Below are 72,089 nucleotides of genomic sequence, written 5' to 3'. Positions count from 1 at the left end.
TGCTCCGATCATAGGGTAGAATCTGAATTTTGCAGTGGCATAGCATCGTTGGCAGTTCCCAATCTGGAGGGAAAGGTTCAAAGACACATTGGCCGAGTACTAGTATGCAAAATAAATTCGCATATCAGGGAAAATCTCCATTATGGAGAGGTTCATGCATTCAGTGACTTGTTTGCTTCATACGAAACAATGGGTGCAGTCTCGTCTCGTGAAAATCTCGTACGATTGGATTTGTTTACTCGAGTCTGGGCTGTTTGATTTGTGAGTAGCGCCGAGATTGCACTGCCCCAAATAAAGTTGCGTGCTGGTAGAGCAAGAATTACGATCTGCAATCTGTTTGTAGTACCTGCAAGAATGTGCTATACATGTATCGTATTTCCTCTGTTGTTGTTTCAGTTGCCGTCATGTTGCTAAAGAAAGGTTCAGTGACTCATTTGTTTCATAAAAGACGAGTCAATGGTTTGGTCTGGCTTAGAATCTTTCGCTGTAGAAGAAATCTATTCGTGTCTCTATTGGAGAAATAATTGTATTCACTCGTTATAAAATAGGGTAAACACAAACCCACAGAGCAAATGCCATCGGTCCCTTGATGTTCGTCCTAAAGAGGTTTGACTGGATATCATTCATACTCCCCCGAAGTCGTGTAACATTTTACTATTATGGAGTGCCTTGTTTATCTCTCAGTACCTAAAACCATATATCCTTGCCCCTTATATCCTCAGGAGTAGTGTAGTTGTTGGAACGAGGTGTCGGACTCAGCGATGTATTTGTTTACATTTTAATGCATGTTTATTGTTCCTACTTTGCTGTGTTGTTTTAGACAATCGTGGACACTTTGAAGTCACTGAACTGCTTCCAAAAGTTTTATCGACATCAACAGGATTACGATTTCACTACAACATGATGCCGGATGACCTTATCACGACAACCCAGGACTACAATTATAAACACAGAATCAACAAAAACATCTGCGGCACACACCTGGTTACAATTCTCAAGTAAATGTGATTTAGGGTGTGGACATCTGAATTTTCTGAAAGACAAGAAAATTTTATGACAGTCATGAAATTCTGCAACATCCACAGAATGACTTGCGTTTAAAAAAAGTATCACCGCCACGACCCATATGATTCCCCTGCAGAAGAACATGAATACCTGTATGCAAGACTAGTTCCATTTTCTGCAATAAAAGGCTTGCACATCAATGCGTATACAGTAATACGGTATTGAATTTGATATGATACACGTAGGGGCTCCCGTAAGAAGAACATAGGTCTGTGGGAAACACCCTAGTAAAATAAATACGAGAGAGCTTGGAAGCTCAGGGCCCTGCGCTATGCTTTGTTGCCTAGCTCATCGTGCATGTTGTTAGAACTGATGGAAATGCTTTTTCCTTTGATTAGCTAAATCATTGTTTTGCAAAAACGTTTCAATGAGATACTGAAGTACAAGTAACGTCTTCTGCATAGCTATGGGACCGGCGCTGACTCTGCCGATGACGGGCGTTCGGGAGTCGACGGGATGTCTGTCCTGACGTTTCCTAGGACCGGCGCTGACTCTGCCGATCACACGCGTTCTTCTTCTTCTTCTTATTATTATTATTATACTGACGGCAACTAACATCCATTCTGTTTGCATTTACTCGTCTCCCTACTTCGTTTTTCTTTCCAGAAAATCTCCCCATACAGCAGGGAGTCGTTTACATAATATGACTCCCTGCTATACATCTACATGACTGTATATACGTTATAATTATTATGCTATCGGCCTACATGCGATTTCCGGGCTGGTCGACAGGCGGCCCAGCCAGCCTGCTAGTGGGATCTCGGCCTCGCACACAAATCCACACAAAATTTAATGTTACTGCACTGAATGCATTCCCCCCATACACTTCGCATATATACTCATTCTCTTGATGGTACCGTACTCTTGATGATACGGGACAGGTATGGGATAGCGCCAGGCATGTCGATGGCACAAACAAACAAAAATATTGTGGCCAGCTGTCTTTGCTGGTACGGTACAGTACGGGATAGATACAAAATAGCGCCAGGCGTGACACAAACAAACAAACACACAAACAAACACCAAATTAAAGCTGTGTGGACCCTGGCTAGCGCCAGACGTTACTGAAGTAACGTCTTCTGCATAGCTACGGGAAAAATAATGATAATAACATGCAGAGGCGCTACATGTAGGCCATCATTAGGGCATTCCATTGGTTACACAATTATATCCTTTAGCCAAAAAAACAAAAGAAATTATAGCAATAAAAACTGCTTTATGGCAGTTTTCTAAAAAAAGTTATTGTGTTCTAGTCCATGGACCTCGTCCAAAAAGTAAGAAATTAACGAAATGTGATAGCCGAAAATTAAAATTTCACACAAAACCTCACAATAATCACACACAGGATGCGAGACGACCTTTTCCCCTCGTGGTCCTCTTTCATATGCAAGCATGTTGGCGCAGTACATGTACTTGTATAAGTACAAGTGTCGGAATAAACAAGTGTTGAAAGCCGTACTATTAGATCTTCAAGTGTCGTGATTATTGTGAGGTTTTGTGTGAAATTTTAATTTTCGGCTATCACATTTCGTTAATTTCTTACTTTTTAGACGAGGTCCATGGACTAGAACACAATAACTTTTTTTAGAAAACTGCCATAAAGCAGTTTTTATTGCTATAATAGAATATGCATACAACATGTCTGGTCAGTCCTGTTAGGTGGGGTGGGCTCCACGTCATGCCTGTCGGTTCGCTGCCATTGTGCGGACTGCGTCAACATCTAGCGGCTGGTGGAGGGTAAGTCCATGCCATGATAACAGTTCCGTCTGCAAGACCGTTACCAAAGTCGTCCGAGGTCGACCCCTGAAGCGTTCAGTGCCCTCGTCGTTGGCCAGGCGAGGATACATATCCACTGCCAACTGTGGAGGAGCAGTTGGGGCCAAACGAAAGATATGGCCAGCGAGACTGTAGCGCTGCCTTGTGATCATCTCGCTGATGGGGACAGCTCCGCAGCGCTTATACAGAGTGTCATTGCTAATTCGTTTAGGGTACCGCATGTCGAGGATGCTCCTTAGCTGCCATAAAGCACTGCTATAAAGCAGTTTTTATTGCTATAATTATTTATTTGAATTTAGGAGTCAACGCCGTCTTCTATCAGCTTTCACCACACTTTCGACGTGCCGACGTCGCGACGTGAATGAGTTGTCATTTTTCATGATTTCGCGCGGATTATTTCTTCGAGTTCACAGTGAGTTTTTCCAGCCAGCTTTCGAGCGCGCATACGGTAAGGCGGCAAACTCCCCAGCAGGCGATCGCCAGGTTTGCTAATCTTTTTGAAACTGACCAGTGTGTGACTGACTCCCTGCGTGGTAGTGCTGACCCGAATTTGCTAGCAATTCTTCTAGCAAAATATCGAAGAATTTTGAAAGGGAATTTGCTGGCAAAATGGAGCAAAATATCGGTGTGTTGGCTGGGAATTGGGAGATTTTACACATATACGGTGCACATGACTCATTTCGGCACAATTTTACCAACACGTGACTCACTTTTTCTCATTTTTGCCAACACGTAACCCACTTTCGGTCAGTTTTCTCACACGTGACACAAATTTTGGAGCAAAAAGGGAGCAAAATATCGAGTGGCCTAGCAAAATGAAAGCAAAATTTCGACGATGCACGAGCAAAATTATGCCGCAAAATATCGAGATTCAGCTGGCAAATTCGGGTCAGCACTACTGCGTGGTACCGCGTATACCGTATGGCAGAACCACAATAAAGGCGCGGTTTGGAACCACCCAGCTTTGCGAATTTTCGAACTGCACAGTCTATACGGTTCATACCTTCATACCTTGCACCAAGAGTACATAACCCCCTAGGGGGTCATGTACTCTTACTTGCACCAAGAGCACATAACCCCTGGGGGGTCCTGTACTCTTGCTTGCACCAAGAGTACATGTACTCTTGCTTGCACCAAGAGTACATAATTGGTCACTATGCACTGTTTGCCAGTGTAACCTTTTGAACCATGTCACGTGATGCGAAGTTCTGCCCTCGCAGCACTATCTAGAGGTAGTGCAGGTAGTTGCACACTCTTGGGGGTTATGTACTCTTGCTTGCACAGTGATTTCGAAAAGCGATCCTGTCAGCTTTTCGATTATTGTGTTCACATGTATTCTCTGTCAGAGTGTGTCCGATACTAGTACAGTTTAGTGTGATTTTTTAGTATCAGCTCTGGGCGGTGTTAGCCTTTCTTAATTTACATCTTCTCCACCGTGGATATCTGTGTGTGTGGAGAGGAGAGTTGGTGTCATTCCACCCTATTTCACCCTTCACAGCCGCTCTGGGCAGCGAGTCACACTACCGGCTTTCCAATGTAAGTTTCATTTTGTGAGTGTGTGTGTGTGTGTGCATGTGTGTGTGTGTGTGTGTGTGCGTGTACCGGTATACTATCCAGGAATATTGGCGGACATCGTCCAGGGTATAGGCTGGTACTGGGAATGACCGAAGAAATGCAACCTAATTTTAATCTTTTTCAAACCCTTCATGTACCGTGACGTACTTGTGTATCAGTGCCATTCAGTGGTAGATTTTCTTGTGACCTGACAGGACCTGACAATGCTTGCAAACGCAAGCACAAACAGCAAAACAGGGAGTTGCAGTAAAGCGGGATTCACAGAAGCTTTTTTGCGATGCGACACGCGATGCGACGTGATCTGCGATGGATGCGTGCGATGCGAACTCGCGAAATACCATTCACAGAAGAAGTCAGCGATGCTACAAAGTTTTGCTGATTTGGGTACGGCACCATGATATTCGCGCGTTTTGACACAACTTGTAAAAATTTATAGGCAACTCTTGCACCCTTGTACAACTTTGCTGTAGAAAAGGTCAAAATCGTACACCAAATCGCTTGTCGCATCGCATCGCATCGCAAAAGTTGAGCCAAGCTCAACTTCTGCGATGGCCTGCGATGGCCCAGTTGCGGCAGTTGCGTGGGGTGCGACTTGGCTGCGATTAGGGGTTTTCCCGGTTTCGCGTCTGTCGCATCGCGTGTCGCATCGCAAAAAAGTTTCTGTGAATCCCGCTTAATAAAGAATATTCTTTCATTCACTCGTTGCCATCAAGAACGTTTGATTACTGAGCGACTGTGTTTATTTCGGCCCTATCCATGAGTTAGTGGAGTGTACGCACATGGCGCCAATATGTTCAATCACAATCACTACCCCTTCTTAAATGGAAATGGATGCACTAACTAATACTGTTTTATAGTAGATATTCTGATGCAGAGTATCTACACTTGAATAACTAGCATATGTGCCAAATTAGCAAGAACAGAACAGTGCAAAGTGGTATGACCTTACCAAACTTCAGTACTGCATTTTGCCACTCTTCAAGCACTCTTTTCTACTGATCGTCAGCTAGCTTTTTGAGGGTAATGCAATTGGCAACTTCCAGTTGTGATATTGGCTGTTCTACATGTATATGATCTTGTTGGCTATTGCTTGGATTCTATTTTGCAACAACTCCAGTTCATTGTTTTGCATGTACTGTTAACAGGTGGAAGATGGGATCTATTTTATTGCTTGCACTATGTGTGTTGGCTTCAATGCTGCACACAATAAATTGTGCTGACGGTAAGACTTTGAAAACCTTAAAGATATTCAGTGTCATTTTCTATCCTTTTGCTCGGAACTTGCAATGACAATTGTAATATTCCATTACATTACATTTCTGTAATTTCGGGTGCGGGGAAAATTAACATGATCAACCTGTTGCCATGGCTCCCCACTGTGTCCCATATTAGCAAAAGACTTTGAAGTGTACTTCGTACCTCGAGTCAACTTTGAGGCACATTGTAGTCTCGTTCCAATGTCAGATTTCTGATGGCTTGTTCACATAATTATGTTGACAACAAAACGCAAAATGAAACATTCTATGAAGTACTCAATGACCTTCATATAGGTCACAAATTTACTTGTACATGTGAGTCCGATCAGTCTGGAAAACAATTCAGGTGGATAAAATTTATTTCCAGCGGTCATTACAACATTAGGGTCCGTCCGGGGTTCCCGATAGTTTTTGCAAAACTAAAGGTTTTAATATTTTTCAGCACCCACCCACCCTCCTGCCTTTTCTGCAGGTAAAACGAATTCCATTATAATATTGATGTCAATTTTCGACACCCAGAAGTAACTGGGCATTCTCCAGCCGCATTCAATAATTATTTTCAAAATGAAACTCCTTCAAACCCACCCACCCCCAAACGAAAACTTTTCGTTTTGAAAATACTATTGGTAACCTTGGACGGCCCCTTACACAACGATAAAGCACGACTTTTTCCAACCCTTCTTTATGAGCAAAATTAAATTTAAAAATTAACACAATGGATTAAAATGCAATACGACATACACTGGAGAAAAATAAGAAAAATGCATGTATAAAAAATAACCTACGTGGAGATAATAATTTACCAATAGTACTTAACTTCAGTTTCTTTGGTTGTATCCTTAGTTCCGTTTTTCCCACTGATGATAGGATCGAGAAAATCGATTCTGGGTTTTCAATAATATTTTTGTTATAAAATACACAGTAATACCTGTCAAACAAGTAAAGTAGTTGCGTGATGTCTGCGGCCTTCATCCTATTCATAGCATGTGTAAAAATAAAGATTTTTAAACCCAAACCCAACAGAACTTCAAATCAAAACTTTATGAAACAAAATAAATTATTCTCACCGAACTCAATCAATAAACTGAATTAAAAAGAGAAAAAACAATATCAGAACAAAACGAAAAACATTGTATGAATTACGTCATAACACTACTGTCTAAGGTATTCAATTGTTTGAGGGAAAGACAGAAACAAAGTCTGAAGAAAAATTGACTCACCCCCAGGACTCGAACCAGGTACCCTCACTTGTAACCACACAGGGCTCTGTTACAAATAAAAAAAATAAATAAAAAAGCCAGCGATGCTCTAACCACTAAGCTATAGTCTTCGTTCTCCCTGCATGCAACTTTGTTTTCTTTCTTGTTCTTATTTTTTGTTTGAGCCTGGTTTGTGTTCTTTGTAGGAAAAAAGGTGTGGTCCCCTTCTAGCGCTTTCCCAAAGATGCTCTTTTAATTCGCACTTGGTGCTTTTCGCGTCCCTCAAAATATGCTGAAAAAGTGCTCTTTTTCAGTGAAAACAGGCAAAAGTGCTCTTTTTTCAGTTAAAACAAGCAAAAGTGCTCTTTTTTAGTGAAGCATGGCCATTTTACATGTTCAGATATCAACCCAAGCTGAGAAATGAATACGCACTCATCCAATTATGAGTCCAAGAAAGGCAAAACAGGAAGTAAAGTAAAAAAAAACCACTTTTACAGCATTGTGTACAAAAGTACAAGCTTCACCAACTTGTTGCCCCCATAAAAGCGCCGTGCCAAGGCCCATCGAGCACTCCGAAACTGTGATCGCATGCATGAGCAAACAGATTTTAGCACTTTTTCAGCTAGAAAAGCTCAAAAAGGGCAAAAAGGCGATATTCACAAAAAAGGACTACCCACTACTGTACAAGTACAAATTTTCGTTCACGAAATCTTTCGTTAGATTTGACGAGGAGACGCAAGTAGGCGTGTGGTGGGAGAAATTAGCTGGTTCTGCAGTTGCTGCCGAGTCGTCATGTCGCTTGCGTTTAGCTGACGTTTCGGCAAGTAGAGGATGTCCTGCGCCGAGTGTAGTACCTCGGCGGGTAGAATCTGTCATAGCGGAAACTTAAACTTGAGGGAGACTTGAAGTGCTAAGAATTGAGCAGGGAAACATCCCCGACACAAGTTGTTTCACAGAACACATATTTTCGGGTTTACAAATCTTTTAAAGGACTGACCGGTTTCGCTGTCTAAGGCAGCTCATCAGAGTGAAGAGAGATGAAAAAAACACAACAGAAATTATGCAGTCAAGAGTGGCACTAAATTATAGATACAAGTAGGCCGCCAAAATGCTAGGGGCCCCAAGAGCATTGGGAGTTCCTAATTTGGAAGTGCTGCAATTCTGTTATGACATATGTGTAATAATGTGGGCTTGAATTCCAATATGGATGAATGCTTATATGGAACATGCTTTGTAATTATGAACAAATTGTATGTTGTACATGAAAAAGCATTCAAGCCCAGTTTGTACATTATATCTGTCTGGTTATGTGTACAGACTTATTTTTGGCAGGGTGTACTTCAGCTACATATACGAGCTCCGGTGGAGTCCCCCAGGGAAGCATTCTTGGTCCAATGCTAATGCTTTTCCTGGCGTACGTCAACGACGAGCCAGACGTTCTCGCTGACGGCGCCAGCTTGGAGACCTATGTTGATGACACAACCTTATACAGCTTAGTCACCTCCCAGCTGAACCTGATAGCAATGGAAATAAAAATTTCCAATCAGGTCCGAACGTACCTTGCCAGAGTGCTCAAACTGACAAGTCAGTGAGCTCTGCATAGCGCAAACAGCTAAGGCACTACCCCACACAAGAGTGCTCAACTGCTACAAGAGCAGGAGGGTTTGGGCATGACACCTGGTGGTGCACATGCTAAATTCAGAATGAAACTGTAGCACATCACGGCTTGCATTTGAATGTCGCCATGGCAAAAGAAACGATGGCATCAGGTTCTCACTTGTCTTCCTGGAATATCTTCAAGCATTGTGTGGCTCCGATAAAGCCAACAGTAGCTCAAGTACTTATGAACTGAATATGTCACCGTAGATTTCTTTGATTGCGGTCTTCGAGCTTTTCATCCTGTGCATGAGCCAGTCTCCGAAACCCAGTATCTTATCAATTACAGGCAAACTTTTCACAGCTCAAGTGCTAATGTGTTGGGGATTGAACTGCGGGGATGTTAAGTATTTGAAAACGATTACATCATTCTATCTGCTTCTCTATGTGCGTCTACCTAGATTCGTCATTGACCGGATACAGCTACTGTTCTGACGTTCGTGCAGTCCTGAAGCGGACACACGATCACACGCTTTTCAACTTTTCAGTCGGCCAAGAAATATGCAGGCTACAAAATGCCAGTTTACTGAGTCCAAAAGCGTACACGTCGGGATGCACGCGAACATTGCTCGGTGCTAACCGCATTGCCTGGGTCAACCAGTTTGAGGATGGAGCAAACGATAGGATTGCGTTTGTCACCGGAACACCAACCCACCCTATTGCCACTCGTTTCGTGAATGCGTCAATACACGTCGTGTGCGAAATAGGTAAGTGAAGTACTCCAATCACTGAAAGACTTAACGACAATTCCAACCTCATCACGACACCACTCAATTTACGTCTTGCCTGTGGAAATGGGGTCGCCATTTCTAAATGGTATTCTTATGTCGTGTTACCCCAATATTACCCCTATACCACCCCTGTAATATTTCAAAAGTCCAAAAGTATTCATGGCAGGATACACCCCAACTCTGCTTGGTGCTACCAATTGTGTTGCCATTTTGTCACAATTACTTGCTGTATTATGTTTCGGTTACGTTGGTGAACAGTTAGTCGTAACATTTTCTCCTTCACCTTACTCACCGTGACTAATGTGCCTCACCACCGGAGTTCAACTTCATTCTTGTCTAACAGGAAATTCCAGACAGGCACCATCGCCTTAGGCTGCGTTTACACGACAACGCACGGCCAGTTTTCCGTTTTCAGTCCTGCATTTTTTTTTCGTTTTCCCGCGTTCACACGGTCAAAGCTGATTCGAGGAAATCTCCGTTTGTATCATTTTTGCGCATCTACACGGGAGCAAAGGATCCGCAAAACTTCGTCATGTGCAAGTGTTGTCGTGGAAGCACCAATCACACTCAAGCAATAATTGAGAACAGGCCACAAAACAACACTCGTCACATGTCGAAATTTTAAAAACATTTTTTTGATTGTCGGATCCGTGTAAACGGCCGAAAACGAAACACGCGTGACGGAAAACGAGTCCAGCATACCGTTTCGACTGTTTACACACCCAAATTTATCCGGCAGAACATTTCCGTTTTCAAATTCTTCCACCTTGGCCAGCGTTTTGGTTTTCTTCCGTTTTGGTGTACAACTTTTTCGTATTGCTCTTCGTAAAGTGTAAATGAACCATGCATCCGAAAGGATTTTCTTGCGTTTTCATCCCCAGCGTTGTCTTGTAAATGCATCCTTAAATGATAGCAAGTGTGCGGCACATGCTGAACTCCAAGCAAGACTATCCTAGTCGAAATAAGACAACACAGATAGAGAAGACAAAACATGACTGGGAGCATATGGCAAAAATCCTCTGCTCGTCACACAGCACACAATGCTCCGCCGAGATGTATTATAAAGAAGTTAAGGCAAGTTGCACCTACTCTTTAAGCCATTCCATGCACGCACTCTCAATACATGGCCAGTGACTGAACGCACGGCATACTGGTGCCCAGAATAGCAAATTGCTGGAGACTCTGGATGAGTCACCTGTGGAGCAGTCCATGGCTTTTAAAGATTTGGCCGCATCTTGTTCCTCACATCCCAACCTGAGGACCAATGACGACTTGTAGTCCCTACACCCCCTATGCCTTGCTTTGTGTTTGTCTACATATGTCTCTTGGTAGGGCTGTGTTCCCAGTAAAAAAAAACACAACAAAACAAAAGACATACGTAGTACATACCAGAACACTTTTGGAGTTGACCCCCACGTGGGCGCCAGCATGCATACCTAGTTTAATTAATTCCCTCAAAGCAGATATTCGGATGTTAAAAAGGCAAAATAGTACTATGGAAATATATGGAAATGTTTTTTGTTAATAATCTGTTTTTGTTGCAAGAGCGCTTTTGTGCAATGGACTGCTACAGTAGAGCCATGCAAGGATATCGTTTTTCTCCTTTTCCAAAAACCCGCTTTTTAAGCTGGAACTAAGTGTTCGGGTTTGGGCATGACAACTGGTGATGCACATGCTAAATTCAGAATGAAACTGTAGCACATCACGGCTTGCATTTGAATGTCGCCATGGCAAAAGAAACGATGGCATCAGGTTCTCACTTGTCTTCCTGGAATATCTTCAAGCATTGTGTGGCTCCGATAAAGCCAACAGTAGCTCAAGTACTAATGGACTGGATATGTCACTGTAGATTTTTTTGCTGGCGCTCTTCGAGCTTTTCATCCTGTGCATGAGCCAGTCTCCGAAACCCAGTATCTTATCAATTGCAGGCAAACTTCTCACAGCTCAAGTGTTAATGTGTTGGGGATTGAACTGCGGGGATGATAAGTATTTGAAAACGATTACATCATTTTATCTGCTTCTCTATGTGCATCTACCTAGATTCGTCATTGACCGAATACAGCTACTGTTCTGACGTTGGTGCAGTCCTGCAGCGGACACCCGATCACACGTATTTCAACTTTTCAGTCGGCCAAGAAATATGCAGGCTACAAAATGCCAGTTTACTGAGTCCAAAAGCGTACACGTTGGGATGCACGGGAACATTGCTCGGTGCTAACCGCATTGCCTGGGTCAACCAGTTTGAGGATGGAGCAAACGATAGGATTGCGTTTGTCACCGGAACACCAACCCACCCTATTGCCACTCGTTTCGTGAATGCGTCAATATACGTCGTGTGCGAAATAGGTAAGTGAAGTACTCCAATCACTGAAAGGCTTAACGACAATTCCAACCTCATCACGACACCACTCAATTTACGTCTCACCTGTGGAAATGGGGTCGCCATTTCTAACATGTATTCTTATGTCGTGTTACCCTGATAATACCCCTATACTACCCCTGTAATATTTCAAAAGTCCAAAAGTATTCATGGCAGGATACACCCCAACTCTGCTTGGTGCTACCAATTGTGTTGCCATTTTGTCACAATTACTTACTGTATTATGTTCCGGTTACGTTGGTGGACAGTTAGTCGTAACATTTTCTCCTTCACCTTACTCACCGTGACTAAATTGCCTCACCACCTGAGTTCAACTTCATTCTTGTCTTACAGGAAATTCCAGACAGGCACCATCGCCTTAGGCTGCGTTTACACGACAACGCACGGCCAGTTTTCCGTTTTCAGTCCCGCATTTCTTTTTTTTCGTTTTCGTGCGTTCACACGATCAAAGCTGATCCGAGGTGGTCTCCGTTTGTATCGTTTTTGCACGTCTACACGGGAGCAAAGGATCCGCAAAACCTCGTCATGTGCAAGTGTTGTCGTGGAATCACCAATCACAGTCAAGCAATAATTGAGAACAGGCCACAAAACAAACTATCATCACATGTCGAAAATTATAAAAACATTTTTTTTCGATTGTCGGATCCATGTAAACGGCCGAAAACGAAACACACGTGACGGAAAACATGACTGGGAGCATATGGCAAAAATCCTTGGCTCGTCGCACTGAACACAATGCTCCGCCGAGATGTATCATAAAGAAGTTAAAGCAAGTTGCACCTACTCTTTAAGCCATTCCATGCCCGCACTCTCCATACATGGCCAGCAACTGAACGCACGGCATTCTGGTGCCCAGAATAGCAAATTGCTGGAGACTCTGGAAGAGTCACCTGTGGAGCAGTTCAAGGCGCTTTAAAGATTTGGCCGCATCTTGTTCCTTACATCCCAACCTGAGGACCAATGACAACCGGAACGATTATTATCTTTTGGTTCCGAGTCCCCCTGAGCGCTGCCTGGGGCATGTAGTGACTGAATTTCTCCAGCACCCTCTCATTGACACTGTGATCCAATGGGACGTTCCCGTCCAAGAGTAGTGCCCGTTCATTCTGAAGCAATGCCAGGTCTGGTCTGTTAGCCTTCGTCACTCAATCTGTGTGTTTGGAATCTTACTGCTAACCGATCCATGTTATTACTGCCATATTTCCCCGATTATAAGTCACCCTCGATTTACAACATGTGTACGGGTGTCAAACATCACCAGTTTTTCTTTGCAATAATTTGTACAGCATCACATGGGCTTTCGTCCACCACAGGTAACGGATTCGTCTCATAATCCGTGTACAGTGCGCGTTGCATCATAAAAATGACGTCAACTTGAAATTCTGCCGGGACAGCACCCATAGTCGAGTTGCACACTCTTGTGGGTTATGCACTCTTGGTAATTTTCTTCCTGCTGGTCTGGTCATGTCAACAAAGATCCAGAGAAAAGGACAAGTAGGGCACGAGGTGTATGGCAATATGCAGCGGTGTGTAGGCAGATGTGCAGATATATTACAGAGTGTCAGTGGCCCAGTGCTATTACTGAGTACGGAGGTGCCGTAAGACAGACACTTTCAGACTTTGCAGCCGTGTGTACGTACACCATCCGATATGTCACTGATGAATGGGACCTGGTTCCAAAGACCACCTGGTTTTAACGACCGTTTTGCATGCACCGTGGGGTGGTTGCTTAAACCAGGTCTTAGTGCAGTGTTATCAAAGTGAATCAAGAGCGCCCCTGCCATAGGATATTCCCTTACTCTCAAATGTCTGTGAAAAGAATTCGGGTGGACACACCCATTCCCATAGCGCTGCATATCACATCCGAACCAGTTCCGTTATTTTACAACGTTTCGGCACTTGGCCATCATCAGGTAATAACAATGAATACCGTGGAAGCCACACAAGAGCAGTATATACGCAGAGTGTAGCGCCAAAAAAGTTGCGAATTATGTCACCTAGTATGACAGAGAGAGAGAGGAAAGGCGCAACTAGCACATCACGGAGGAGAAGCAGCAGAAGGTAGCGCGCATTGTGCTCTGTGAATGGCGTTGCGCAGAGTGTAGCGCCAAAAAAATAAAAATAAAAAATAAAATGATGCGAGTTATGTCACCTCTATACAGAGGGGGGGGAGAGAGAGAGAAGGTGCAACTGTGCACATCACGGAGAAGAAGAGCGCGCCGTTGTGCTCTACGAAGTGAGGGTACATGCCAAATAATTATGGTGTTAATTCACAGATGAAGCTGCAGGAAGCCTCAGCCCTTCTTCAAATCTCAAATGTCTCCTAGGCAATCTGTTCATTCCGTTTTCCACTCTTGTATTTGTCCTTGCAGCTTGTAAATTCACACCTGCAGATCACATTGCTAATATTTCAGAAAGTGGGGTGGTCACGTGTCAACTAGGTTATGAATACCTACATGCGCAAACAGCGTGCAATGCCAACGGGAACGCTTTGCCCTGCACCAGTAAGTATCAACTTTATTGTTGTTGCTCTCTCCACGTATATCCGCTCCACCATTCATGGCCGTACCATGAAACGTTTTTTTATTTACCCTCCATCATGTGACTCAAATAAAAAGTCGCTCAGCTGAATAAGCCGGGTGTGCCAATGAAGACCATGGAAGACCTTTCCAGGTGCCGACAACAAGCAGAAGACAAGACAGACTGGAAGAAACTGTGCAGCTTGACACCCGAGGAGCCAACCTCGCCCTAGAGCGAGTCACTGGTCCCGCAGACACACCATCCGGTGGTTTCTTCGTTGGCCGGCCACGCATTTTGCCACCGGAGGTGGACACACCGGATCACGGTACCAAGGAAGTCAAAGAAGACAAAACCGCAGATACCAACGGTGATGACGGGACAGAAGGAAGAGACGGTTAAGACGAAGGCAATGACGAACAAGCCGATGCCGACGAAGAAGACAACGACACCCCAGTTGGTTCCGTCCCCAGCGAGGGTGCACCTCCAGTCTCAGCACCATTCTTGCAGTGATTCGCTCTAGGGCGAGGTTGGCAGAGTCTTGATAGTCTCCGTCGTTGTCGTCATCGTCGTCGTCAGCATCTTCCTCATCTCCCTCCTCCTCTGCATCAACACCAACGGCCATTGCAACGTCAATGGGAGCATCATCGCAGCAAGCAGTGCCAGTAACGGACGTGCCTTTGGTCCTGACATCTACATCGGCCTTGTCTGGATTGGCAGTAGCGGCAAGGAATGTCAGGTCGGTTTCATTGTCACTTAATTCCAAAGTATGTACTGGTTCTAGTAGTGGTGGTAGGGTGTATGAATCTTCTGTTGCTAACCATCTTGTTCAGAATAGTGATTGTCGTTCTAGTTATGCTGATGATTGCTTTTCTGTTTGGTCTCGTTCACGTAGTCAAAGGTATCTGCGTGTATTGGAGTCTATCTACATTTTTACCACCAAGCCGATTTTGTGTAGGCAGAAAAAGAATTTGTATAAGTTGAAATTGTTTGTGAATTAAGATCAGTAGTTCTCGTTTGTGGTTGCATGGTTACTTTCTATTGGTGAATTTATCGCATCTGTTGTCACCTGATATCGTTGATTGATGTAATGTTTCTTTCAGCTCTCATTTTCATGCGCTAGTTATGGTCTAAATTATTACTTGCATTGTGCGTATATATATTGAGTTTAGAGCGAATGTTGATTTGCCAGTAATCCTCTGATGAGATGGCGACGAAAACGTTTAGGAACAAGCTTCGTTATTTACATGAAAACAAGTGTTGCTAATGGTGTGTGTACTGAGTGCGCAGCTTTTTTTGAATTGTTTATTCTCACGATGGCACCATCGCCAATAAGAGATAAATTGATGAGAAGGTGAGATTGTGGGTTAAACAGTAGGAAAGTGATTTACATCACTTTGAACTTTACAAGTATGGGAGAGGGTGAGCGCTGCAGGAGCAGATTGAGTTAATCAGCAGTGAGCAGATTTCTTGTTTGAAAGCAGGTCGGGAGGAGACGTCACGAATGCTAGCAGGGAGGGCATTGTAGTATTCTAGGGACTTGTACAGTGGGGCAGCTTACTTTATTTATTGCGTTGATTATTATTATTATTATTATTATTATAATAGTGGTTGCGACTTCGGCGATGATTTGTAAGAAAGGTTTTTCGTCCATCAAGCGTCATTTGTCGGGAAGTGCTAGTTGTCGTGAGTTGTATAGTGATGATGTCTTTTCGGTTTTAACTCGTGGAAGGTCTAAGTTTCATCTTGCTGTGTTAGAAGCTCTGTATATTCGTAAACTAGATCCAGAACTATGTGTACAGAAGGAGAATGTTTTATCGTTGCAGTTGTTTGGTGTCACACCTCGTGAAAGTGTGACAAGTGCTTCTTGATGTGTTCAACGTGTTTGTCTACAACTTGCTGCTTTGGTTTTCGATTTTTTTCACACTTTAGTCATTTTATCGCCTATGTTGAAGTGTTGACTTTTTCTCTATTTTTCTATATAGTTATGTGTTTTCCAAATTTCCAACATTCCCTGTACTATCCTGAAGAGAAGGGAAAGAAAATGTTTGATAGAAAAGAAGTGTCTACTGAATTGTGTGGATTTGCGTCGTTGCATGCGAATACTTATTATTATTATTATTATTATTTTAAAGTTGGTTGCTCCAACGAGGAGCACACGCTTCTTGCCGAACTTGACACTTAACTGACTCACGACTGCCATCTGACTGCCATCTGCCATCTAAGTTCGTATTATTATTCCCGTAGCTATGCAGAAGACGTTACTTCAGTAACGTCTGGCGCTAGCCAGGGTCCACACAGCTTTAATTTGGTGTTTGTTTGTTTGTTTGTTTGTTTGTTTGTGTCACGCCTGGCTCTATCCCGTATCTGTCCCGTACCGTATCGCACAGCTGGCCATTTGCTGGCTCCCGTATCTGTCCCGTACCGTACCGTACCATCAAACACAGCTGGCTACAAACAGCTGGCCACGATATTATGTACATGTATACGACTCCCTGTGTGTTGCAACTGTGCTTGAAGGGGACGGTTGCACTTTTTGTAGCTCCGTTTAATCTGAGTTTTCAGTCGTTTCTCTTACTAGTCTTGCCAAGGAGGTGGCTCTGAGTCCACCAGAGTTGCCCCTGGCGTATTTCTGAATTTGCTGGGGCGAGGGTTCCGCGACGCGGTCGCCAAGGCAGTGTCTTTTCAGTCACGACCGTTGTCGTCCTCGTCTCTCCATTTGCGGTGGTGTAGCTGACCCCCGAATGGTTTCAAACTGCGAAGCTTGGAGGAGTACAGTGGTGGCAGAGGCATGAGCTGTGAGTGGAGACGGTTGCTGGAGATGGATGGTGATGCAGGGAGAAGAGTTACGCTGCCTGACGCCGCGTGGGAAATTGTTTGAACCTGCAATTTCAGTTCGAGCGCGGTGGACTTCTAGACGATGTGTCCTCATGGCTGTTTTTCAACACTTGGCCTATCGCTGATATCACCGCGTGGGATGTTCTTCCAGTGGAGTCCAGGCGGGACTTCGGGTGCCCACACTCCATCACCTGGTTGATTGTTTCGGAACTGCAAAAGTAAATAAATATAAATTTAAATTTCACGGTTCGCGTGAGACTCGGCTGGAAGCCGAGTTTTCCGCATCCGCCGTGGGAACGCCACCACCCTCTAGGATCAAAGGCGCAGATGCAGCGCCTAAACGGTGGGAGGTGAGTAGATCAGACCCACCACCAAGTGGTCAAAGACCGAAGTCCCATTAGCTGCATCCATGTTACCCTCGTGCCAGGCCACGAGTTCCCAATTAACTGTGGGTCGCAGCACGGCTGGAAAAATTCCTTCCGCTTCCAAGCAGGACTTGAACCTGGTACCCTCTGGTTCTCAATCATGGTCTTAGACCATCCCACTATGCCTGCCTGTTAATAAATATTGTTTCCTATTTTGTGCGCATCTCTTGTCATCTCTCTTTTCTATACGTCGCACACCAGATGTACTACTATCGCCGTCTTTCTCTTGCTTTCTCTCCCTGCTTGCTGTTTTTTTGTTTCTGTTGCCACTGTCCCTCATCATACCCATGCTTGGGTGGTGGGCGGCGTGACCCGTTAGGGTAGCTGCCAATACAGTACGACTCCCTGATGTATAGAGAGACTTTCCGGAAAGAAATAGGGAGACGAGGAGGAAATGAAATTAGAATGGATGTTAGTTGCCGAATAGGTGATACGATGCGTCAGTAAAAACATGCTTTCAGAGATCCCGTCGTCTCCAAAATAGGCGTGAACGGGCGAGTCAGCGCCGGTCACAGGAAACGTCGGCAGAGAGATCCCGTCGACTCCAAAACGCGCGTGCTCGGCAGAGTCAGCGCCGTCCCAGGAAACATTTCCATCAGTTCCCACAACATGCACGATGAGCTAAGTAACAAAGCATAGCGTAGGGCCCTGAGCTTCCAAGCTCTCTCGTTTTTAATATTATTATAATAAAGCGAGGGTCCCTGGTTCGAGTCCTGGTGGTGTTAGTCAATTGTTTCTTCAGACTTTTCCCGTTTGTCTCTTCCCCTCAAACCAGATAATATTATTATTATTATTACAAGAAATGTATTATCTATGCATGCATCTACGGAAGAGTCACCACCAGCCAATTAGGACATGTGTCAAAGTATTGAACGTTTTCGTTCCCTTCTTGTCAAAATACTACAGGGAATGATGGAAATAAGCTAAAAGACTACAACTATAAGGAAAAGAAGTTCAGAAATATATCACTCCAATTACCGTATATTCTTTATTATAAGCACCGTGCTTATATTTTTTCAACACCCCTCCACCCCTCGCTTATATTGGAGACCGCGCTTATATTGGAGAGAGCGCTTATATTTTTCAACCAATACACCCATACAGAGCAAGAAGAAATACATGCTAGATATTATGCATGCAGCATTAAATTCCACCAAGACCGTGCTAATAATGGAGACCGTGCTTATAATGTTTCGAAAGGTGCTCACAGTGCGCTAGTATTAGAGACTGTGCTAGTAATGGAGACCTGTGCTTAAAATAGAGAATATACGGTATGTGTAGAAGTGACACGAAAAAATAGATGTGAAGAATCAAGAAAACAGCATGCAAATCCAATAAGTGACAAAAACGTAGTGACAAGAAAAAGAGAGAAATATCAAAAGATCAAGGGATCTATTTCGCACCTTCACGACGAACAGTGCCAAACAACTGCAAAGACAACACATTCTCCTTCTGAACACAAAGCTCAGGGTCTAACTTACGTATGTACAAAGCTTCCAACACGGCAAGATGTAACAAAGACCTACCACGCGACAAAACAGAGAATGCATCATCGGAATACCACTCACGACAACTAGCACTGCTGGGCAGTTTCTCTCTTTTTCTTGTCACTACGTTTTTGTCACTTATTGGATTTTCATGCTGTTTTCTTGATTCTTCACATCCATTTTTTCGTGTCACTTCTACCAAGAGTACATAACCCCCCAGAGTGTGCAACGCCTGATCCAGCTCTGCATAGGGTCTTGGTCGATCGGAATCGGATCTTTGCGTCATAATACCGTACACATCTGAGGGGAACCCGGGGAGTCGCGGGTAGTCTTGGATCAAAAACAATGGTGCCCTGCCTCGAGACCGGCCTTGCGCTGGTGTGAAGTGTACGCATGACATCAGAAGATCCGATTCCGCTCGACCAAGACCCTACACAGAGCGGGATCGGCGTTGCACACTCTGGGGGGTTATGTACTCTTGCTTCTACATATAAGTTGCGTAACCAGTCACAGTGGTGCAGGTCACTGAGTTTGTCGTGATTCGGTTGTTTGAGACGGGAAGCCTGGTGAATTTTCTGATTCGGTTGTTTGAGACGGGAAGCCTGGTGAATTTACTTGCCGGTGTATGTACACAGCTAACACAGTCGCACAAAAACACCGAAATCAAAACAGGACGTCTAATAATCATGCAAAATTGGCTGATTTCCGGACTGTGAAACATGAAAATTTGAGCTGTACGAAAGTCGCAGCTTGGCTGACCTCATCATGGTGACGTAGTGCACGAACAGCGCTGTTTCAGATCTGATATGCGCAGTTGCACATTCTGGTTTATGTACTCTTGGATAAAGTGATGAGGAGAACTATAAACGAACTTTTCTTTGTCCTTGTGAAGATTATACAGTATGCATGTACATAAGTCTAAGAAGCATGCGTGTAACCACTCATTTCCCAAGAAGCACATTCACATCCACTCATTTCCGAAGAAGCACATTCACATCCACTCAGTTCCGAAGAAGCACATTCACATCCACTCATTTCCGAAGAAGCACATTCACATCCACTCATTTCCGAAGAAGCACATTCACATCCACTCATTTCCGAAGAAGCACATTCACATCCACTCATTTCCGAAGAAGCACATTCACATCCACTCATTTCCGAAGAAGCACATTCACATCCACTCATTTCCGAAGAAGCACATTCACATCCACTCAGTTCCGAAGAAGCACATTCACATCCACTCAGTTCCGAAGAAGCACATTCACATCCACTCATTTCCGAAGAAGCACATTCACATCCACTCATTTCCGAAGAAGCACATTCACATCCACTCATTTCCGAAGAAGCACATTCACATCCACTCATTTCCGAAGAAGCACATTCACATCCACTCATTTCCGAAGAAGCACATTCACATCCACTCATTTCCGAAGAAGCACATTCACATCCACTCATTTCCGAAGAAGCACATTCACATCCACTCATTTCCGAAGAAGCACATTCACATCCACTCATTTCCGAAGAAGCACATTCACATCCACTCATTTTCGATGAAGCATATGCGCATGTACACTCATTTTGAAGAAGCATGCGCGTGACCACTCATTTTCGATGAAGCATATGCGTATCCACCCATTTTCGGTTAGAGTTTTCCGCAAAGGAATCCTTTTTTATCGCTACCACCACTACCAGCTGAATACATGTTTCTGTTTTAGGTACATGTATATTATTTGAACTTAAAGACTATACCATGTGAGTTATCATAATCTTTTCTTGATTTTCTTTACCAATCCTGTGCCCAGAGTTTGTATGTTCGCCCGAGAGATTGGAATTTGGCATGGTAAATGCTTCGGTCATAAAATATCTTGAAGCGGCTAAGTATTCATGTCAAAGCGGTTACGTTCTGGTTGGAAATCCTCTGGTAACATGCAATGGTAGCCAGTCATTGAGCCCAGTCCTGTCATCCTGTCACAGTAAGTAAAACCTCATACAGTATAGCACTGATCATTTTAAATTTATAGTAAAGATAAAAGGACCAAGAGAGTACAAGTTACGCTATAGTGTCCACTGACACCACCGGTTACTAAACAATCAGCTTGTGCGATAACACTGTTACCGTGTGAACTGATTGTTTAGGGACTGGTGGAGAAAAAGGACCACGTTACTACAAGTTAGTCTGTGATGTCCACTAACACCACCAGTATGAAAAGGCCAAAAAAAGAACATAAGTGACAGAGTGAACAGAGTGGACCGTGGAGCTTTCACTCCTCTCGTTTTCAGTACCTCCGGCATGTGCGGTAAAGAGACAACATTGTGTTTGAAGGCACCGGCGCCGCAACTGGTGGAGAAGCACAGCGAGCTTGCCTACTCGGTAGTGATGGGTGAGCTTCGGAGCCTCCTGTTGTTTACCCTGCTCCGTTGGGCCATACAATGCTTCCGCAAATTCAAGGGTTGTATGGGGCGTAGGCGGGACCACGGCTTCTTGCACCGCTGCCTGTCCAGGTCAGTGGTCTAGACGATAATAAATGTATTTTAACTTTCTGATTGTTTCTTTGTATGCGTTGCTTGCTTACTTGTAGTTTGTCTCCTACAACCCTGTTTCAACATTGTCACTGCTTACGTTTGGTGATTTTGTTGCCACGTGACCGCCAACTGCCATCTTCTCAGATTTGTGTTGGGTTTCAGTTCCCGTTATGGCAACAAAGTATTGGATTGAGTCTTTTTCTTCAGATTCTTGGCGTTTTGTTCAATTTTTGTATTGAGATTTTTGTGTTGTAATATTATGTAAGCACATTTGCTTTACCAGTTACTAAACAAACACTAATCACATGTGCTGATTGTTTTGTAACCGGTGGTGTTTGTGGACATTATAGCGTAACCCGTAGTTACAAGGTCCTCTCCCCGTGGTTCTCTACTATAAAATTTTCCTTGGCTCTCCATTCGAGTCCATTCTTGATAATTTTAATCTCAATTTTCCAGGGAGAAGCTGTCTACCTACATATCCATGGTCCTGTTGTGTGCAAGCAGAAGGAAAATACCCCCCCCCCCCACACACACACACACACAAACACACACGCACACTCTTCACAAAATGCGAAGAGTTCATAAACAAACAAAAAAATGCTAATGGGCTCTTGATAATACTCAATCACCCCACCTTTCTCCATTCTTTAGTAGTAGAATCTTTACCCATCCATATCTCACTAACCTTCACAAGTATTAATATTACGTTACATTTTGACGTTTAGGCTGCACTGTTTGTGCCTGTTCAGCGGCGGATCAAGGGGAGGCGGCTTGGGGTTAGAACCAACCGCCACGAATTAGCAATTAGTTCAGATGTGATCACTAGTCCATGTAATCATGTACATGACAGGACCCGCAAAGTCTTGCGCTCCCCTATTACATTCTATGCAGTGTGGAACTAGAATGTTGAGATGTTTGAGTCTGTCTTGTTCGGTCTGCCAACGTGTCATGCAAGAATGTTGTCTTTCTGAACCTGCTTCTTGTATGTCAGTTGCTCTTGGTGTTGCTAGGCTTCCTGTTGGCTGATGGAAATGTGTTAATACATGTGTTGATGGGTGTTAAAAGTTAAGTTAAAGTAAATGATCGTGTCCGTTCCCGAAGGGAACTCACGACGGCCGCTAACACCCGGTAAACCCTAGCGGCAGATACAGCGCCTAACGGTGGGGGTGAGTGGATAAGTCTCGCAACCACTGGCACAAGTGCCAAGAACGACCCCATTAGCTGCATCCATGTACCCCCTTGTGCCTGGCCACAAGTTTCCAGGTGACTGTGGGTAGCAGCACGACTGGAAAAACCGCTGATGGGTGTTTGCATGCATGTAAATACATGTGTTGATGGGTGTTTGCATGCCTTTGCGACAGTCTCTCTGCTTGTCTGCTGTGCTGTGTTGTCAATGGTTGCAGGTTCAGTTCCATTTTCAAACCTGATCGAACATCGTTACTGCCAAGCTAGTGAATCCATAATTGCATCATCACGCATTCGACTTCTTCGTGATGACGCACGTCAACTTTGCCGACTATATAAAGGAAAGTTGATAACAACTAAATCCACTGTTGGAAGATGCCATTTACGTGGCTTTGCTTCGCCCGTCCGTTCGTGGCTAGGGGGTTTCCCTTCTTACATTTACAAAGATATAAATGGGAAGGATGTTAGAGCAAGTGACAAGTTTTTTGCTACGTGTGAAATTCGTAAGTCAACCAGAACGGTGAGATGTTTGAACCATACCTAGTTAGGCATCCAATCAAGGAGTTGTGATATATCCAATCAAGGAGTTTTGATATATCCAATCAAGGAGTTGTGATATATCCAATCAAGGAGTTGTGATATATCCAATCAAGGAGTTGTGATATATCCAATCAAGGAGTTGTGATATATCCAATCAAAGAGTTGTGATATATCCAATCAAGGAGTTGTGATATATCCAATGAAGGAGTTGTGATATATCAGGAGGGTACACACTAGTAATCCTGATATTCTTATGCTCGTCTCGAAAAAATATTATTGTCCATAAAAGAGATCTGCCCATGTGATCCGGGGCCTGTATAGAGGAGCAAATTGGTCACTTGTAGCACTCCCTCATTTATTTGTTTCCGTCTTCTCTTTGTGCCCTGCTCATTGTTGCACTTTCCTCTTCATCCTTTTCTTATCATTATCACTATCTTCATCATTTTGCAAGAACTGTGGCAATACGCCCAGTGAGAAGGCAGATTTTGCCCTAGCTTCTGGTGAAGTAAAATAAAGCTAAACAAACAAACAGTTGATAAATATGGTGGTAAAGACACACCTGGCAATATGGTGGTAAACACACGCCTGCCCAAACACGCTCTCTAGGCTGCAAAGTTCTGGCACAGAGCTCTCCTTCTCACCACCACCACCATCAGTTCGCGCCTTGCGCCTGGTCGATGCATGGCTGGCGGTATCCGGCATAGCAGGCTGGTACATCAAGTAGTGCGTGGCACATAGATGATGACACAGCAACGACATAGCTCGAATGCGACGTACGTTTCGTCCCCGCTGGACTCATCAGGCAATCTTCTTCTTGGATGTCTTCATACGGAGCTTGACTCGGGAGAATGAAGTTGAAGACACCACTGCGGCTGTACTTATGGTTGATAAACATGGTGGTAAATACACACCTGGCAATATGGCGGTAAACACACGCCTGCTCACACACGCCATATTGCCAGGTGTGTCTTTACCACCATATTTATCAACCATAAGTACAGCTGCAGTGGTGTCTTCAACTTCATTTAAACAAACAAACAAACAAATTCCGTAAAAGCAACAGCCCACCATTCTTGTACTCAGATGAATTTTAGCTCACTTCCTGGCCGTGGAATGTCTCAGTGCTCCTTTCCTTTTCAGTCTGCTGCTATACTGTGCATGTGTGACTGTTCAAAACTTTGTGTAGTTTGTGGACTCTAACTCATGACTTTTGCCCAACCATTTTCCTTGTTTCCATGTAACACCCTTCTTGCACGTTTGTTGTACACTCACCTTCTGGTCGTATGGTCAAGCATCACAAAACATTCACAATGACGGAAGCCATGAGCAAAGAGAAAGAAGTTAACTATTCGGAGTAAATCACGTGTTTAGGCGCTGAAGAGTGCACCGAATTCGAAGACGGTTTTAGCTCTAGGACCTAAGTTGATCCAGACTTTCCCCATTCAGCTGTGATCAATATCAAGTGTTTGCACTCACTAGGATAGAACATCTCCTGTTAGGAATTTCTCTCGGGTTTGTGAAGGATCGAAATGCGGCTATGTTGACTATAACAGCTTGAAACTTGAAACTCGGATGTGGAGCTAATAATAAATTTTAAAGGAAAAGGACATATGACTGCGAGTCTTCTGGTCGCATGGTCAAGGTCAGTGACCTTCACATCCAAAAAGCCCCTAGCCCTCGGCGTCCACGCATGTTTTTGGCTACTGATTCAACGAGGCAGCTTAATGCCCTCACCAGGCACTGTTTTGAAATTTGTCGCTACCTTACACGCTTATCGGCTCCATCTTGCGAATGTTCCAGTGCAAAACTGTGCTCCTTTATCCCTTTCTTTGCTCAGGTAATATTATTGCCTTTTGATATGAATTTTTAAAAACAGGACAGTGTTGGACCACACTTGTAACAGTTTTCCCCTGTTCTCTATAACTTTACACTCCCTCGCACCTCATGCGTCTTACGCCTGTCTATTAGCACCTTCATTGGCGCCATTGCCACATGTATACTATCACATTTTGCATATAACTGGTCGAGGCACGCTCAACCAGGCATCTTACTTTTCAAGTTTGATTAAGCCTGTTACACTGGTAGCAGAGGATGGTTACTACTCTGCTTTTGGCAGGTGTTCTGGTCGCTCTGCTTACGCTCTTCGTACTCGTCGTTCGGCTGATAAACGATATCAAGACCGCTCAGCGCGTTAGCCAAGGAAACCGAACGATACATCCGAACTCGGAACCGTGGGAGCCAACACCCCGCCTTACGAAAGAGCCGCCTGTGTTTGGAGGAGATTCCGCTACATTCAAAGAATGGACGTTTGCAATGGACATGGCCCTACGGTCGTTGGCGCTCCCAAATGCGGCACAGAGGGTCGACTACGCGGCAGGATTTTTGACTGGAAACGCTCGTCTTTGGTTGATAGCGGCATTGGAAGCTAACCAAGTGTTTTCCGACTGGCCTGCTCTGAAAGCGGCACTTGGCGATGTGTACGGACCACGGCATAACGAGGAAACATCGCGTATGGGACTAATTTCCGCAGCGCAGCGCGGGTCGCTGGACGCATACATTGCTGCTTTCACTCGCCTCAGCCTGCAAGTGCCGGAAATCGACCACCACACCAGAGCGCTGCTGTTCGTCAGGGGTCTAGTGCCGCACATCCAGCGACAGGTCATGCGTGAGCATCCACGTACCCTGGAGCAAGCTGTCATGGCAGCAAACACCGTGGAGCAGTCGTCAGGGCCACCGGCGTCGGGGCCACCAGCCAGTAGAGAGTCGCGTTCCGTGCCCAGCTTCCGTGGTCAGACTCAGGGCCTCCGCAAGCTGACAGACCAAGAGCGTGTCCAACTGCGAGCAATGGGACACTGCTTTGCTTGCAGGAAGCCAGGCCACCTCGCTAAAGACTGTACTGAGGGTGGACAGCGCTACCCAAACGCTGGTCGCCAGTAAGAAAGGGGGTGCGCTTACTGGCGACGACCCAAGCACCCACGCCGGTACCAGTCGCTAACCGGTTCGGAGCTCTGGAGGTTGAAGACGTTGCTCTCCAGGAGCCTACGGAGCCGGAGACACCCATAGCTGCAGGAAATTGTCCCGTTGCAGAAAGGTGTCATGTCAGCAACGTCAGCGTCGGCAATGAACCTGAACACGACCTACTGCGCATACAGGGAAAGATCGGCGGTCGCCGTGCAGTGATGCTGATAGATTCCGGTTCGACGCATGACTTCATTGCAGACAGTTTTGTTCGAAAGCATCATCTTGACACGGATGCAAGCTCAGCAGTGCTGAGCGTAACATTGGCGGACGGCTCGACCAGCGAGGTCCCGCAGATTTCCACACGCACGCTAAGGGTGACAGTCGGGGGCTTCAGTGAGGAACAGCACTTTACTGTGTATCCCCTGACTCGCTACGACGCTATTCTTGGCAAGCCGTGGCTTACAAGGAACAACCCCAGCATCAACTTCCGTACGAACGAAGTTCAGTTGGACGGTGAGCCCTTTGTTGCCAAATTGCCTTCAGCTAACCCGCCGACAGCCGACCGGCCATCTGTGGAAAGCATGTTTATCAGTGGCCGACAAGCTCGTCATGCCCTGAGGAGTGGAGCCGAGGGGTTTCTTGCATGGGTCACTGCTGCAAACGAGGAGAATCGTTCCGGGCCACAACTCCAGGAATCAGAGCAACAAGACATCCAGAACCTGCTCAAGAGGTACCAGGATTTATTTCCAGACGAGCTGCCGAATGAGCTTCCACCGAAGAGACCAGTCGACCATGAAATCCAGATAGAAGATGGAGCCAGACCACCGTCTCGACCCGCCTACCGCCTGCCGAAACCAGAGATGGACGAGCTCCAGTCACAGCTGTCAGAATTACTTGAGAAGGGATTCATTGAGCCAAGTAAGTCGCCATACGGTGCACCTGTGTTTTTTGTGAAAAAGTCGGATGGTACTCTGAGAATGGTGTGCGATTGGCGAGAATTGAATAGAATTACGATCAAAAACAAAGCTTGTCTTCCTAATATTGATGACTTATTCGACACGATCCAGGGCAGTGCATATTTCTCCAAGTTGGACTTGCGGTCGGGGTACAATCAAATCAGAATTCAAGACTCGGATGTTTCTAAGACGGCCATTAATACGCCGTTCGGCCACTTCCAATTTAGAGTCATGGGATTCGGGCTGACTAATGCCCCGGCCACCTTTCAGTCACTCATGAACTCTATTCTGCAACCGCATCTCCGAAAATTCGTGGTAGTATTCTTGGATGACATTCTAGTTTTCAGCAAGACCTGGGAAGATCATCAGCATCATCTTCAAACAGTTCTAGAAACACTTAGAAATAGTGAGCTGTATTGCAAACAGTCTAAATGCGAATTCGGCGTGAGAGAAGTTCTCTTCTTGGGGCATAAAATCAACGGCACATCAATTTCCCCTGATCCCAAGAAGATAAGTGCTGTGGAAACATGGCCAACTCCGTCGTCAGTAACTGATGTGAGGAAGTTTCTTGGCTTTGCAAACTATTTCCGAAGGTTCATAGATCGACACTCGACCATCTCTCGTCCATTAGAAGAAATCACCGGAAAAAATTCACGCTTTGAATGGAGCGCTGCTAGACAGAAGGCATTCGAGTCTCTAAAATCAGCATTACTCGAGGCGCCAGTGTTGCAACTGGCCGATGTTGAGAAAAGCTTCACGGTAGAAACTGACGCAAGTGACTTTGCCGTGGCGGGTGTGCTCCTGCAGCAGGGAGAAGATATGGATTTGCATCCCGTAGCCTATTGTAGTCGGAAACTGTCAGCTGCAGAACGCAACTATACTGCGGCCGAGAGGGAAACGTTGGCTGTGGTATTTGCATTAAAGTGCTGGAGAATCTATCTATTCCGCCACTTTGACCTGATGACTGATAATATGGGTGTTGTCTATTTACGAACCAAACCGACTCTCACCAAGCGTGAGGCAAGATGGGTAGAGTTTTTAGCTGACTATGACTTTACGGTCTTTCACAAACCAGGAAAGAAAAACATTGCCGACCCGCTTTCACGCCGTCCAGATCTGTTCAGTGATTCTGAATTAGGCGGGTCATCCTATCCTCCTAACATTCAGTTGAATGCCATAGAGCATACCCTAGAGATTAATCCAGACTTAGCGCAGTTAATTGTCAGCGGTTACAAGTGCGACAAGGATCTTGCTCCCATTATCAGGAGACTGAAAAATTCAAGCCATGACAATCTGCACGACCGTTACCTTCTAAATGAAACACCCGGTTATCTTTATCTCAGATCTTCACCACAGAACAGGTTATGCATTCCAAAGAGTAGCAAACTCCGACTCGCCCTGCTTCAAGAATACCATGACTGTGTGACTGCGGGGCATCCCGGTCGAGATCGCACCTATTTCAGACTCGCTAGATATTTCTATTGGCCCAGAATGGGACTGGATGTAAAGGCGTTTGTCAAGTCATGTGACGTCTGCCAACGAGTTAAAGGCGGCCAGCTAAAAACTGGTCTCTTGCAGAATTTACCAGTGCCCAGTCAGCCGTGGGCGGATATCTCGATGGATTTTATCATGGGTTTGCCTAGAACCGATACAGGTCATGATGCTATATATGTATTTTTAGACCGCTTGACAAAGTGTGTACATTTAGCACCTACTTCCTCTACTATTGACGCTAAAGGAAGTGCTGATCTGTATATTCAACATGTATTTCGAGTTCATGGTTTGAGTTCTAGTATTGTATGTGATCGTGATCCAAGATTTACGGCAGCATTTTTTCAGGAATTGTTTGATCGCTTAGGAACGAAACTAGCATTTAGTACTGCCAATCACCCTCAGACAGATGGCCTAACTGAACGAGTAAACAGAATAGTAGAGGATGTGCTGAGGGCTTTTGTAAATCATAAACAAGATAACTGGGATATGCTCCTACCTCTCTGTGAGTTTTCTATCAACAGCGCTACTCAATCATCTACAGGAAACACACCGTTCTTCTTAAATTACAGTCTAAATCCCAGAGCGCCACCCGACTTCCTCAACCCTATTCAGGGAGGCAGAGATTCAGCTGATTGGTTGCAAGCAAGACAAGACGCGGTCAAGATCTCACAAGATGCGTTAGTGGCAGCTCAAGCTCGTCAGGCCTTCTATGCAGATCGGACAAGGGTCGAGGGAAAGCTGAAGGTGGGAGATTTGGTAATGGTCTACCGGGATTTCCTCCTGACTCCTGAAGCTCGGGACCGACCATCCCATAAATTACGCCCCAAGTGGTTTGGCCCCTTTCCTATAACCCATGTGGTCGGCCCGAATGCCTACAAGCTCAAGTTGCCTCATACCAGCCGCTGTCACCCGGTATTTAATGTGTCGGCACTCCGTGCCTACGAGAAGAACGCTATTCCTAATAGGAGACAGCCTACGCCTCCGCCTATCACGGACCTTGATGGTCATGCCCGCTATGTGGTGGAGAACATTCTCAGTCACCGCCGCCGGCAGAATCAGCTTCAGTACCTAGTCAAGTGGCAAGGCTACTCTGATGCCACTTGGGAGCCTGAACATTATTTGTTGGATGAATCTGGTAATGACATTGTTCCACTTCAGAAGTACAAAACCTTGGCTTCTGCCCGCTGAGTTTTTCAGTTGAACTTCTAGTTTCACCTTACACATGTGTTGAGCTTATTACACTTTATTTGCATGGAGTTTCAGTCGTCTTATTGTGTTACTTCAGTGCGAAGCCTTTTTTCGTCTCGCACGTGTTTGCTGCGCTTATTGTACTCTATTCCACTTGAGCATTTGGGTTATAAGCTCCTTCCTCTCCATAGGAGGGGGATGATGTAACAGTTTTCCCCTGTTCTCTATAACTTTACACTCCCTCGCACCTCATGCGTCTTACGCCTGTCTATTAGCACCTTCATTGGCGCCATTGCCACATGTATACTATCACATTTTGCATATAACTGGTCGAGGCACGCTCAACCAGGCATCTTACTTTTCAAGTTTGATTAAGCCTGTTACAACACTGATCAGGCGCGTAGCACCGCCGTTGGCGGTTGTCCGGCCAGGGGGGCCGGGGGAAGTCCACCCTGTTTTTTTTTTAAATTAGGGTGCAAATCCTGCATTCTGGGCACTTTTGGCATTGTTTTACTATGGTGGTCGTGGCCGGGCGTTCAAGTGGTCCGGCCAAAGCCGAACCCGCCCCAGCGGCTGCTACGTCCCTGCTGATAACTTGTAAATTTAAGATCCTTTCTTTAAAACAACAAGAGAACTCTGAGTTTCACACACTAAGCGATCATCAGACAAGAGGAATGAGTATATCTGGATCAGTACGAGGTGAATTGCTATTTCTCAACATTGTACATTTCTGGACATTTCGAGTAAAATACTTTGTCGTCGCGTGTAGAGTCAAGTCAGTCAGGTTGATGAAGTTTTTTATAGTTGTAGTTGACAGCTTGCCTGTTGTAGTTTCTCCTCGTGTTGGTGCCTTGTTGATAGACTTTTCTTGGGAGGCACTTCAACGAGTTTGTGGTACTATGTCGCATGAGAATTTTGAATTTTGAGTAAAATAAGAAGTGATGGACAAATCGTTGGCTTCCCCATGTGCACTCCACCTCAGACGCTGTATAGTCTTGGACCTGTTGGCGGGAAGTGTGAAGAGGCCAACTGCAGTCCATCAATAGAAAAAAATAACAAAAATGGTGCAGTATAGGATGCCTATTGACGCTATTTTACTTTCATGTGCAGAGTTCCATACACTGAAATTTAGGCCAAAAAATTGGCCTGTAGAAAACAGCCGCCTATAAAGTCTCTGGGATCACAGCATAAGCAATTAACATATTAGGAAAGATGAAGGATTAGGCCATACAATAGATACAAAAAGATATGAAAAATGTAAAACACACAGCCAGTGGGCCTCTATTTTATTTTCTTGTCCTGAAATTGCTATTCACCTCGTACTGGTTTGTATATCCTCAAAGCAAAGTGTAAATGGCTGCATTACGGCGCAAATCTAAAAGTTGTGAATGGCGGCAGTGCAAAGCATAGATTACTGCATCATGGGGCAAATCGAAAAAGTGCGAATGCCACAGTGGTGAAAGGTGACAACCACTGCAGCTGGTTGTCTCTTACTTAATTACGTGATGGCTGTGGATGGCTTGGAGGTCCGAAGGTACAGTCCATTTCAAAACTATAGACGCGTGAAATCATACGTACGAGCCGTAAGTACTGTAGCGCACGACAGCCTTGAGTTTTGCATGAGTGTTTTTCTGGTTTTCAGATGTGTTTTTCAGGTTCTTCTTCGTCGCCGCGGCAAATTCAAAAGATGCAAAACACGCAAAGTCGCAAATGAAAAGGTGTGAGGAAGAGTCTCAAAAGAAATGAAAGTCTCAAATGAATCTTCTTCTTGTTTGCATTTACCGAGTGCCCGACTGTGATGGCTTCCAAGGCCCGTAAGAATCTCAGTGATGCCGAGAAAGATATGACTAGTCGTGTTCATTGTTTCTTCGAACAAGAGCTGGATTTTGAAATCCTCGTCGTTGAACTCACCTTGCAACTGGCGTGAGTGAAACCACTGTCACTCCTTGTGTCAGGCGAAGGGAACAGGGAGGCTCAAATCAAATCAAAAAGAGAAAATATAATTATCATCTCTACTGTATTTCACCCAACAAGATCCAAAACATGCAGAACAGAAAAGAAAAAAGGCAGGAGGCGTGATGGGATTCTAATGCCCCACACTTGTACTGGAAATCACGGATCGAAACCACGAGGCTAACAGGACCCGTACAAAATGCACCCGCGATGGTCAAGCCGGTCTGCATGGTCTGGGCGCAGGACTGTCTCAGCAGGAGCAAAAATCTGAAACAAACTGGTCAAACCCTTAAAACAAACTGGTCAAACCCTTCAAAACAGAAATTACGTGTAAAACCAGAAAACCTGGCCTAAAAATAAACTTCAATTGTAGCGAAAACCAAGTATGTAGCCAGAATTGTGAAGCGATGCAGAGACGGAATCTGGAGAAAAACTAAAAATATCTAAATAAATCCCATCGAATTTTGCAAAACACTACGCGTCTATAGTTTTGAAATGGACTGTAGTACTTTTTCTCGTGGCGACACTTTCACACAAGCTCACTCCTCTTGTAGAGAGAGAGAGAGAGAGAGGTGCTTGCGCCAAAATGTCCGCCATGCACAGGTTGCACCTTTTGCTTTTGTTGCTGTAGGCCACTGCTCTGCGATGTACCGCCCATTGAATGCTGCATGCCTTCCCTTCATCCTTCTTGGCCCACGTACTGCGATAGGCGGGTGTCCTTCTCGTGTTGTTTGGGGTGGAATGATGATTGGTGGTTATAGTAGCATTGTTTGAATGTTGTTGCTGTCAATACAGTGTACTTCTTCTTCTCCATAACTGCGGTGACTCTTGCCTTATACACGATGCTTTCCATTAGACACGCTCCGTCCAGTGGACATGAGTGTTTTGCCCCACTGTTACAAGTCCTGGTTTTGTTGTCAACTCCGTGGGCTTGTTTCTTGGGTCGTAGAATCGTGTTATTGTGTTGTTTGATGATGGTGGCCATATTCTGCATGCAACTGTAGCTAACTTTTACCGAGTTCCGGTTGAAGATTGTATTTAGGCTTGAGCCTTTGGGGAAGTGTTTGGTCTCTAGCTGGAGGAATCTTTTGGGAAGTGTTTGGCCACTAGCTGGAGGAAGCTCGAGCTAGAGGAGGTCCTTTCTTTTCTAATTTTAATCCATGGCTCTCCCTTCGAAGTACGAAGTTGGGATTAATAAGGACCACACTCCTTCGATAAGTGAGAAACCTCCGGGGAATTTAAATGATAAAATTTCCATTTTACAACCTGAACATTGGGGTATCCAGTGGTCGAGCAGGCGAAGGCCCAGTGAGTATTCATGAACTTCCCACGTACACAATACTCATGCGCTTTCCAATTGGCAGACCATAGTGGGGACAGAATAATAATGACACAGTTGGCGTACAAAAACAAATCCATTGTTATAAAGAATGACAGTGGTTGGTTTAAGGAGTAAGCAGGAGCATCCGGCCTTGTACAGATTTTTCAAACAAGAAAACCTCCACACACAAACTGCTCTCTACAGGCAACTGCAGTGCTCAGCCACAGCGCACTGGCAATAAAGCAACACATTTGGTATTTGAATAGGCAACGAGGAGACAATAACTTTATTAAGGCGATAAATAGTAGCTTCACCTAGCATTCACACACGTTTTCATTCGCATACACCTACACCTGACAGTTCCTCACTCTATCACATTCACCTGCTTCCACGCCTTCATTTCACTCACCTATTGGAGTAGCTCTCACCGCTAGAACACTCTCACACCTTGTCTTTCTTTCTTTCTTTCGTATTCTCTCCCACTTTAGTCTTTTTTTCACACCTCACCTTGTATACTTCCTACTATCCTATAGACGTATAAGTAGTTTGTTTCTCCGCATAGCTTCTATTGTGAGACGATTTTTCCCTGATGATAGTCTCAAGAAAATCGATTAGCAAAATCAATTTTAACATACATAATTATATTCTCAAGAGTCGGCGTGGAGAAAGCAATTTTATTAGTGCAATTAAGAGTATAATAGATGCAGACATGGCACAACAACAACGAGTTCATGGAATTTTTAAGGATTTTTAATGTTATTCAAAATCGATTTTCGTGTTCCGCTCATTAGTGAATGGTATCGGAACTGAGGGTACTGTGTACAAAAAAAGAATATTTTATTACAGCATAATTAAAAGCACAATTAACAGCATAATTAAAAGTGTGGCCCTTGCCTCCGCCTGAGCCACCCCCTTTACCTTTAGTGACTACCGAGACGGTGGTGCCCCGGTGCTGGGATCCACGGTGCCGATTGTGTCTGGACAGAGGGGAGGTCATCGACAAACCAAAATGAAACCAATATCCTTACCCATAGACCCAGAAGAAGCACAGCTAACTATTCACTTTAAATTTATGCACGGAATGGGCTTGGCCCACGCAAAATGGACAGTGGAAATGGGTGTGCAGTAGCAGAGAACCCAGCAATGGTGACGCGGAGCAGCGGTCAAACGACTTGTGATGCTGGTGGAGATGATGGAGCCATTTTGGAGGCTGATAAGGAGTGCAGTGAGACTGAGCATCAAACCGATGATGAGGAAGTGACTGATGATGATGATGGTGGAGATGAGGACGATGATGATGAAGATGAGACGGAGGACGAGGATGAGGCAGAGGAGGTTGAAGGAAAGGAGCGGGATGAGACGGAAGAAAGCAACGTGAGCAAAAAGTCAGCTGTATTTTGTCACTTGTTATCACGTCCAAATTGTCTTAGTGTGTATGATGATTCTCACTTTTCTGTTTTGTGCCGTGCAAGTTATGTTAAGCAGTAGAAGGTTCTGGAAGCTGTATGTATTCGTGTGCATAATCCGGTTCTTTGTAAACAAAAGAAGCATGTAGTCGCGCTAAAGTTGTTCTCGTAGCTGGTTATCAGATGTAAATGTTGTGTCATGTTGCACTGTATCACCTCATGCTTTGTGCCTGCACTATGTTTGACACCTATTATGTAATGCTGTAGCACTTTCTTTTTTGTTCACACTTTTAATTATGCTGTTTTAAAATGTTCTTTTTTTGTACACAGAACCCTCAGTTCCGATACTATTCACTGATGAGCGGAACACGAAAATCGATTTTGAATAACATAAAAATCCTTGAAAATTCCATGAACTCGTTATTGTTTGGCCATGTCTGCATCTTTTATACTCTTAATTACACTAATAAAATTATATTCTCATTGATCATTTCGTAATGTCCGTTTTGCCTATACTATTTACTGTAAGACCGTAAAGTCTAAAGACGAAAAAGTTTAAAGTTTTTGTAATTTGTGCATGATTACGGTCAGAAAGGTTAGCGATGGCTAGCTGGCCACCCATCTGTATGCGCATCTTTACACAGACCTCTAGCGATAACGTTCTTTTGAAATACTGAAGAAATTGGTCGTTAAAACGTTAGACTTTGTATCTCGTTAGACTTTCCGATTTTACAGTATCGCCTTAACATTTGGTATTATAAATATATTGGTAGTTAAAATCACCTTTTCGCACTGAACAGGGTAATCATAATGCGTGCGCCCGAGGCTGGACGTCCTGGGCAGGAAGTCCTGGGATAATCATAATTATCATGTGCAAACATGGTTGAAACACTGAATTGTTGACGTGATGCTAGTATCCAAGTGTAAATCCGGCGGAAAGCACTTATGTGTTGGTCTGAACTTGATAAATTGCCACCTTGCCACAAGTGTTGTTAGCTTGATCTTTGCGCTATACAACTTCTGGTCTTTTTTGACTTTTTGTTGTTGTATGTTGTTGTTTTGGAGCATTTTGAGCACTCTTGGCGGGGTTTGCAGCTCTTTATAAAAATGCTTTGCTTCACGGAAACGTATTTCATTGCGAAGAGCTGCGCTTCGGTCCTCTGAGCTGTGCTGATGAGCTCTAACATAGCGAAACAGTTGCTGTCCACAGACTTGAGTATGTTGTTCTTGTATACTTTACGACTTGAGAATTTCCCTGCAATATCCTTGAAGAGAAGGGACAAAAACGTTCGATGCCATTATTATGGGAAGTCTCTTATTGACTAGATAAGTAAGATTGCGTCAATGCTTGTGAACCTACGTTCGTTTGGAAATTATTACCCACCGCCGACCTCTATTACAATACTGATATTGAACTGTAACTATTTGTTGCCTCGTTTTTGTTTAGCTTGTTTTCCCAAGAGAAACGCGTCAAAGGCCGGTAACGTCACTTGCCGCTATGATGGTAAGTTGAATGGTTCCCCATCCAGTCAACACATGATGCCAAAACCACAAAAAGTAGGAAATTATGTTAAACAAATGAGTTCCGTTCCAGTAACCAAATTCAAGTGGTAGACCCAGGTGCTCAGAGTCCGGACAGGTATCCAAAGTCCGTACACCAATAATTAACTTTGTGTTCTCTTATTGTATCCGTACATCTTCACGACACTCTCCGAACAGTCTCTGCACTACACCAATCACTAAAAGAAAAAGAAAAAAACATATGAGTGCCTGTGTGGATTCAAAGGAAGTGTGAGTTACGAAGTCTGAAGAAAATGTTGAAGTGGTTAGAGCATCGCTGGCTACAAGCGAGGGTCCCTGGTTCGAGTCCTGGTGGTGACAGTCAATTTTTTCTTCAGACTTTTCCCGTTTGTCTCTTTCCCTCAAACCAGTAGATTTAAAATCATTCAAATTTCCCGGCAAGGCCCAGCTTTTCACATCGCAGCTGCTTCTTTTCTGAGCCGGCTAAAAACAGCTTGCCTTCCGGCAACAAACTACGCTTTTGCAAGGAATACTGGTGGAGGCACATTCCAAACACATCGCTTTGGTACGAGTTAGCAATTGCTAGCTATTGGCTAAAATATGTGTGTATTTCGAGTCACCTCTGAGCTCTACAGACTTAGAGCACCCTCGGTGACACCAAAATCTCATATGAAAAATCAGCGAACCCCCAAGAAACAGATCGGATCGAAAGATGGCCTGGTTCAATCGAGCCTGGCCTCAAAACAAAGCAGGATTCTGGCAAGTGATCGTTGCTAGTGTGAGTTTCAGCTCGGCAAACACACACTGTAAATGTGGTCGGACTTTGAGCACCTGACAGGCCTCACCCATGATACTCTGCATAAATGCTACACTAGGCCTAGAGGGACAGGCCTCACCAATGATACTCTGCATAAATGCTAAACAAGGCCAGGATGATGGTCTAGAACTACATGTGTGTGGCACGAGGTAACTAGGGTCCTCAAGGGTCTTGGAAATATTGGCCAAGACCATCAACGACAGGGTGGTAGAAGCGTGGCCGTCTCCAAAAGGAAACCTTAACTAAACTGTGTTGACAGTGTTCAGGTGTTATAGCTTCACGTCGCTATTGGTTACTATGGTTACCATGGTGCTGATTGTGTGCTGGACGTGTTTTGTTCGTAACCTCAGAACTGACTGGATTGGAACTGTGCGCTGCATCTAAAACCGTTGTGAGAAGAAGCCTTATTGATGTCATCGTCGACTACCCTACTGCCGTCTCAATGTGCAAGTTCTATGGAGGAACGGTAATCTCAGAGGCGTCTTTCGCAGCTGGGTGTGCAGTTGGCCTGGTAGATGAGTTTCTAATAGCTTGGATAGGAGAACCGCGATTTAATGGAAGTATATTAAGCTCATACATCGGGCGGACATATAGTCAAATGGATGATTTGTACGTTTTGTGCGAAATACGTAAGTCAGCCTGCAACAGTTTATTCACAGCTCATTTGTTTTCGATAAGTTTGTAATTGACACAAAATTGTGAGAAAAATAATAGTTAAAACATGTTGCAGACCATCTTGCTTTTGCCTAATCCCTGAATCATTGTTGTTGGCCCTGAGAAAGTCAAATGTTGAATACAAAGAGGCCTAATGGAAAACTGGGAAAACAACATGATTATAGTTGAGTGAGCAGAGCCAACACGCTCTCTTCCATTGACACTGCAATAATTCAACTCATTTCACACTAATTAATAAAACGTTTCGGGAAAATGCCTTCATCAGGTTGTTAATGGAAGAGAGCGTGAAACTGCAGGAAGCCTCTCCACTTTTATTTAATATAACAATGACATTTTGCCATACATTCAGAAAGTGGTTGAGAAGCCTCTTTTGTGGCAAACGAAACACAATGGATGAAAATACAATACAAATTTAACGCAAACCCAGAAAATCAGAAAAGGAAAAATGTAACCTAAAAGAAAAGAAAAAGTTTGTGATTAACACTATGTATGTGATTAACAATAAGTATGTAACTCGGATGGTGAGCCAATGAAATAATTGTGAAAAGACGAAGGACAAAATGTTACGAGTTATGACTAACTGTCCACCAACGTAACCAGATCTTATACAGTCAGCGATTGCGACAAAAGGGCACAAAACAATATGTATGTGATTAACAATAAGTATGTGTAGAAAAGAAAAGGACGTATGGATACGAGTTAAGAGTAACTCTCCATCACTGTAACTGGATACTATATACAGTCAGAAAGTGCAATAACTAGGCACAAAACTGACAGAGTACTGAGACATTCAACGTCCTGACACTTTCTGACTGTATATAGTATCCAGTTACAGTGATGGAGAGTTACTCTTAACTTGTATCCATACGTCCTTTTCTTTTCTACATTTATTTATTTTGGTGGGTCAGTGCCTTGAAACCGCCTTCAGGTGCTTCGGATTAGAGCTACTGGTCAACTTCCCTACGCACTGGAGCCCAAGTGGCCGGTCATCTTGCTTGGACCTCATCGTCACAAATTCACCCCAGCAGTTCCTCTCCGTTGATTCAGCTGCTCCACTGGGTAGCTCTGACGACGTGCAGCTCTTCTGTCAAGTCCGTCTCCCTGTCACGTCCAAAAATCCAACCCTACAACATCACTTCCTCCCAACATCTACCCCTACACCCCCAGGTTATAACTTCAAGTTGGTGCCACGTTGCGTATGGAATGACCTGAATGCTGAACTTGCTGATGTCCACTGGAAATGTCACCTCCGCAGCTCGCACGTGGATGACGCTCTTTCGTCTTTCCACTCTATTCTTAGCAGGGCCATGGAGAAGCACCTCGGGTAATTCTCCCGGCGTCCACTCTCTCCCTCATGCCGACGTTTAGGTCAGCCACCTTGGGTTTGTGCCCCCCTCCGTGCCGCCATTAACCCCTTTAGCGCGAGCGTCGTACTAGTACGACGCACATTAGTTGCATGCCCCACGACCGTCGTACTAGTACGACGCTGTAGAGCGAAGCTGCCTATCGTGATCGTGGGGTCCGTATCGAGTCCCAGTGGCTCTGTCGTGGACCGCTGGCTGTTCGCGGGCTGCTGGGGGCTGCCTGGAACCGGCACGTGATTCGAGGCGGGAAAAATCGAACGAAAGGAGACGCACGGGGAATAGTTTCAGGCGAGAACATTTTGGTTGAAAATGCTGCGCCGCGCGAGAGGAAGAACTGTGGACGAAGCGCTCCACGAGCTGTTTCTGAGTTCAGACAGCGATGTGGAGCCGTCAGTGAGTAGCGACAGCGACGAGGAGGGTCTATGGACGCCAGCAAGGGCCAGAGTTCAGAACGAAACTGCGCGTGATGTGAGTGGCGGAGCAAGCGCCAGTGTCGATGAGTACGTCGCGGAGCACGCGGACATCGATGTTGCGAATGAAGCGCAGCCGGCGGACGTCCGTGACAGCAGTAGCAGCAGTAGTACTAGTGGCACGGAGAGCGACGATGATGAACAGGCGTCCGAGAGGTCGCATGTCCACATCCAGGAGCAGCTTGCCGCAGGAGACGATGGGAGCGAAGGTAATTATCTTTTCAATAGTATTTATTTGTTCGTGTGAATTTGAGTACGCTGTGTTTGCACTTTGAGCTGAGTAAAACTATTATACGTGCGTTTGTACCTTTGTTGAAAGTAGTCTTACTGTAATATTCCTGGCCATCGTTCAAGATCTGTTTGGCGTTATGCATAGCGTAACTGGAGAATTTTCAAACAAAATGTTGCCTAAATTCCAGAGTATTTGAGACGTACATCAGCCTTCCTACACTGTAGGGCATCATGTGGCCTGATATTTCCTACATTATTCGTGTTGTGATGTATTAGGGCAATGGAAGATGGAAGAAAACCAGCCCTTGCAAGACTCGTTCACTGCCCAGCCCGGTATCAAGGTGCCAGTGCCAGAAAATGCTGAGCCATATCATTATTTTTGCCTGTTTTTTACTTTACAATTTTGGCAATTGCTCTGCACTGAGACCAATCGATTTGCCCAGCAATATCTAAATGCACACCGTGACACACTCCCAGCTCGTAGCAGATTTAGGAAATGGGTAGACGTTAGCGTACAAGAAATGAAAGTGTTCTTTGCTCTATTTTTGCTGATGGGATTTATTTGGAAGCCAGAAATCGATCTCTATTGGAACAGGAACCCTCTGATTTTCACCCCTTTATTCCCCGCCTCGATGAAGCGCGACCGATGGATGTGTATTGCAAGTTTTCTGCACTTTGCAAACAATGAAGACGAGACGGCTAGAACCGACAAGCTTAGGAAAATTCGGCCGTTGATTACATTTTTCCAGGATAAATTTCAGACCGTGTACATTCCGTATAAACATATCTCTATTGATGAAGAATTAGTGCCATGGAAGGGTAGACTAGATTTTAGGCAGTTTATACCCTCGAAACAAGCAAGATTTGGTGTCAAGATATATGCTCTGTGTGAGTCTAGTGGTTATATGTCTAACTTTTTTGTTTATGTTGGCCGAGATGATCATGCCTATCAGCCTGGCTTAGTAGAGAAAGTCGGCAAATCTGGTGCCGTAGTTGTCCATTTATTAGATCCATTATTTTTAGACAAAGGCTACAACGTATACATAGATAACTTTTATTCTAGTATTGAGCTGGCTGAATACTTGGAGACCAGGAAGACCGGAGTGTGTGGAACAATTAGAAAGAATAGGCGTGGCCTTCCAAAGCGGTTGGTGAACCTCAAGTTGAAGAAACGCGGATCGTTTGCATATCGTACAATGGGCAGTAAATTATTTGTAAAACTATCGGACACCAAAGAAGTATATTTTCTCACCAATTTGTTCAAGCCTAATGTTATTGCAACGAATAAACGCGACCGCACCAGGAAACGGGTTCACAAACTCAACCTTGTTCACCAATACAATCAGTACATGGGCGGTGTGGATCGCAATGATGCTCTTCTGTCGTACTACAGTGCATTGAGAAAATCCATGAAGTGGTACAAAAAAATAGGTGCACATTTTATCGAAGAAGCATTATTGAATTCATATATATTATATAAAAAGTCCAAGAGTATGCCACACCATGAATATGTTATATCTGTATTATCTGCATTGCTTGCGGATGGCACGGGTCCCGCCGCTGCTGATGATGTTGCTGTTGCCAACCCTGCTCCTGCGGATGCTGCTGGCCCTGTACCTACCACACCAGTTGTCCCTGCTGCTGCTGCCGCTGCTACTGCCACACCTGCTACTCCTGCCACTCCTGCCACTGCTCGTGGCCTAGTTGTGTCCTCCAGGCTTGGTGGGCGCAAGGGTCACTACCCCGCACCCGTACCTGCCTCTTGCGGCAAGCCTGAGGGCAAGTCGCAGCGCCGGTGTGTCGTATGCTCCCACAATGGGGTTAGAAAAATGGTCACAATCTGCTGCCTGGACTGCGTGGACATGCCTGGCCTATGTGCCACTCCATGTTTCAGAATTTATCACACATGCGAGAAGTTTTAATTTTTCATTTATTTCTGGCAAAATCTTGAGATTTCGGGTTTTTTCAATTACTCCCTTTCCGTGTACATATCCCTCTAAATCCTGTAAATATCATTGTTTTCATCGTTTCTGAACCTCATAGTCCTGTGTGATCAGGACAGAAGTCAATAAACTGAATTTTCAAAAATCTCAATTTTGCCCAATTTTGACTGCGTGGGGCAGTGTCAAATGCATGCGCGCTAAAGAGGTTAACGCAAAGCGTGATTTCTACAGTGTGTGTAAGAAATCCCAACCCAGCTTAACATGCATGTATATCGATCTCAAGGGAACTCGGTGAAGAGTCTGACTCGATCGAAATACCGGGGATACATTCGGTCCGTACAAGCCACGCTGCAGAACAAAAAATGCCCATCACTGTTTCAGTTCGTGAGCAAATTAAAAAATCATAAAGTATCTCGTGCCATCCCGACACTCACCATTAGTTCTACGCAGCAGGCTACTACCTCTTCAGCTAAAGCCACTGCATTGAACTCTCAGTTCGCCTCAGTGGCCGTGCCTGATGACCCTTCTCTACCCATTCCCCCCATTGCCGAGGAGTCGGGTGAGGCTGACCGCCTCACATCTGTCTTTACTACGACTGCTGCCATCCGACGTTACATTCGAAAGCTCCTGTCTGACAAGGCGCCAGGCCCAGATGGCATCACTAATCTGGTATTAAAGTCCCTTGCGCCCTCAATAGCATACCCCTTATGTCTGATTTTCAACCTATCATTCCTCACTGGTCGTTTTCCCTCTGCATGGAAAACAGCTAATGTTATACCGATCTACAAGAAAGGGTCGCGCCACGAAGCATCAAACTACCGTCCGATATCTCTGCTGTCCTGTGTTTCCAAACTCTGTGAGCGTGTTTTCTACGACCAATTGTACTGTCATGTGTCATCACGTTTGAGTTCAGCTCAGTCCGGATTTCACAGAGGCGATTCTACCACCCTCCAGCTGACGCGCCTGGTGCAATTAGTGTGTCGACATCGGGATGCTGGAGATCTAGTCGGGATCTGTTTTTTCGATCTTGCCAAGGCCTTCGATACCGTCTGACACCGGGGGCTCTTGACCAAGCTTCGTGGAACATTTACTGTAGACGGCAATCCCCTGCTATGGCTGACATCTTACCTAACTGGGCGAACGCAGTACGTCACGGTACATGGGACGTCCTCAGCCGACACAACAGTACTATCCGGAGTTCCCCAGGGTTCCATCCTCGGCCCCCTTCTTTTATCTTATACGTCAATGATCTGCCCGCAGCTGCCCCGGGCACATCACTGTTCGCAGACGACACAACGCTCCTACGGGCATCTCCTAACATCACTGGCCTGATGAGTATCCTAGCTAACGATTATTCAAAGAGAAATTCCCTGGATGTCGTCTTGGCCGTTATCGCCCAATCTGTGTAAAACTAAAATCATGCTCTTTCCTTCTCAGCCTGATGTTCCGCCCCTCCTCCATCCCACTTTCCCCCAGCCTATAGACATAGTCTCCAGCCATAAGCATCTTGGCATTTTCATTGACTCTAATCTTTCATGGGAACCCCACATCGATTACATATGTAAACGATCAAGTTCATCTTTAGGAATCCTCTCTTCTCACTGTTACCATCTCCCAATCTCTTGTAAACTCCTCTTTTACTCAGCTTACGTACGCCCCATTTTTGATTATGCAGATACTGCTTGGGCTGGAATATCCACAACCCGTGCTGCCAAGCTCGAAATTCAGCACAAAAAAGTTCTAAAAATCCTCCACCGAAAAATCCGCATGCTCCCATCTTCCACCCTTTATGCCCTTGCTGACACTACCCCTTTGTCTAAGAGACAAAATTCACATCTTGTCGCCCTTATCCATTCTCTCACACTCAATCTGTGTCCACCTCACCTCCACTGTTTCAACTGGTTTTCTTCCCGTAGCACGAGAAACTCCCTTTCCCCTTTTTTTTCTACAAAATCCACATATCTCCAGACACTGGGGTGAATGATTCCCTTCCGAAACCCAAGTCCTCCTTTCTACTTCACTCTCCCCTTTTCACTGCGTACTCTGCGTGGCTGGCAATTCCCCAAGAAGCTAAGGATCTTTCTTCCCTCCGCCTTTTTAAGAGCCTTGCCGCGCATTGACTTTGATTTTGTGTTTCTCATTTTGTTGGAATCACTACTTATCCATGCCGGTTCCTTTTTTCTTCTCCTCCCCTTCTCCCTTCCTTGCCGTGGTTGGCTAACACCCTCTCTCTTTGTATTGGCCGGTGTTCTCACTGTGCTATGAGATGCTGTAATAAATAAATAAATAATAAGAGAAAAAGACATATGGATACGAGTTAAGAGTAACTCTCCATCACTGTAACATGATACTATATACAGTAAGAAAGTGCGATAACTAGGCACAAAACTGACAGAGTACTGAAACATTCGACGTCCTGACACCTAGCTTCAACACATCTCCGTAGCGCTAACCGACAGCCTTCCAACCTGGAAGGTTCAAGGTTATGGAAAAGACCAAAGAGGGGAAGGCAAGCGCAACGAAAACGAGCAAAAGCTACAGTCCCGACGGAACAAAGAGTGTCGAGTTATTGCACTTTCTGACTTTATATAGTATCATGTTACAGTGATGGAGAGTTACTCTTAACTCGTATCCATATGTCTTTTTCTCTTGCACATTTATTTATGGCTCAACATCCGAGTTTCAAATAATAAATAAATAAATTTATGGCTCAACATCCGAGTTTCAAATAAGTATGTGATTAACAATAATATGTATGTGATTAACACTATGCATGTGATTAACACTATGTATGTGTGTTTAGCACTATGTAGATGTGTTTAGCACTATGTATGTGTGATGTACTTGTAGCACCACTCCAAAACTGCGTTCAGAAAGTCGTGGCATCATAATTTTTCTCCATCACTAATAAAATAAGTTTTCACTCAGCAACTGAATAAAGCGGTTGTCAGTTGACAAACCCCATTGTATTGAAATTAAGAGTGAACAGATTATGGCCCATCGTTCACACCATGACAAGGAACAGCACCAAACAATTACTCGATCATAGTATCGTCAATTTGCACATGCTCCAACCCCCGCAGTAGCCCAGGTATATTTTTTTAATGAAGCTCTATCTCCTACCTGCCTTCGCAATGGATATACTTCCTTCTTCGTCTCTACATAAATGAAGAACCCAAACCACGGCTGCCACTAGCCACTGGTTCTCCCGGTTTCTTGCACCCACTCTGATTGATAACACATAGTACTGTCTCTCTCTCTCTTTCTCTCTCTCTCTCTCTCTCTCTCTCTCTCTCTCTCTCGCTCTCTCGCTCTCTCGCTCTCTCTCTCTCTCTCTCTCTCTCTCTCTCTCTCTCTCTCTCTCTCTCTCTCTCTCTCTTCTCTCTCTTATTGGCTATGGCCATCGTGAGAATAAAGATAATACTAATTGCATGCAGAGACAACACACTTTCTTTCTGTACGCAAAGGTCAGGATCCGACTTATAAGCGCAGTTCACAATATAAGTCCAGGGCTTGTAATGGTAGGGGTGAACGATTATACCGAACATTTGAATATTCGTTCTTTTGTTCGCACTGTTCCCATGTCAGAAACTGTTTTCGGTCGTGCTCCCCGTTCTGTTGTTTGCGATCATTTTACCAAATCCGAGGATGAGAAGTCAGCTACCTGCAGGATTCCCCGCAGCGTATGTTTAGTATGGCAAAACGGCGAGCAACCTCTATGCACACCTGAAAACACAACTACGGTAACTTTCAGCATTCTTCTGTTGTCTCTGGGAGTGCAGTTATTGCTACGGCATCAACATTGAACATGAAGCAAGTTGATGACAAACGTTCCTGTGACGCAACGTTCTGGTCCTCAGCAGTAGAAGTATTTATTTTATTTTATTTTTTTTACTATGTTCACATACCCAACTCATAAATAATACAGAAGACAATGGTACTGAGACAAGGACAAACGTGACAACTACTGAGAAGGGGCTGCATCGAGGTGCAGCAGTGATGGTGGGGCATTGATGGCTCTGCCGACCTGAGGTCTCTGCATCACGGCCAGAAACACGCACCAAAAACAAAAAATAGAGCTGTAAGGGTCAGCAAAAATAAAAAGAAAGCAAGGGCAAGCAACAGCTAGTACTAGTGTGAAGCGCATTCGTAGCAATGGGAGTCGTTGACGGGGCACTAGGATGTAGGTGGGTCGACAGGCAGAATGTCCGTGGACCATCGCCAATCCTGTCCGCGGAGGAATTCGTTGACGTTGCACTTCAACTTTTGAAGATTTTTGCGAGTTGGGGCGGAGTCTAGAAAAGCTGGCGGCAGGGAATTCCACAGCTGGATTGCACAATGTGGGAAGCTGCGGAGAATGGTGTCTGGTGCTTGACCCGGTAGCGGATTTCGTAGCTGGTAACTGTGGCGCATGCAGAGATCGTTTCGAGTGCGAGTGGCGTCACGGGGCTCAAGCCTTGGTGGGAGGACTGCTAGCAATTGAGTCGGACGGGTGATGAAATGCAGTTTGTAAGTGTATGTTAATGCAGCAACGTATCGCCGTAGGCTGAGGCTCTGGAGCTCCGTCCCGGGACCAATGATGCGCAATGCACGGCGTTGGATGCTATATAGGCGTGCAAGATGGAAGGGAGAAGCTCCCATCCAGACGAGCGGAGCATACTCCAAAACGGGCCGTCCAAACCCCTTGTACACTGTGAGGCGGCCTTCTTGGGAGAGATAGGGCGCAGCTCGCCGCAGGAGGCCCAAGCGCTGTTTGCCACGTATAGACACTGCGCGGATGTGCTCCGCGAAGAACAGCTTCGGATCAAAAGTCACCCCCAAGAGCTTTATTGTGGATGACTCTGGCACAGGGTTGCCTCCAAAGAGGAGAGAGGGCAAGGCTAGCTGCGCTCTTTGCAGCGTGACTGTCATAGCCTGGGATTTTGACGGCTCAAACGCTACACGCCATTCCTTGCCCCAGTCTGACAGATGATTGACGGTGTCCTGAAGCAAGGCAGCAGCAGTGGGGAGGTCGTTACGGAGAAGAGTGTACAATGTCGTATCGTCAGCATAGGCTTCCAGCTGCGTGTTCCCAGCAAGGCATGTTGATACGTCGTTAATGTATATGAGAAACATGGTTGGCCCCAAGATGCTGCCTTGTGGGACTCCTGCCTTGATGAAGTATGGACGGGAGGTTGCACCACAGACAACACACTGTATCCTTCGGTTAGACAGGTACGATGTCAGCCATGCAAGGAGGATTCCTTGGATGCCACATTGCTGTAGCTTGAAGAGGACACCTGCGTGAGAGACCTTGTCGAAGGCTCCAGCGATGTCAGCTGCAAGTACGCGTGCTGCGCCCCCGTGTCTGTGAGAGGATGCCCAGGAGTGGTGTAGCGCAGTAAGAGCGTCGGCTGTACCCATATTCCGTCTGAAGCCAAACTGATTCGCTGCAAGCAGTGAGTTACCCTCTAGGTAGTTCTTAACTTGCATGTTGATAATGGTCTCCATTACCGTGGATATCACACTAAGGAGGAATACGGGGCGGTAGTTCTTGAGCTGTGAGCGAGATGAGCGTTTATGCACAGAAGCAACATTGGCGAGCTTCCAGGCCTGAGGTTGGTATCCATGCCGGAAGCACAATGAGAAAAGCTTGGTCAGGACGCATTCTTTCAGGACACGGGGGGAGATGCTGTCCGGCCCCGTGGCTTTCGACGCGTCGAGACAGCGCAGGAGGCGGTGAACATTCTGGATGCGGAAGTGGACGTGGGTGAGTGGAGGATGTGGGTGAGCAGGCGCTGGGGTTCCAAGGGAGGCACGATGTAGGTCCCTGTCACCCAGGCTGCACTTGCCAGCAAAGAAGTGACCAAAGCAGTCAGCCTTCTCTTTGCTGGTAATGTGTTCCTTCCCGGCATTGTCGAGGAGGAGGGGGATGTCAGAGTTTCGGCCAAGACCGCATGCTCCTTTCAGGTTGCACCACCATGCCTTGTCGCGAAGCGAGCCGCAGGTGAGTCGGGCCCGAAGGTGCCGTTCCTTCTCCTGCCTGGAGTGCTGAAGTGTGGTGGTAGCGCGGGAGGACGGCGTTGCCCAGTTGGAGGACGTTGTGCCTCAACTTTTGAAAGCATCATAAAAGACGTTCTGTAAAGTTAGAAACTTTCGCACGTGATTTTGCTACTTTCGCGGCCTTGCGCATTCTTGAGATGAAAAATCGCCACAAACTTCTAAGTCTGTATTTCTGTTCTCTCTTTTTCTCTCTGTTTCTCTCTTTGTCTCTCTGTCTCTCTCTGTCTATCTATCTCTCTCTTTTTTTCTTTCTCTCTCTCTCTCTCTCTTTCTCTCTCTCTCTCTCTCTCTCTCTCTCTCTCTCTCTCTCTCTCTCTCTCTATTTCTCTCTCTATCTCTCTCTCCATCTCTTTCTTTTTCTCTTTCTAGTTCGCTCGTTCTGTGTTTTTCTGCCTCTCCCGATACATTGTGAATGAGATTGAGGCAGAGACAGGAAGACTAATAGGGATTTTGGGAGAGAGACAGGAAGGGAGAGAAAGAGAAGTAAAGTTGCAATGGCAAGAGCAAACGAAAAATACATGAAGCAAGAATGGTTGAAGCTGAGCAGAGTGACTTCTTTGCTCTCTTGCCTCTCATTTAAACTTTGTCCAAGTAACGTGTTGTGTTTAGTGTGGACAAACGTGGCCGTTATTGTTCTAGGAGAACGTTTTTGCTGGTGTAGTGGTGTTAGTTTACAGAGTGTAATGTATTGCCTTCAAGTACTAATGCTCTGGTGTTGCATTGCGTTACCTTAGTTATACATTGGCACCACACGTTATCATATACCACTCACATCATGTCACACCTATATCATGTCACACCTATATCATGTCACACCTATATCATGTAACACCTATACGATTGGTATAATAGACTAGCAGAGCTACAGGGAGATCTCTCTCTCTCTCTCTCTCTCTCTCAGCCTGCACACCTAACTGTTGGTCACCACAGCTGGTTGTATTGGCACGTGTTGTATTTGATTTGAAAGTTAATAGATAACACACACATTGTAAGAGAGCATGTCTGAGAATACCAAAGTATGTGTGCAAGTGGATCTCTCCGATTTCGCTCAAAATTTGCAGGTAGGTTCCCTTTGGGGTGTGGATCGATTATGCAAAGCCCTTGAAAAAGTTTCTGAAGGGAACCTTGAAATTTGCATACCCCTCAAAAATGGCCGAAATATCACATTATTTATGGGTCTAGAAACGAGTCACGCCACAGCATATACGAACAAGCTATGAACAAAACTCCATCAAGCCAACATTGCCTCACCTTAGAAGAGTTCCTGGAGCAGTACCGCTTAGCCACGCCAGCATCCCAGAAGACGAGGTCCATCACCCCCTGACGCCACAAATGATCGTCTTGAAATAGCCAATTTACAAGCGCTGGCAAAACAGCCAGCTACGTCCTCAATTGGCCAGAACTATACACCGGCAGATAGGAGAACACCTCTTCTAGCGCTGATGACATGTCCCCCATCTTCCTTTTGGGGTTTTCTTGAAATAAACTTTTTTGAATTTTTCCACTCGACCATGCTGAAATACGGCCAAAGTCATACCTGCGCAGGAAAGCTCGCTACTCCGCGACGTCTCCTCAGCAATTTCTACTCCAACACTACTCCCAAGGCCGCAGAACAAAGTGTAGTGTTGACCCTGACAAGGAAAAGCAGCGGTGATCACTTGTCACTCCAAACGACAAGCTTCTCCTTGCGCCACCAATAATTTTTTGTGCGACTGTTGCTGCAAAAGTGACTGAAGACGATCATTTGTGGCGTCAGAGTGTGATGGACCTCGTCTTCTGGGATGCTGGCGTGGCTAAGCGGTACTGCTCCAGGAACTCTTCTAAGGTGAGGCAATGTTGGCTTGATGGAGTTTTGTTCATAGCTTGTTCGTATACGCTGTGGCGTGACTCGTTTCTACACCCATAAATAATGTGATATTTCGGCCATTTTTGAGGGGTATGCAAATTTCAAGGTTCCCTTCAGAAACTTTTTCAAGGGCTTTGCATAATCGATCCACATCCCAAAGGGAACCTACCTGCAAATTTTGAGCGAAATCGGAGAGATCCACTTGCACACATACTTTGGTATTCTCAGACATGCTCTCTTAAAAGAGAAAAGGACATATGGATACGAGTTAGGAGTAACTCTCCATCACTGTAACATGATACTATATACAGTCAGAAAGTGCAATAACTAGGCACAAAACTGACAGAGTACTGAGACATTCGACGTCCTGACACCTAGTTATTGCACTTTCTGACTGTATATAGTATCATGTTACAGTGATGGAGAGTTGCTCTTAACTCGTATCCATATGTCCTTTTCTCTTTTACATTTATTTATGGCTCAACATCCGAGTTTCAAACACACATTGTTTTCAGCCTTTTTATGGACCATTGCGGGAGTGGGAAGTACCGTCCCTACGGACAATGACATGTCATATGTTTACAGTCTAATGTTTGCTTGTCGGTGCTCTCCTTGCCATCATTCTGTGCACAGCTGGAAATTGCACTGTGCCTACCATCGCTAACGGCACTGCTAACAGAACAGGGGTGATCCAATCAACGGACACTGTGGTCTTTTCATGCGATAGAGGTTTCAGGCTTGTAGGCCAGACCACCTCAACTTGCACGTTTACGGGTATCTCAGTGCCTTACTGCGAAGGTAAGAGAAGATAGACAATTGATTTTGAATGAGAGCAAGATTAGGTTGACATCTCCCCCTTTCTCTGTCTCTGTTTCTCTCTCTCTCTCTCCCTATACTTTTATCATAAACACAAGTAGCATCTTCACCATGCATAGTCCTTCAATATGGAATCCACATACTGCCCTCTCCATATTTTTAGTACAGAATATATTATAGCTGACAAAGTACAATTTCTTTTCTTTTCTTTTGCTTCACATTATCATATTCAAACAAAAGGAGGACAGAGAAAGTGTTTTTACTCCGAGTTTCACGCACTAAGCGATCATCAGAAAACAGTAATGAGAAATCTGGATCAGTATTGGTTTATATACTCACAAAGCAAAGTGTAACTAGCTTCAGCATGGCGCAAATCTAAAAGTTGTGAATGGTGGCAGTGCAAAGCGTGAATGACTGCATCATGCGGCAAATCCAAAAGTAAAAGTGTGAATGACAGCAGTGGTGGGAAGCCGGTGACAACCACTGGAGCCGGTTGTCTCTTACTTAATTAGGTGATGGCTGTAGATGGTTTAAATCATATTCATCAATTAGTAGGAGCCGTGGTTGGCTCTGGCCATCCCGGCAAGAAGGCAGATATGCCTGTTCGATTGGTGAATTAACATTAAACTACCATACCATACCATACCACATCTCAGTGGGGTAAATTCTTCAATGTAATAGTCGCACTCGCTGACTGAATAAGATCTGGTTACGTTGGTGGACAGTCAGACATAACTGGTAACATTTTGTCCTCCTTTTTCACCATAATAGTCTATATGTGTGTTATAAAAGAATGCAAACAATATTCTTAATGCGGTACGTGAGATTGCATCTAGTTTCCATGGGAACGAGCATTTTCAAATTTGCAACAATTAGACATCCAAATGACAAAGGTTTGGCTCACATATCGCCGGTACGCGCTGGGAGTCACCGGTGAAATTTTCAAAATTCTGTATTTTTCACACAATATTTCGAGAGTGCATGCACTCCTGGCTGAGATCTTATAATAATGTATCAGAAGACACTGAACTTCTCTTTCTTCTAAAATAGCATTAGAAAGATGGGAACGAGTTATGAAGCAACTACAGTCTGTTTCAAAAAGATTAGCAATCAAGTTTGGGTTTTAAAAAGTATGAAGATAAGGGAAATTTGGACAACAAAATACATAACACGGCTTGTTAGGACACGGCAAATTGTTCTGTGAAGGTTTCGGAACAATTGGACCAACCGTTAAGGAGTTAGTATTTCGGCCAGGTTTCTGGCCCTTTCCCATGGTTTATAATTTTCCCTGGAAGCCAGTATCGATTTGTTATCAAAACCCACGATTTATCCCTTCCTTTTTGGCCTTGTGGTTATGAATGCTGTCTGCTGACCATGAAGTTGTGAGTTCAAATCCCAACAAATCTTCAAGTCAAACATTTTTTCTTCATTTTTCATTGTTTTGGTGATCACGCTGGTGACAAAGAAGGTGGCTGCGCCAAAGGACTTGTTGTTGGAGCTCGCGTTTCCTGCCGAACTGGCTGACACTTGACTGGCTCACGCCATGTGGAGTTGTGAACACACACAACACTGAAACCGTGTGAGTGAACACGGAAGTCATTGCGCTGTAGCTACGTGTTGTTGAATACGCCGGCACATCGATCGATCGATTTCTGTTTGAGAATTATTTTAGTATTATTTTGAAGATCGCCAATTTATTTGAATTTAGGAGTCAACGCCGTCTTCTATCAGCTTTCACAGGCGTCTGCTTTTCTAAAAAATGTCGTCGAAGTTACACGGATAGCTTTGCCACTTCAAGGCCTTGGGAATGAGTCTGTGTCGATGCCGTTTTCGTCACATCGTGAGAGTAAATTGCATCCGCGGCAGCTCAAACAATCTATTTGGTCACAAAACGGACGCATCCCGCTCGTCAAAATGTACCACACTTTCGACATGTCCTCTCTGACTCCATATGGCCATATCGATGCGAGGAAGAACTCGTTTGTTGTAAACCAGACGAACATGTACGAGTACGAGTACCGACGTCAGTGAGTTGTCATTTTTCATGCTTTCGCGCGGAATATTTCTTCGAGTTCACAGTGAGTTTTTCCAGGCAGCGCTCGAGCGCTCATACGGTAAGACGGCAAACTCCCCGGGCGATCGCCAGGATTGCTAATCTTTTTGAAACTGACTATAGCCATAACTCGTTCCCAGGTGTTTTCTTCTTCTATTTTACTTTTAATCCTGGCTCAATATCCGAGTTCTCTTTCTTCTTCTCTACACTCGTTGTACCCAGCTTTCACTTGCGGCGTACCGAAAATACCATTTGGTCGAAGCAGTGTGTCAGGAATACAAGATGGTGAATCCATTAATCAGGCCAATGTTCCCAAAAGGGAACATATCTTTCCGCATTAGATTTGGTCAAGGGAAATTCATTTTTCCTCCGCATTTTCTGTTGATATACATATCTAGAAGGCTGATGCTCATGAATCTTGGAATATTTGTCAGGCTTTTGAAATTTTCAAGTATCGGGATATAACGCGAAATGTCGTGAATTTTCGGTATTCGGCCGTACTTCAGAAATTGAGAATTCTGGTGTGAAAAACAGTCTTTCTCAGACTAATCCACACGTAAGAAGTGCTCTCTGCTACTATGGCCACCCAACTGGCCTGAAAATTCACCGAAAATTTGGTCATAGCACATAGAAACCCGCCGTCTTTCTTCGATGTTCCCAAAAGGGAACATTGGCCTGATCCGAGACCCAGATATACCTCATTTTCACCAGATTTCAGGAACCAGCATATCTAGCGCATATGCCTTGTTTGTAACATCCGTAAACGTGGATATATAACTGATGGAGCCTTTTTGATGTTTTGATGGTGATTGGACCGTCTCCATGGTAACCAAATTTGGTCATATATTTGTGATTCACTAGCATGCGGAATACAGCAATGCTTTGCGAGCCTGACATTTGCCAAAGTAAAGATTGCTAAACAGTCTCCAAAGGGATATACTTCTGAAGTAGGTTTTCTTTTGTGTAACAAGATTCACTTGAACAATATTCAGCAAAGTATGGATGCTTTATGCCGTTCTCCTGGACTTTCGATGATTTTTTCCTCCGCGCGGTTGCATTTTTGTCAGAAAATATCGCTTTACCTGTAATTAGGTATATATGGACTTAGACAACTACCAGGTGACGAATGGAGAGGATGATGATGTTGGTGCCTGTCCTGTTGATAGTGAGTTCGAAGGCAAAAAAACGCCAACCCGCTGGAGCAACGCGTTGGGTGAAATAGACTGGTGTTTACGATAGGCGTCCTGAAATTGAACTGGACAAATCCCTTCACGATCACCACGAGATCACTACAGCATCACCCACTTGCCAATCGCGAGATATACACACCCTGTACATCTCTAAACACTACTTGACGAGTAAGTACCGCGCGATACCCGCGATACGAACAAGGCCCTCATTAGCTCCGAGACCGACAAGCTTGAGAGATTCAGTGTACTTCATGAAGTAATTCTTTTTGTCTGGCTCCACAGTCTTACAACTGATCTGAGAGTGCCAATTTTCAAGCAGCGACGAGCCCCAAGCCGACGTCCTACATCCAGTTTCATCCCGAGATCGCCGTCCTATTTTATTATAGCCGACCCCGCCCAGAACCACCAGTGTCTTGCTGTTGATGTGCAATATAAGGGCGTTTGACAACACAGAATGTGAAGAACACAATGTCGCTTTAAATGGTGCAGACAAACCACGATATGTTACTGTTCTAAGGGTGGAGTTCGACTGCATTTCGATCGTGGATCGAATACCACGGTGTATAGGAGACGCGAACGGTAGTAGACGAAAACACTAAGAAACATTGTTGGACACTCCTTGACGACTATTACATATTTTTTCTTCTCCATTACTGCTTGTTCATGTTTGCATTGCTCCACAAACACTTAGAAGGCAACATAATCCATTATATCATATTGCATCTTCCCTTCATAAAAACCAGGGTCTTTTTGGTACGCGATCCGGCCAACGTTCCCTTTTGGGAACATATAAATATTTCCATAACGCATGGACATATTCAGTTCAAACTTATAAACATGCTTAATTGGTCCAATACAAGCCGAAACAAAAGAAAAAAACTGCAAGAATACGCTGAATTCTTGTGACGGCCAAATTAAGGTTAAAAATTAAAAACAACACATGTAACTGGGGATACACGGCGCTCGGGGGAACTTCTACACAAACCTGCACAAAAACTGGTATACTCGGTTCAGCACCAAAATGTGTTTGTAAGTACAATACACTTTGTGATTGCTACCTTTATTGTGTCTCCTTTATTCACTTCTTTCGAAGGCAATAACCCAGTCCCACCGGGAAGATATTTCCATGTGTAGGACACGCAATAGTAGTATTCTTTTTGAAATAGAGGAAGGAAGAGGAAGAAAGGAAAGACCATCAATGAAAACTCCAATATCAAAACAATAATAATGAATTTGCAGCAACAGGACGTTGAGATCGGTCAAAGCTCGAAACTTGGTGAGCCGAATGATGTTGTTATGGGGATTGTTATGACATTGGGATTCGGAATCGGTACCAGTCTATTTCTGACGCTTCTAGAGTCCGCTCTGAAGTAGCAGCAGGGACAAAAGGCGACACCAGGGCTCACTTTTTGCCTATGCACACTGTAGCCAAGTGCCAACTTGCAAATATCATTATTATTATTTTTATTATTTATACAAAGGAGAAAGACCAAGACCTGAGTCCATTATTATTATTACTTGGTCCGCCAAGTTAAAATTGGCGCTTATCTTCTCACTTGGTTTTTTAGTGTTCTGCCTGTGCCACACGGCATGGAACCACCGATTTACCATCCGAACATAACCATTGACCATTGCATCCGATGACATGGCAGCATAAACCATCACAGAAGTTGCGATCGGTTCGTTTGAGTATTTTTGAGTGAGCTGCCGCCGACGAACACTTCCGTCAGCGCAAGAAAACACTGCAACCTCCGCTCGAGTCCGTAAAATAGGTCAGGATGTACGCATTTCAGAGCGATGGAGAATACAATTTCTGTCTACTTCCACCTGTCTGATGGCAAGAATTGTTTACCCCGGGGAGGTATAGAAAAGCTGAAAAAGCGCTTCGTGTGCTTGAATTTCAGTGCTTGCACAGTACAGCGCCTAGTTAAGGGCTATCACCAGCAAATCGCTGACGAAGAAACTGCAGCTCATGTCAATATCTCCAGTAAGTGAGACCAATCCGGCGGGCACACTTTGAAGCTTACAGAGGACAGGGCAAAGGAGCTAATCAAAGAAAACACCAAGTCCTGAGAGAAACACTCGTGCAAAGGACTTTCAGGAAACTAGCCGAAAAGCCTGGTGCACGGTTTTGTAGGTGCAGTACGAACAGGTGCTACATCAAGCGGAAGCTATCACTGCATGAACTGCGCTGCATGTAGATCTTCAAGCACCAGCGGCTCGTGTGGGTACGGGTGCTGATCAGCAAGTACGACAAGCGTAAGAGGCGATTTGAAAAAAAGGACACTGATATGGCGTTGCCTTTTTGTCTCAAACAAAGACGCATTATTGCGACGAACGGGATAACACTTACAGTCAACATGCTGGCAGTCTCACTCAGCTTCTGATGGGAAGGTGACAGGCTCGCACTGCCTTTGAGCGTGATTCAAGACGAGAAGTGGAACAAGCTGTGAAACGACCCGTGCAGCAGCTGTCCGGATCGTACCTTTTGAGCTCGTTTTGAGCGACGATGGTGGCGAGGAGAATGTGTAACTTGCTTGAATTTTCGACTGAGTTGCTTACCAACATGTAAATAATCATGTATACAGTACTTTGTGATCGTGGCTTGCTTCAAATATTCCTATTTCTTTCGTGAGACAAGTGTGAAGATAAGCGCCATATGTAACTGGGCGGACCAAGTATTATTATCATTATTACAAAATAGTGGTTGCGACTTCGGCGATGATTTTTGTAGGAATGGGTTTGCTCCCACACTGAAGCTTCCCCTATTCCGCCAACTTGAATTCACACTTGACTGACTCACAACTGCCACCTAGAGCACACGAGAAGTCCATGGAACCTTCGACTCGGCAAACCTGCAAGAAAGCACCACTCCCTGCTCAAAACACAGTGTTTCGGGGAATTCACCTCTCATCAGTGGAGCTTGAGTAGGCTGAGGAAGATTGTGCCTGAAGAGCACCACTTATATAGTGCTCTGCAGTCACAAATATCACCAGGGGTACAAACTTACAGAGACGCTTCGTTTACAGCACGACCAACACGTCGTGAACGCCAAATAGCATCGTGAGTCAGGGTCACTCCTGGACGGAGAGACCAGGCATAGAGAACAGTCGGTCATTCACAACGCCGTCACCCATCTGCGACTAGCTGGTTTGGGAGGAGTAGATCAAAGGGCAGACGTTTACAGAAATTCGCATTGAGAGAGAGAGAGAGGGAGACAGAGAGAGAGAGAAAGAGAGAGAGGGGGGGAGAGAGAGAGAAAGAGAGAGAGAGAGAGACAGAGACAGAGACAGAGACACGAGAAAAAAAAGAGAAATTCGCATTGAGAGAGAGAGAGAGGGAGACAGAGAGAGAGAGAAAGAGAGAGAGGGGGGGGAGAGAGAGAGAAAGAGAGACAGAGAGAGAGACAGAGAGAGACAGAGAGAGAGAGACAGAGAGAGAGACAGAGAGACAGAGAGACAGAAAGAGACACAGAGAGACAGAGAGACAGAGAGACAGAGAGACAGAGACAGACACAGAGACAGAGAGAGACATTGAGAGAGTGACAGAGAGAGAGCGTGACAGAGAGAGAGAGTGACAGAGAGAGAAAGACAGACACAAAGACAGAGAGACAGAGAGACATAGACTGTCGCATAGAGAGAGACACCCAGAGAGAGACACAGAGACAGAGAGAGAGAGAGAGACAGAGAGAGAGACAGAGAGAGAGAGAGACAGAGTGTAATAGTTTTACCTTGACAATTCTTGCTTGTCTTATGGTAACACCTTGTGTTCCTACTATTCTCATTCCTGCGGTTCCCGCCTTTCTTTTGCTTTATAACCTCTGGTTTGAACATCATTCGGTGAATTCTCCGATCAATCAAGTCTATACTGTTACACTGGTAACTTGAGGATGGTTGAGATCATCGTTTGCCCTTTGACGTGCCTTGTGCTCCTGGCCGCTACTGCTCTGCTATACGCCGCTTTCCGTGAGATCCGCTGCGCTCGGGACAACGTGGCTGCTACAGTTGGACGACATCAATTACCTGCTACATCAAGCTCAAGTCCTCCGGATCTAGCCCCATGTCGATCGCGTTCTCTCTCCCAGACAAGCCCGAGCGTCAAACGCGTTACCAGAGATCCGAATGTTTTCCATGGCAACCCTTCCGAGTTCAAAGAGTGGGTATTTACGGTCGAGTTAGCCTTGAAGTGCTCACCTCAAGGTGACCCGGAGAGCCAAGTTAACTTTGCGGCTAGCTACCTTGCTGGGAATGCGCGTCTTTGACTAATTTCTTCCATGGAAGCAGGTGAGCAATTTTCGGATTGGCATTCTTTGAAAAGCGCCCTAGCGCGAGTGTATGGCCCGCACTATGACAGGGAAAGAGTGCGGTTGGATATGTTCTCTATCCAACAGCGTGGGTCAATTGAATCGTACGTAACGGAGTTTTCTCGGCTAAGTTTACAGGTGCCGGAACTTGACGAACTCTCCAGAGCCTTGCTATTCGTCAACGGCCTGCACGGTAACATGCGGACCTTGGTAGTGAAGGAACACCCCACTACACTGTCAGCCGCCGTTCAGTCAGCGCTAGCAGTCGCCTCAGACAGCCGATTTCAGCGCAGACCACCACTGGCGACCGCGCCGGGATTCGCACCACCATCAGGTAGCAGAAAGCTAACAAAACTAAGCCCCGGGGAACGTGAGACATTACGAGCCCAGGGGGGGCTGCTTCGCATGTCGTCGACCAGGCCATATGGCCCAGAATTGCCCGCAGCATCGAGATCACCCAAACGGTGGACGTCAGTAAGGCCGATGCGATTACTGACGCAGCAAGAAAAGGCATCACCTGCGTGTAGTGTGTGCTCCGTTTCTACCCGTAACCGATTCGGTAGCCTCGCTGTGGAGGATGTTGACGATGATGCTGAATGCTCCGAAGCCAATTTCAAGCGAGATGTTACACCAACTATTGAGGCCCAGGTTACCAGCGTCAATGTGGAAACGGAACATGAGCTCCTGCGTGTAGAAGGCAAAATCAACGGTCGTCGCGCGCTTATGTTAATAGATTCGGGCTCGACCCATGATTTTATTGCCGAACAGTTTGCCAGCAGAGTTACCCTGCCAACCGAAATTGGCTCGGAAAACCTGAATGTCACCCTGGCTGATGGAGCATCAAGCTCGTTTCCCATGGAGACGACCCATGAATTGAAGGTTATCGTAGGCGACTTGTTATAACTTTCTTTCCTTGGCTCACAATCTGAGTAATTGTATGTTGATATCTGTTTCTATATGTGATTCTACCCAGTCAATGCACCACTGACTGGGTACACCTACTGTCCTCAGGTTGGCGCAGTCCTGAAACGGACGCACGATTCTAAGCTTTTCAACTTTTCAGATGGACATAGCATATGCAGGGCACACAATGGCATATTACTAAGTGCGAACGCGTACACGACGAGATGCACATCAACATTGCTCGGTGATACCCGCATAGCCTGGATCAACCAGTTTGAGGTTAGATCAAACAATGGGATTGCTTTTACAACCGGAACACCGGCCGACCCTCTTTCCACTCGTTTTGTGGACGTCCCAATATACGTCACTTGCGAAATACGTAAGAGAAAACCCAGTGCCAATTCTTTTTATCATTATATATAATTATAAATGAGGATTGAAGTGACTGCCATTATAATGATAGGCTATAAGGAGAAGATGGGAAATAAAGGATGGGCTGATGGGTCCAATACACACTGGTTTTGCTCAGTTTTTTTAGCACTGAGCTGTTCTGGCTACGAGTTGGATCCTAGCATAATATCGAATACACATTTCTCAAATGTCACATTATGTCATATTATAATTATGTCATCTCTTGTCAAGCTTTGTCACCTGATTCCATGAGAATATCACGTAACAATACACAGATAACTAATGCTTGCTCACGCATTTTACATCGTGCTTGCTATGCTGGGCTTGCCGCATTCATGGTACATGTACCGTAAAGGACCACACAGTGTCGCTTCCCAGCTGGGTTTTCAGCAGGCGGTGGGAATTAGATCAAGGCTGTCACGTGCAGTACGATGTACAACAACGCAGAAGTTCAGACTGGAGTGTGCACATTTCATACTGGATTGGCAAATATCGTGTACAGCAGTGCATGCGTCGGTTCAACATCGTATTTTCATTGTATAAGCCGAAGTCGCTTCACAGGTAGAACATCGACAGGAGGTGGGAATTACAGAGGGGTCGAATCAACGGTACTTTACGGTACTCTCAGGGCAGGGTCACTACCAATTTTCGTCTGATGCTCGATTCAGATCGTGAAACTCAGAGTTACGAAACCGCAACTGATTGTTCTTCTGTCTGTGTATTGCACTCTTTGGCAAATTGAGCCCCATACGGATGGTGGATGAACTGCACACGCTCTATATGTCACCTATAGTGAATCATAAGCCATCCTAGGGAGATTTATGGGACGTTTTCATGCCAAAAGAATTATCCTCTTGATCTCTAGCGTTTTCGGCCCAATCTGATCATTCGATTTTCCATTGTTCTATTTGTGCTCCAAGCTTGCCAACGTACGGCTGGAGACAGAATAACTAGTATTTCAGAGAACGGTACTGTCACATGTGAACGTGGTTATGAATACCTCCATACACAACCAGTGTGCAGTAATGCAACTACGCAAATCCATAACTGCACCAGTAAGTTTAACCTTGGTTATTGTTGATCTGTCCACGTGCATCCCCCTCCTCACTCCCTCCACTCCCCACTTCCCACTCTGTACTCTCTATTCAGACTGGAGTCCGTTAACACTTCACCATTTGCACTGAATGCCGGCATGATCTGTACTCAGCGACGTCAAAGTGTGAGACTCGGCTGGAAGCTGCAGGAACGCATCCGGAAGAACGCATCCGCAGGAACGCATCCGGAGGAACGCATATGCAGGAACGCAACCACCCTCTAGGATCAGAACGCACAAATGGTGGTGGTGGGGGGGGGGGGGGAGGGTAGTAGATGTAAATCACATCAATCCCAAAGTGGTGAAAACCGAAATCCCCAATCAACTGTGGGTTGCAGCACGGCTAGAAAAAATCATTCCGCTCCCTTCTGGAGGACTTGAACCTTGGACCGTCTGTTTCCCAATCATGGTCTTAGAGACCATCCCACTATTCCGGCCTGCAAAGAGTTGATGACGTGTGATGATATTTTTGGGCAAGGTTCCGCGGGCCTCATCTGCTTTACATGGAGCGAAGGTTGCACGAACAACTGAGATACCTCAGCTACAGAAGAGACATCACATCAAACCTGTATAGGTATTTTCTTCCTCCATTGTGGTTCTTATAGTGAAGACATTCCGCAGAAAAGGCGGTGTACTTGGTAGAAGTGTTGTCAGAACACGAGTCTTAATCATGTTGTCATTGTGAGCCTACAATCTGTAGTCTGAAGTGGATATGTGATATGACAAACCAGATTTACTTATAGCCTGTTACGTTTCTCCCATTTCATCTCCTGTCTGCAGTTGTTAAATGTAATGGCACTGGCACCTTGCGCCTGGCCACAAATTCCCAGTTGACTGTGGGTAGCACATCTAAATAGATTAACTGTAAATTCAACCAAAGAACTACAAGTTACAAGTTATTCATGACCCTCATGATGGGCCAGCCATGAAAATTTACTGGAATGTAAATTTGAATCTGAATTGCAGTGAAGAGACCATATTTGGAACTGTAAAGTGAAAGTTCCTAGACGTGCAAATGGTTGAGTTGGAGTTTGTGGACAATTAGAAAAGCTACAAGTCACGCTATTAAATTCACTAACACCACCGTTTATTTTACAATCCGCTCATGCGACAACATTGCACGACAATGACCAATGGTACTGATGGTCTACACCTAGCTGGCAATCAGCTCTAGCACGTCTTGGATGTGCACTCCAGCATTTAGAGCCACACAAGTTGAACCGGACAGTCAGTTTGGTGCTGTCTGTGTTGGATGTTGAAAACGAAGAACAGTCGACTCCACTTCTAAAGAACTCGCAATCGGCGAATTTCATGATTATGAATTTATGATGACCCGTTGTCCATGTTCCAGTTCGAATCCATGGCGTAAGTGCATTTCTGTTATAACGAATTTCAGCCATAAAGAACTACTTCTCCGGCGCCATAGTGTTCACTATAACTATAAGGAGCCTCGTCAACTGTAGATTGTATAAAATATATATTAACAACATTGCGAGGGAGGTTAGATGAACCCAACATTAGCGAGACTTAGAAGAGGCTGCATGTTCAATAATGACAAAAGAGTATACGTGCATGGACAAGAGATACGTTTGGACGGATGTGTATGAAAATAATCTTCAAATTCACCTTCTAACCTACGGTCGGAGACAAACATGAAATGCAATACGCTAAAAGTTGTGTAATGTTGCCGTTGCGGTTGTTCTGCTCCGGTCTCCAGCTATAACCTGCAATGTTACCGCTATTGGCAATGGCTCTGCTAGCAGTGCTATCATCCAATATCTAGATACTGCTTCCTACTCGTGCAACGATGGTTTTTCCCTTGTGAGCAATGGCAAGTCAATTTGCACTAAAGATGGTAATCTCGCTTCAGTGCCTTACTGTGATCCGATTAAACCTACTGGTGGTACTACTGGTGGTAATACTGATGGTACTACTGGTGGTGATACTGGTGGTAATACTGGTGGTGATACTGGTGGTAATACTGGTGGTACTACTGATGGTGATGGTGAGTGCAGGTAGATCTGTGAATGTATACGTCGGGCTCCGATTGCAGTCAAGGCTCTAATTCTAGTCACGTGCTCTGATACCAGTCACGTACTAAAAGCATTTCTCAGATACTATTCACGACGTGCCACGACTAGTTCCTTGTCCACCTGAACTCCTCCTTGGTTTCCCTTTCTCTCTCTAGCTATTCTATTATACCTTCTTGCTATTATTCACTGGTCTGGGGCTTTACATATACCCTGGAACTAGGGGTGAAAGTTGGCACCGAGATCCCGAGTTCGAGTACTCTGATTCTCTCCGATCGAATATTCGAGTATTCGAGTATCCTTCATCTCCTACATATTACACACGAGGGGCCTTAAAATCACATGATAAAACCCTGATTGAACCGAGTAGAAGTCATTTTTCCCGGGGATATTAGTTGGTTAATAGGCATAGTGGTGGCCTGCGGATGCGAACGCTAGTTTGTGTGTTTCTGAACATTCAAGCGATGCCGACGCGGATCCCGTGAATATTATTATTATTATTATTATATGAGCCGCAATCAGCGAAAACGACCCTTAGAGGTTTCGTAATATTTTCGAGAAAATGGTCGATTTGTGACGTTCAACATTTTTTTTGATCGCGCTGCGAACAGCGCGACGAGTTCTCCTTGAACTTCTTGGTTGAAGTAATTTATTTTGAAGGAGTGGTGTCGAGTGGCGACTCGAATGGTCCTTGATCTTGTTGCGATGGCTGCGGACGCCAGAGCTGTTCGCAGAGCACACACGGCAGTCATTCTGTACAGCTGGCTCGAGCCTGGTGGGGAGCGGATGCTGAAGTAGCCGCTGAAGTTCAGGGTGAGGATGAGACATTCTTTTGTTCCAACATCAATGTCGACAGCGAGGCGGAATCGCAGCCGTCATCTCCTGCTGCGATGCGGCTCAAGGTGGCCGATGACTTGTCAGAGTCGGAAGATGAGGAGTCGTCACCTGAGATAAATTCTGAGTCTGGGGCTAGTGACGGCAGCGACGTCGTGTCTTCAGCTGTGGAGGAAGAAATGGAAGACGAGATTGCGGAACGACTCCACGCAGGGTGCAGCTGCGAATATGTGGATCATTTCTCCGCACTCATCAGCTAACGTTATTCTTTGTCATTATAGCTGCTTACTGCACTACTTCAAAGCTATTCAAGCTGCCCACCCACCTTCGAATGCTGAATATTCATTATACACATTCATCGTATACATACATTGCACCAATTTGAAGTAGATCTTGTATTTTGGTGTATACACCCGTTTTGAATCGGAATATTGAACTTTTTCTTGGCTGAGGTCCTTCAGTAGATGTGTTTCAACAAATTTCCAACCAAAAAGGAATTTTGAAACTTTTGACCCTAAGGGCTGATTTCGCTGGTTGAGGCCCATATTAGTTGGTGGGTAATTTGGGCTCTCTCTACTCGTGAACAAATGTTTACCACACACTCGCACATCAATATCTGCCGACTGCTGCTCTGAAACAAACACCTGGGCGTACGTATCGACTCTGCACTTTCCTGGTCAGAGCAAGTTAATGATGTTTGTCGTCGCAGTAGCTCCACCCTTGGAGCACTCACTTTCCACTGTTCCCACCTCCCTCATAGTTGTAAAATACTTTTCTACCGTTGCTATATTTTGCCTCTGTTTGACTACGCCGACACAGCATGGTGTGATCTAAATTCAACTTTGCCCACAAAAATTGAAACGCATCATAAAAAGATAATCAAACGGTTATTTGGACTGTCTCAGTTATTCAGCAGTGCCCAATTATATTCTCGGACTGCCTTATCTGCGCTCTGTGAGCGCCGCCAAGCCCACTTATGTACTCTTGCTCATAGAATTTATCTCAAACGAATTCCACAACACTTGGAAAAATATAACTGGTTCCAGCGAGATAGACCTACTCGAAATCAAGTATCATTGCCTGCTCCTCGTTTATCTTTGTTTCTAAACTCACCTGTGTTCATGGCATATCGACTTTGGGCCTCCCTTTCCTATAGTATTCGACACGTTCCGCTTTCAACAAGGCTCTTCGCAAGTAACGTAACGCACCTCTTTCATTTTATTTTATTTATTTATTTTATTTTTTAATTTGCCTTTTTGCCCTCAGTCCTAGGTTGGGTTCACCCTCACTTCCTTGTATTGGCTATTTTCATTATGTGCCATGAAGTGCAGACAGTAAATAAATAAATATATAAACTGCAGATTTCTGGGGTAAATGCACGTACTTGGTCCGCCCAGTTAAAATTGGCGGTTGTCTTCTCACTTGGTTTTTTGGTGTTCTGCCTGTGCCACACGGCATGGAACCACCGATTCACCATCATGACATGACCATTGACCATTGCATCCGACGACATGGCAGCACAAACCATCACAGAAGTTGCGATCGGTTCGTTTGAGTCTTTTTGACGGAGCTGCCGCCGACGAACCCTTCCGTCAGCGCAAGAAAACACTGCAACCTCCGCTCGAGTCCGTAAAATAGGTCAGGATGTTCGCATTTCAGAGCGATGGAGAATACAGTTTCTGTCTACTTCCAGCTGTCTGATGGCAAGGATTGTTTACCCCGGGGAGGTATAGAAAAGCTGAAAAAGCGCTTCGCGAGCTTGAATTTCGGTGCTTGCACAGTACAACGCCTAGTGAAGGGCTATCACCAGCAAATCGCTGACGAAGAAACTGCAGCTCATGTCGATGTCTCCAGTAAGTGAGACCAATCCGGCCGACACACTTTGAAGCTCACAGAGGACAGGGCAAAGGAGCTAATAAAAGGAAACACCAAGTCCTGAGAGAAACACTCGTGCAAAGGACTTTCAGGAAACTAGCCGAAAAGCCTGGTGCACGGCGTTGTAGGTGCAGTACACACGTGCTACATCAAGCGGAAGCTATCACTGCGCTGCATGTAAAAGCACCAGCGGTTCGCGTGGGTACGGGTGCTGATCAGCAAGTACGACAAGCGCAAGAGGCGATTTGAAAAAAAGGACACTGATATGGCGTTGCCTTTTTGTCTCAAACAAAGTCGCATTATTGCGACGAACGGGGATAACACTTACAGTCAACATGCGGGCAGTCTCACTCAGCTTCTGATGGGAAGGTGACAGGCACACACTGCCTTTGAGCGTGATTCGAGCTGACGAGAAGTGGAACAAGCTATGAAACGACCCATACAGCAGCTGTCCGGATCGTACGTTTTGAGCTCTTCCTCCAGCGACGATAGTGGCGAGGAGGATGTGTAACTTGCTTGAATTTTCGACTGAGTTGCTTACTGACATGTAAATAATCATGTATACAGTGCTTTGTGATCGTGGCTTGCTTCAAATATTCGTATTTCTTTCCTGAGACAAGTGTGAAGATAAGCGCCAATTTTAACTGGGCGGACCAAGTACCATCTATGAACGAGTGCTCTGGTTTATTCCGAGTACGATTATTTTTGAAAAAAACCGAGGGAGTACTCGAGTTTTCGGTATAATTGTTTTAACCCCTACCTGGAACACATAACTATTATTATAGTTATGAGATACCAGTCCCATACAACTTATAGCTATCCGAAACTAGTCATTCAACTTATAGCTATCTGACATACTACCAGCAGGTCATTCAACTTATAGCTATCTGACATACTACCAGCAGGTCATTCAACTAGCAGCAGGTCTCACACACTAGTCACATGCTAATGTTACTTATAGTTCTCAGGCACTAGTCACAAACCCCAGTGTCGGGAGATATTATGCGGAATGTTTAGAAAAAAATAATACTACTTCAAAGTACATAATTATAGCTGTCGGATACCAGCCACACACTGCTTTTAGTTCTCGGATCCCACTTACACACACACACACACACACACACACACACACACACACACACACACACACACACACGCACACACTCCACTCACCAGTCGTTATATTGTCAGCACACCGGCTCTGGACTTGCAAAAAAACTGCAAGATGCATACTGGGCATCAAGAAGATCACATTCCCCAAGAGAGATTAGAAGGCAGCTGCCTAGAATCGATAAAGGAAACTGAATGGACATTGATGCATTTCAGTCCTGCTTGATCCGGCCTGGAAAATGTCACTGTATCAATGTGCTTGTAGCAGCTGATGGGCTGTGTAAACTTGATCCTGAGGGCCTTCCGCGGCAGATCACAACCAACGCCCAGAACGTTGCCCATAGCGGGGACGAAGTGAAGCGTCCTGCAGAGACTTTCCAGTCGGTGATTCAAACACGCATGTGTGTGTGTGTGTGTGCAGACATGGTATGGCATCAGAAAATACATTGATAAAACAAGATCCACAAGGAGCAGTAGAGTTCTTTGAGAGGATTTCCCATTTGTACATGTAGACACCCATCCATGGTCAACACAAGTATGAAGTAAGTAAAAGTGAGAAAAAAGTGTCCGTTCCCGAAGGGAACTCACGACGCCGTTAACAACCGGTAAACTTTACAAGTCTACAGTCTACAAAACAAAACATCGCAAAAAGTCAAAAGTCAAATTCTTCTGCTCTCACAAAATAACATAGCAGCTGCAACGAACTCTGCCATTTGAAATTTTGAAACACGTCACCAGTCAACACTGCACTCCTTGTCCACATTCACAACAACAAGAACATAAGTATTACTAGTACATAGCAAGGAAATTATTTCAACTCGGATGCTGAGCCAAATCATGGCGTCCTTCTCCTTTTTCACCATAATGGAAATTATTTCCTTGGTAGATGTTGCAAATCCTCCTTACAGCTGTTTTGTCCACTGACAGCATGTTTCAAACATGGAATGAAAACGTTTTTTAATCGTTGGCGTGTGGACGCGGCTTTAGATAACGAATGAATTGTGGTGCTCCCTCTCCACATGGAAAAGTGGCATACCCAAAGAAAGTGGAAGTGACGAAATTGAACGAAGAACAAATCTCCTTGCTATGTACTCGTAGTATGAAACTGAGCTTTAAACACGAAAACAATTCAGAAAACTCCAGCTCCGGTACCCTTTGGGAGCCCAAATTTCAAAGTCCGCAGCACTGCACTGGGTACTAGAGCTCGCCAGAGTCAGGGCCCATCTTTTTCACGAATGGACTGTAGTTCGTGATGTATGATTGTCATCGCATGAATTGCCACAACTTAAATTCGTGTATTGAGCCCACCGCTCGTTATGTCTCCATCAGTCCTGTTTGGGCATGTTTATCTCTTGATTGGATTTGTTGTTACCAGATCGCAGGCCAGCGCAATCGACGGGAGTGGGAGCTGGCCCTATTGCAGGTGCAGTGTTGGGATTCCTTGCCCTGCTGGGTGTGGTGGTGGCTGTCGTGTACTTGAGGGGAACTAGAACAGCAACCATGGTTATCCACAAGAAATCCAAGAACTTCCTTTTGAGGCGAGCTCTGAGCGGCAGAGGTGAGTATTAACTACATACTGTGTATCAGAGCCTTTAAGGCCATGGCTTTATATTCCAAACATTGCTCCTTTCCTAGATATTTTAGATGCAAAATGACTCGCCCACTACGCCATGTCATAAAAGTTGAAGTCTACACAGAAATTTCAATCTAAATTTACGTGCAGGAATGGACTTAGATGGAGAGCCAAGGTTTAATTCATACAAAGAGAAAGACCAAGGAACTACATGAGCTGATTGTTTAGTAACTGGTGGTGTTAGTGGACAGTATAGCGTAACTTGTAGTTCCTTGGTCTTACTCTTTGTATAAACTAAATTTACGTGTTCACCCTTTCTGCTGGGCTGAAAGTTTGTTAAAAACAATTCACGGTTCACGCGAGACTCGGTTAATCTCTATATGTATATATAGAGAGAGAGGCCAAGTTTTTCGCATCCATAGGAACGCCACAACCCTTCAAGGATCAATGCGCAGATGAAGCTCCTAAAGCGGTGGGATGTGTGCAGATCAGCATGTGGTTAAAGACCGATCATCCCATTTACTGCAACCATGTTTTCGTCGTGCCAGGCCACGAGTTCCCAATTAACGGTGGATCGCAGCACGCCTGGAAAAAAATCCTTCTGCTTCCAAGCATGTTAGGCTAGTACTTACTCCTTCATTTTACAAAATATACTTCAAATGTCATTTTGTTGTTGTATACTTTATTTATAGTGGAAATCAAAACAGGCAAAATGCCTAATAACATTGGACCCACTGTGAATAAAATGTTAAAGGATATTGTGGAAAAGAAGTTACAAGAGAAAAAGAGAAAGGAAAGAAAAAAAGGGTCATATTAGCCCATGGCCTTATAACTGAGACGAGCTTTATGATATAATATACCGCTATGGCTTTAAAGGTGCCGACATACCGTAAGAACTTGGATTTTATCACAGGAAGAGCCAAAGCCGTTTGTGAAACTGATGAGGCCTTTTGTACCATTACGTCAGCACATGGCATTCCTGTGACGAAGGACAACGATGTCAAGTTACACAGCAACATTTTTTGGTGAAATGGTGATGAATTAGTCTCAGGTTGAATGCTGGAGAGTACCAACATTATGACAGGGAGAAATGGGCGGGGGTAGAGAGAGGGGAAGGGGGAGGAGAGAGGGGTGGGGGGATTAGAGAGTCAGAATACCTCTTGAAGTGCTCCAATTCAAAACGAGATAAATCCATTTTGTGGAAAATTCAGGAAGTGCATTTTGTCATTATTTTGTTCTTTTTTGGTCTGCACTGCAGCATCAGGTGACTTTTATCGCGTTTTGCAGAAGAACGCAAACTTCAGTCATCATTTGGACTGGGATGTATCGCGCTTCGACCTGTAAACCCGGCAAACAGACGTTCGTGGGGTTGAAACGATTTTTTCCGTGACAAAAACGCAAAAGCTCCATTGTGGTCTTTATCACGTTTTGAATTTGAGCCTTTCACCTGCTTCCTTACAAACTCCTTCTGTCTAAAAAAAGCTCAGGCTGTAATTTGGCAGTGTAGACAGAATGTAGCCCATCTAAATAGCACTTTCTGCATGCCCACCCATGAATCTTGAAGCGCTTTTTAGTAGTCTTGCATGCTGCATTAAGGGAAGCAGGTGACATGGCCAAGTGTGTAAAATATATCTCATTTTTGAGGGAGAGATGGAGAGAGAGACAGAGAGACAGAAAGACAGAAAGAAACACACACAGAAAGACTGTGAGAGACTGAGAGACAGAGAGACAGGGAGCCAGAGAGAGTGAGAGAGAGAGAGAGAGAGAGACAGAGAGAGAGAGAAAGAGGTAGAGAGACGGAGAGAGAGAGAGAGAGAGTGAGAGAGAGAGAGATAGTGAGAGAAAAAGCGTGAACTGATGTTTAAGGTAGCTGGAAAGGAAATCCAACGCTTTAGTGGTGAACAGTCACTTTTCTTGGTTTTACTTGCAACTGGTAGAGTTGATTTGTGAAATGTTAGCGTAAATTTTCGGGCCAATTTCTCATAATGGCCTATTGTGAGCAAACTTAGTGGTAATTTGAGCAAATTTCCGAAAATGTCCGATTTTGGGTGTTCATTACTCCACAGTATTTACGGTGACCAGAAATTTTGTAGGCAATTTCATTTCAACATGGCACACTGCATACTCCCAAATCCTCAACATTTCGGGCCAATTTGAAACTCTTACTTAGTTTCTAGCTACCCGGTTATACGTTAAATAAATACCAGCCGTGCTATAAGGTTTGACTGTAATAATCTTGTTGTTTTGGGCCATTGTTTTCTCTTGGTGTTCCTTCAGAATCCTCCAGAGACACAGACTCCATGTCAAGCCCGGTCCCACCTCACAGAGACGACACTTGTGTTGGAGGAACCAACGTGGACAGATCGTTCAAGCTAGAAGATAACGATGATCAAGACCAAAAATATGTCTTAAAAAATTGCAAATGGTTCTCAGATCTAACTGCTAAGGAAAGGATAGATGACGCTACCGCTTCCACAGATGGGGCCTCACACAATTCCGTCACTGTGAGCGACATCTAAGCTACAGTCTGGTCACAACATGATCACGACATTCGGTAATTCACACACAGTACTATAAGGAGAATACATGGAGTATTGTGGACGGATGTGAGGGGCTCTGTCCAAGCCAGGACAGCCTGTGAACGACCCAGGTAACAAAATTGAGCTTGCAGAGGAGAGATATGATGTGGCGGAAGGCACTCAAGCTGCCATCCACCTTCCACCATCCCATACCTAAACGGTAATTATGTAATCGCGTAGAGTTGTTTCTGTCTACTCCACCCACAGCCTTGCTGTGATCATGTAACAATGTTGTGCTGTGTTGCGGACTGTCAATTCGACGGACGTTTCAAAATATGCTGCACCAATATTATATTTTAATTTAGTTTTCCTCCATCTTCCCGTATTTCTGTACCACCCCAATAGAAGTTTAAATGTGAAGTGAAGTTTAAATGCGTAAGTGGCTGCGTTGGAGTTTGAGGACAATAAGTAAGGTTTAGATAGAGTTTACATCCCGTAAAATAGTCTTCTTGATCACTTACGTCTTTTTCTCAGACAATTGTAACAAAAAAACGGTTTCTTAACCAGGCTCGATTTTCTTTTGTTTTCCTTCTTACTTTTCCTCGTTAGTTTCTGCTATTTGCACATTAAAATGCAGCTGTTCATTCCTTCTGTTGTTGTTTTTTTCATTTTATATCTTGAGTCTTTGTTTTCTTGCTTCATTGTTTCCTTGATTCATTCCTGTCTTGTTTTCTTGCGTACAGCTCGAGATATTTGAGCCACAATTTATGTTGTAAATTATACATTATGTGATTGCCCGTTTGTGTTTTCAATGAAAAATAAAACTTGAGTGAAAACAGAGCTGAGAATGAGAATCAACCACGATCAGTGACTTGGGTTTACATGAGGCGTTTCAACCCGGATTGAGTTCGACCCGGGTCAGATTTCAACCCGCCATGTACACAAAACGAATGGCGTGTTTACATGACACATTTCGCTTGATTTTTTTTAAATGTTTGGCACCTATGATCAGGGGATGGCCCACGCCTGGTAAAAAAAGAAAAATAAGAGGTTCTGTGTTCCGGCTCTCCGCCTTCTCCGCGAACATAAGAGAACTAGAGGAGAACAAACAAACACAAGAAGCAAGAATGACACGAAAAGCAGAAATTATGAGAACATGGTATAAATGAGCACGGCCATCAACCTCAACAGGGGATAGCTGCCTCGGCAACAACAAGAGCAGCTGAGTCCGCGGCAAAGACCGGTGCATAGAGCCGCCCAGCACCCCTCGGGCACATCACACTGGATCGGACCAAGGCAAAGCTGATCTGACACCGGATCGAAGCCATCACGTCACTGTAGGCTTCTCCGGTCTTGTCGGCGATGAGGGACGCTATCCTCTTGTACAGAGAGGTGGCAGATTTCCCCATGCCTCCCGGAGTGGAGAACACGGCGGGAACAAAGCTGGAGTGTTCTACTTCTCGGATTCCCTGCTCATAGGCACGGCGCTTGGCTTTTCGTGACGGGTGTAGCTAGCAGCAAGTGGGTTGAGGTGATTCGAGGACGCAAAAGGGTTAAACACCAGGACATCAATGTAGGTGCGCTCGAACCGCCCTCCCCAAATACCACTAGCCACCACGTCAAGGCGGGCTTGGTCGTCGCCCACAGCAGTACGGCACTCACGGTACTCTCCAGTGAGCGGCTGCAGATGTGGCTCAATAGCCACCTGGTGGCCAACACGCTTCGCAAGGCGAGCTGTCACGTCGCGTACCTCGTTGTGGCGGAGCGTTGGGAAACCGCCTAACGGGCAGGAGAGGGCATGGCTGACGGTGAACTGCTGTCCAGTGTGTTTAGCTTGATCTTATTATTATATGAACAAACGGCGAGGAGACAACAATTTGATAACCGCAATCAGTAATACAAGCTGGATCGACATTTGTGTACACTGTATTCATGTATTGTAAAACTGTGGAGACAATGTGCAATAAAACGATGAAAAATGTGAAGAAATTGTGTAGAGAAAGAAAGGGATTCAAACAAGTTTTCGTACAACACTCAT

The 72,089-nt window shown here is 44.9% G+C and overlaps 1 protein-coding gene and 3 long non-coding RNA genes across 4 annotated transcripts; 3 read left to right on the top strand and 1 right to left on the bottom strand.

Moving 5' to 3' along the window:
• The first annotated feature begins 4,314 nt into the window (after positions 1 to 4,314).
• LOC135827760 (uncharacterized) lies at positions 4,315 to 9,018 on the top strand. The gene is made up of 3 exons (XR_010555548.1): positions 4,315 to 4,377; positions 5,562 to 5,638; positions 8,929 to 9,018. It is a non-coding gene; the product is annotated as an uncharacterized LOC135827760 (long non-coding RNA).
• A 10,805-nt stretch (positions 9,019 to 19,823) lies between these two features.
• LOC135827651 (cadmium metallothionein-like) lies at positions 19,824 to 20,450 on the bottom strand. Its single transcript, XM_065340106.1, has one exon. It carries the CDS (start codon positions 20,448 to 20,450, stop codon positions 19,824 to 19,826), a length of 627 nt encoding a protein of 208 aa, XP_065196178.1.
• An 18,848-nt stretch (positions 20,451 to 39,298) lies between these two features.
• Positions 39,299 to 39,972, top strand: LOC135827708 (uncharacterized). The gene is made up of 2 exons (XR_010555524.1): positions 39,299 to 39,488; positions 39,787 to 39,972. It is a non-coding gene; the product is annotated as an uncharacterized LOC135827708 (long non-coding RNA).
• An 18,715-nt stretch (positions 39,973 to 58,687) lies between these two features.
• LOC135827570 (uncharacterized) lies at positions 58,688 to 61,949 on the top strand. The gene is made up of 3 exons (XR_010555503.1): positions 58,688 to 58,985; positions 59,938 to 60,072; positions 61,828 to 61,949. It is a non-coding gene; the product is annotated as an uncharacterized LOC135827570 (long non-coding RNA).
• The last annotated feature ends 10,140 nt before the right edge of the window (positions 61,950 to 72,089 follow it).

The sequence above is a fragment of the Sycon ciliatum genome, chromosome 11 (genome assembly GCF_964019385.1).
Source record: "Sycon ciliatum chromosome 11, ocSycCili1.1, whole genome shotgun sequence".
Lineage (NCBI taxonomy): Eukaryota > Metazoa > Porifera > Calcarea > Leucosolenida > Sycettidae > Sycon > Sycon ciliatum.
Note: the sequence above shows the minus strand (reverse complement) of the source record. Positions and strands in the feature narration are given on the sequence as shown.

What these genes read in the sequence shown, in the direction of transcription:
- LOC135827651 (XM_065340106.1), bottom strand. Translation starts at nt 20,450, where the DNA reads ATGAGTGGATGTGAATGTGCTTCTTCGGAAATGAGTGGATGTGAATGT.